The 72,089-nt window shown below is 45.3% G+C and overlaps 1 protein-coding gene and 1 long non-coding RNA gene across 2 annotated transcripts; both read left to right on the top strand.

The window, feature by feature from the left end:
* Nucleotides 1-24,741: 24,741 nt before the first annotated feature.
* On the top strand, nucleotides 24,742-30,118 carry hykk.2 (hydroxylysine kinase, tandem duplicate 2). The gene is made up of 5 exons (XM_056604174.1): nucleotides 24,742-25,285; nucleotides 25,405-25,737; nucleotides 28,197-28,339; nucleotides 28,618-28,798; nucleotides 29,174-30,118. Exons 2-5 carry the CDS (start codon nucleotides 25,434-25,436, stop codon nucleotides 29,626-29,628), a joined length of 1,083 nt encoding a protein of 360 aa, XP_056460149.1. The 5' UTR covers nucleotides 24,742-25,285; nucleotides 25,405-25,433; the 3' UTR covers nucleotides 29,629-30,118.
* Nucleotides 30,119-30,831: 713 nt separating this feature from the next.
* Nucleotides 30,832-68,026, top strand: LOC130393500 (uncharacterized). The gene is made up of 4 exons (XR_008897109.1): nucleotides 30,832-31,362; nucleotides 32,511-32,569; nucleotides 33,156-33,205; nucleotides 67,393-68,026. It is a non-coding gene; the product is annotated as an uncharacterized LOC130393500 (long non-coding RNA).
* The last annotated feature ends 4,063 nt before the right edge of the window (nucleotides 68,027-72,089 follow it).

Genomic DNA, 72,089 nt, shown 5'->3' with positions numbered 1-72,089 from the left:
AAAAGTTGAATGCATATAAGTCAAACGTTTGGTTGCTCTGGCTAGTTGTAGGTCTTTCCTTGTCCATCAGAATGAACTGAGAGGTTCCAGACTGGCGCTGCAGGCTCCTGTTATACTGTATACTCCTGTTTCCCTCACTCCTCCCTGAGATAATGGCGCTGGAGTAATTCGACAAGGCATTGTTTCGAGGACTGTAGGCTTCCATCATGCAGGTGTAAAAAGAAATCGGGCAGACCCATATTACTTGATTACATTAGACTTTTTCCGACATTATGCTCTGGAGAAGGGCACTCGTGCAGCTGCCGTCGCTGTGCTCTCTCTCGTAGGGACAGAGAAGAGGGCGTCTCTCAGCTGAAGATACGCGGGCCGTGTGTCTGGGGGCTGAGAGCTGTCCCTGAACGTGACTCTGCACTCATTGGTTTAGTTCATCATCCAGCAGGAACGTTTTGGGGGGTCTGTCGCAGCACACAAGCTGTGTTGCATAAACATGCTCGCGCAATGTTGTAATGTTTTTAATGATTTGGAATAATTAGCCCGCAACACACATTATGTCCCATCCTCTTTTTCTTAGGGATAAGAATGATTTGCCCATGCTGTAATAGAAAAGGTGGAAAGCTGAGACAATAGAAACAGGGTAGAAACCTGCTTTGTAGTGGTGCATTCAAATTGGGTTGATTAATTGTGATGGAAAATTTAAATATAATTATCATTTGTGTTCCCCGACTGATATCAATGAGAGATCTAACATGGCACCTAGTATTGTTAATACATGCTAGATGAACGGGTTATGACAGACAGTGGAATTCATAAACACTCCATGACATATGGCCACTATACTGTGATTTAGTCAACCAACGATGGTCAAAATACTGCCACCGCAATCAGATTGCAGTATTACAAGAATTATATGAATCTACTCCAAGTCATTATAAGGCCTCAATTTAATAAAACGCTTTGATATACTGAGTGGTATCATATCAACACACCCACACATACAGACACATAGACATGCCTCTGCAAACAAACCCACACATACACACCCGCACGCACACACACACACGCACACACACACACGCACACACACACACACACACACACACACACACACACACACACACACACACATATATGTGTGTGCGCATATATGCATATACATGATATCCATTTTTAAATCTCGTTGTTTGGTTTACATTATGGATTTTCAGCATGTTCAGTATGAATATGGTCGGATTCATAGTCTTGATTGGATGGAAATGGAACAATGATACTATTATATGAATATGAGCTTCATGGTTGCCAATGACAGGAACGATTTATATCCATCCATTTAAAGTGTGGCACTGTCCCACTGAAATACCTCTCCAGCTAATGACGTACAAACAGAGCCCATAATAAAAAACACCTTTCAACTAGAATACAGTAATTTATAAGTCTCAGAAATATAAGTGTATTATCTTCGAGTTGTAAGCCTTGCCACCTGCATTGATTCAGGAATACTTAAGCTCATAGGTCAGTGATCCATCCAACATCTCCACAATATTCACACATATATGTACGAGTTTGAATATGCATTTCAAACTCGTACTCCTTCTCATGAAAAATCCATAATGCACACAACTCATTCTCATATAACCAAGAAACATTATTTTCTAACATATATTTTTGACAAAAATAAGTATTATTAATAATTGTAGCTTATTATTAATGAACCCCGAAATAGTTATAAAATATGAGATGCGCCTTCTTGAAAAGCAATCTATACATAATATATCTAATCACATGTGCTACATAAAATAACTCAATTTAATGTTAATGGAAAGAAAGGTATTGACGAATTGTCCAGCGTTTGAATCAGTCGTTCATTGATGTATAGAAACAGCCTTACCTGCTGGAACGGTGCGGACTGGTGACCCTCTGTCCTGGGGGGGAGTGGAGTGCCAGGGACGCGCTGGTGCCAAGCAGCTTGATTCACTGCTCCCTGAGCCAATTCATCTGCTCCAACGGCACTCTGCCTCTGCCCTTACCCCCAGGTGCTGTCGACGCCCACTCAGACCTCTCCCTCTCCCCCTCCCTGCCTCTCTCTCCCTCCCTCCCTCCCTCCCTCCCTCCCTCACTACCTCTCTCTCTCTCTCTCTCTCTCTCTCTCTCTCTCTCTCTCTCTCTCTCTCTCCCTCGCTCCCTCTCTCTCTCTCTCTCTCTCTCCCTCTCTCTCTCTCTCTCTCTCTCTCTCTCTCTCTCTCTCTCTCTCTCTCTCTCTCTCTCTCTCTCTCTCTCTCTCTCTCTCTCCTTTCCCTTTCTCACTCAGTCCCTCATTTTCATCTTCAATCATTTTGTTTTCGCACTTTATTCATAACGACCAATATAAAAACAACAGTGTTACCCCTTATGTTGTTTTTCATGACGACCAATAAAAAACGACAATGTTACCCCCTATGTTTTTTTTCATGACGACCAATAAAAAACAACAGTGTTACCCCTTATGTTTTTTTTGTGACAACCAAAGAAAAACAATAGTGTTACCCCTCATTTCATTTGATGAAAACGACAGTGTTACCCCCTATGTTTTAATGGATAAATATCGACAGTGTTACCCCTTGTGTTTTTTTCATGACGACCGATAAAAAAGGAAAGTGTTACCCCTTATGTTTCATTTGAAAAAAACGACAGTGTTACCCCTCATGTTTCATTTGATAAAAACGACAGTGTTACCCCTTGTGTTTTTTTTCATGACGACAAAAGAAAAACAACTGTGTTACCCCCTATGTTATATTTGATAAATGTCGACAGTGTTACCCCTTATGTTTATTTCATGACGGCCGATAAAAAACGACGGAGTTACCCCTCATGTTTTTTCCATGTTGACCAATAAAAAACTACAGTGGTACCTTTTGCGGGGATCCGAACCTGAGCTGTTTAGAGTGTTAACCTCCGAACTTATCAATGCAGAATCAAGACACAGAATAAAGTCATCACAATGGTTATACTTGACTTTATAATTCTCATGAAATTGAGCCACGGCCTCCAGTGGGTTAGGCAGAGTGCACTCCACTGCACCACTGAGGCGATGCCCTTTATGTTTTTTTTCATGACGACCAATAATAAACAACAGTGATACCCTTTATGTTTTTTTTCATGACGACCAATAAATAACAACAGTGATACCCCTTATGTTTTTTTTCTTGACGACCAATAAAAAACAACAGTGTTACCCCTTATGTTTTTTTTCATGACGACCAATAAAAAACGACAGTGTTAACCCTTATGTTTTTTTTCATGACGACCAATAATAAACAACAGTGATACCCTTTATGTTTTTTTTCATGACGACCAATAAAAAACATCAGTGATACCCCTTATGTTTTTTTTCAAGGACGACCAATAAAAAACAACAGTGTTACCCCTTATGTTTTTTTTCATGACGACCAATAAAAAACGACAGTGTTACCCCTTATGTTTTTTTTCATGACGACCAATAATAAACAACAGTGATACCCTTTATGTTTTTTTTCATGACGACCAATAAAAAACATAAGTGATACCCCTTATGTTTTTTTTCAAGGTCGACCAATAAAAAACAACAGTGTTACCCCTTATGTTTTTTTTCATGACGACCAATAAAAAACAACAGTGTTACCCCTTATGTTTTTTTTCATGACGACCAATAAAAAACAACAGTGTTACCCCTCATGTTTTTTTTCATGACGACCAATAAAAACGACAGTGTTACCCCTTATGTTTTTTTTCATGACGACCAATAAAAAATAACAGTGTTACCCCATGTGGTTTTTTTCACGACGACCAAAGAAAAACAACAGTGTTACCCCCATATGTTTTATTTGATAAATATCGACAGTGTTACCCCTTATGTTTTTTTCATGACGGCCGATAAAAAATGACAGTGTTACCCCTAATATTTTATTTGACAAAGACAACAGTGTTACCCCTTATGTTTTTTTTCATGACGACCAATAAAAAACGACAGTGTTACCCCTTAGGTTTTTTTTCATGACGACCAATAATAAACAACAGTGATACCCTTTATGTTTTATTTCATGACGACCAATAATAAACAACAGTGATACCCTTTATGTTTTATTTCATGACGACCAATAAAAAACAACAGTGATACCCCTTATGTTTTTTTTCAAGGACGACCAATAAAAAACAACAGTGTTACCCCTTATGTTTTTTTTCATAAAGACCAATAAAAAACAACATTGTTACCCCTTATGTTTTTTTTCATGACGACCAATATAAAACAACAGTGTTACCTCTTTTTTTTTTTTCATGACGACCAATAAAAAACAACAGTGTTACCCCTTATGTTTTTTTTCATGACGACCAATAAAAAACAACAGTGTTACCCCTCATGTTTTTTTTCATGACGACCAATAAAAAACGACAGTGTTACCCCTTATGTTTTTTTTCATGACGACTAATAAAAAATTACAGTGTTACCCCTTGTGGTTTTTTTCACGACAACCAAAGAAAAACAACAGTGTTACCCCCTGTGTTTTATTTGATAAATATCGACAGTGTTACCCCCTATGTTTTTTTCATGACGACTGATAAAAAACCACAGTGTTACCCCTTATATTTTATTTGACAAAGACATCAGTGTTACCCCTTATGTTTTTTTTCATGACGACCAATAAAAAACAACAGTGTTACCCCTTATGTTTTTTTTCATGACGACCAATAAAAAACAACATTGTTGCCCCTTATGTTTTTTTTCATGATGACCAATATAAAACAACAGTGTTACCCCCTATGGTTTTTTTCATGACGACCAATAAAAAACAACAGTGTTACCCCTTATGTTTTTTTTCATGACGACCAATAAAAAACAACAGTGTTACCCCTTATGTTTTTTTTCATGATGACCAATAAAAAACAACAACCCTAACCCTAACCCTTATGGTTTTATTCATGACGACCAAAGAAAAATGACAGTGTCACCCCCCATGTTTTAATTGATCGACAGTGTTACCCCTTATGTTTTTTTCATGACGACTGATAAAAAACGACAGTGTTACCCCTTATATTTTATTTGACAAAGACAACAGTGTTACCCCTTATGTTTTTTTCATGACGACTGATAAAAAACGACAGTGTTACCCCTTATATTTTATTTGACAAAGACAACAGTGTTACCCCTTATGTTTTTTTTCATGACGACCAAAGAAAAACAACAGTGTTACCCCCTATGTTTTATTTGATAAATATCGACAGTGTTACCCCTTATGTTTTTTTCATGATGACTGATAAAAAACCACAGTGTTACCCCTTATATTTTATTTGACAAAGACAACAGTGTTACCCCCGATGTTTTATTTGATAAATATCGACAGTGTTACCCCTTATGTTTTTTTTCATGACGACCAATAAAAAACGACAGTGTTACCCCTTATGTTTTTTTTCATGACGACCAATAAAAAACAACAGTGTTACCCCTCATGTTTTTTTTCATGAAGACCAATAAAAAACAACATTGTTGCCCCTTATGTTTTTTTTCATGATGACCAATATAAAACAACAGTGTTACCCCTTATGGTTTTTTTCATGACGACCAATAAAAAACAACAGTGTTACCCCTTATGTTTTTTTTCATGACGAGCAATAAAAAACAACAGTGTTACCCCTTATGTTTTTTTTTCATGACGACCAATAAAAAACAACAGTGTTACCCCTTATGTTTTTTTTCATGACTACCAATAAAAAACGACAGTGTTACCCCTTATGTTTTTTTCATGACGACCAATAAAAAACGACAGTGTTACCCCTTATGTTTTTTTCATGACGACCAATAAAAAACGACAGTGTTACCCCTTATGTTTTTTTTCATGACGACCAATAAAAAACGACAGTGTTACCCCTTATGTTTTTTTTCATGACGACCAATAAAAAACGACAGTGTTACCCCTTATGTCTTTTTTCATGAAGACCAATAAAAAACAACAGTGTTACCCCTTATGTTTTTTCCATGTTGACCAATAAAAAACTACCATGGTACCCCTGTCAACGTTTTAGCGGGGATTCGAACCTGAGCTGCTTAGAGTGTTACCCTCCAAACTTACCAATGCACCATCAAGACACTGGAAAATGGCAACACAATGGTTATACTTGACTTTATAATTCGCATGAAATAGAGTTAACAGTCTTCCAACAGAGGACATCAACCGGACTTGAAGCCCGGTCTCCAGGGGATTAGCTCACAGCTCTCTCCACTTCCCACTGAGATTTGTATTTTTAATATGTCTGTGGTTATATATGACGACCAATAAAAAACAACAGTGTTACCCCTTATGTTTTTTTTCATGACGACCAATAAAAAACGACAGTGTTACCCCTTATGTTTTTTTTCATGAAGACCAATAAAAAACAACATTGTTGCCCCTTATGTTTTTTTTCATGATGACCAATATAAAACAACAGTGTTACCCCTTATGGGTTTTTTCATGACGACCAATAAAAAACAACAGTGTTACCCCTTATGTTTTTTTTCATGACGACCAATAAAAAACAACAGTGTTACCCTTTATGTTTTTTTTCATGACGACCAATAAAAAACAACAGTGTTACCCCTTATGTTTTTTTTATGACGACCAATAAAAAAAACGACAGTGTTACCCCTTATGTTTTTTTCATGACGACCAATAAAAAACGACAGTGTTACCCCAAATGTTTTTTTTCATGACGACCAATAAAAAACGACAGTGTTTCCCCTTATGTTTTTTTTCATGACGACCAATAAAAAACGACAGTGTTACCCCTTATGTTTCTTTTCATGAAGACCAATAAAAAACGACAGTGTTACCCCTTGTGTTTTTTTTCATGACGACCAAAGAAAAACAACAGTGTTACCCCTTATGTTTTTTTCATGACGACCAATAAAAAACAACAGTGTTACCCCTTGTGTTTTTTTTCATGACGACCAAAGAAAAACAACAGTGTTACCCCCTATGTTTCATTTGATAAATATCGACAGTGTTACCCCTTATGTTTATTTCATGACGGCCGATAAAAAACGACAGAGGTACCCCTCATGTTTTTTCCATGTAGACCAATAAAAAACAACCGTGGTACCCCTGTCGACGTTTTTGCTGGGATCCGAACCTGAGCTGTTTAGAGTGTTAACCTCCTAACTTACCAATGCACCATCAAGACACTGGAAAATGACAACACAATGGTTATACTTGACTTTAGAATTCGCATGAAATAGAGTTAAGAGTCTTCCAACAGTGGACATCAACCGGACTTGAACCCCGGTCTCCAGGGGATTAGCTCACAGCTCTCTCCACTTCCCACTGAGATTTGTAATTCTAATATGTCTGTGGTTATATATGACGACCAATAAAAAACAACAGTGTTACCCCTTATGTTTTTTTTCATGACGACCAATAAAAAATGACAGTGTTACCCCTAATGTTTTTTTTCATGAAGACCAATAAAAAACAACATTGTTGCCCCTTATGTTTTTTTTCATGATGACCAATATAAAACAACAGTGTTACCCCTTATGTTTTTTTTCATGACGACCAATAAAAAACAACAGTGTTACCCCTTATGTTTTTTTTCATGAAGACCAATAAAAAACGACAGTGTTACCCCTTGTGTTTTTTTTCATGACGACCAAAGAAAAACAACAGTGTTACCCCTTATGTTTTTTTCATGACGACCAATAAAAAACAATAGTGTTACCCCTTATGTCTTTTTTCATGACGACCAATAAAAAACGACAGTGTTACCCCTTGTGTTTTTTTTCATGACGACCAAAGAAAAACAACAGTGTTACCCCCTATGTTTCATTTGATAAATATCGACAGTGTTACCCCTTATGTTTATTTCATGACGGCCGATAAAAAACGACAGAGGTACCCCTCATGTTTTTTCCATGTTGACCAATAAAAAACAACTGTGGTACCCCTGTCGACGTTTTTGCGGGAATCCGAACCTGAGCTGTTTAGAGTGTTAACCTCCTAACTTACCAATGCACCATCAAGACACCAGAAAATAACAACACAATGGTTATACTTGACTTTAGAATTCGCATGAAATAGAGTTAAGAGTCTTCCAACAGTGGACATCAACCGGACTTGAACCCCGGTCTCCAGGGGATTAGCTCACAGCTCTCTCCACTTCCCACTGAGATTTGTAAATTGAATTTTTCTGTGGTTATATATGACGACCAATAAAAAACAACAGTGTTACCCCTTATGTTTTATTTTCATGACGACCAATAAAAAATGACAGTGTTACCCCTAATGTTTTTTTTCATGAAGACCAATAAAAAACAACATTGTTGCCCCTTATGTTTTTTTTCATGATGACCAATATAAAACGACAGTGTTACCCCTTATGTTTTTTTTCATGACGACCAATAAAAACGACAGTGTTACCCCTTATGTTTTTTTTCATGACGACCAATAAAAAACGACAGTGTTACCCCTTATGTTTTTTTTCATGAAGACCAATAAAAAACGACAGTGTTACCCCTTGTGTTTTTTTTCATGACGACCAAAGAAAAGCAACAGTGTTACCCCTTATGTTTTTTTCATGACGACCAATAAAAAACGACAGTGTTACCCCTTATGTTTTTTTTCATGACGACCAATAAAAAACGACAGTGTTACCCCTTATGTCTTTTTTCATGACGACCAATAAAAAACGACAGTGTTACCCCTTGTGTTTTTTTTCATGACGACCAAAGAAAAACAACAGTGTTACCCCCTATGTTTCATTTGATAAATATCGACAGTGTTACCCCTTATGTTTATTTCATGACGGCCGATAAAAAACGACAGAGGTACCCCTCATGTTTTTTCCATGTTGACCAATAAAATACAACCGTGGTACCCCTGTCGACGTTTTTGCGGGGATCCGAACCTGAGCTGCTTAGAGTGTTAACCTCCTAACTTACCAATACACCATCAAGACACCGGAAAATGACAACAGAATGGTTATACTTGACTTTATAATTCGCATGAAATGGAGTAAAGAGTCTTCCAACAGAGGACATCAACCAGACTTGAACCCCGGTCTCCAGGGGATTAGCTCACAGCTCTCTCCACTTCCCACTGAGATTTGTAATTTTAATATGTCTGTGGTTATATATGACGACCAATAAAAAACAACAGTGTTACCCCTTATGTTTTTTTTCATGACGACCAATAAAAAACGACAGTGTTACCCCTTATGTTTTTTTTCATGAAGACCAATAAAAAACAACATTGTTGCCCCTTATGTTTTTTTTCATGATGACCAATATAAAACAACAGTGTTACCCCTTATGGTTTTTTTCATGACGACCAATAAAAAACAACGGTGTTACCCCTTATGTTTTTTTTCATGACGACCAATAAAAAACAACAGTGTTACCCCTTATGTTTTTTTTCATGACGACCAATAAAAAACAACAGTGTTACCCCTTATGTTTTTTTATCATGACGACCAATAAAAAACAACAGTGTTACCCCTTATGTTTTTTTTCATGACGACCAATAAAAAACGACAGTGTTACCCCTTATGTTTTTTTCATGACGACCAATAAAAAACGACAGTGTTACCCCTTATGTTTTTTTTCATGACGGCCGATAAAAAACGACAGTGTTACCCCTTATGTTTTTTTTCATGACGGCCGATAAAAAACGACAGGGGTACCCCTCATGTTTTTTCCATGTTGACCAATAAAAAACAACCGTGGTACCCCTGTCAACGTTTTTGCGGAGATCCGAACCTGAGCTGATTAGAGTGTTAACCTCCTAACTTATCCATGCACCATCAAGACACCGGAATAAGTCAACACAATGGTTATACTTGACTTTATAATTCGCATGAAATAGAGATAAGCGTCATCCAACAGAGGACATCAACAGGACTTGAACCCCGGTCTCCAGGGCATTAGCTCACAGCTCCACTTCCCACTGAGATTTGTAATTTTAATATGTCTGTGGTTATATATGACAGTGCAGAGACATGATAGCATTACGTTTCAAATTAATGATATTGTGTTTTCCAAAGAATTTGAGCCGCGGCCGCCAGTGGGTTAGGCAGAGTGCACTCCACTGCGCCACTGAGGTGATGACAAAACACAATAATCAATCATCAATAAAGAGGATGTACATGACATTAAAATGCATGTTTGTATTTCTATTATTTCCCTTACGTTTTTTTTCAGGACAACCAATAAAAAACGACAGCTTTACCCCTTATGGTTTTTTCATGACGACTGATAAAAAACGACAGTGTTACCCCTTATATTTTATTTGACAAAAACAACAGTGTTACCCCCTATGTTTTATTTGATAAACATCGACAGTGTTACCCCTTTTGTTTTTTTCATGGCGACCCATAAAAAACAACGGTATTACCCTGGGACGCGGGAAGTGGAGTTGCTTAGGGTGCTGCAGCACCCCCCCCCCTTGCAGCCCCTGGCTGTAACTGCAAGTGAGAAAGTTTTCTGAACAAATCAATACTTTTTTTTTATTTTTTATAATTTTGTCATAAAACATGATTTTTCATTAAATTATTGACATCCAACCTTTTTTTATGATATTTATCATATTATCATTTCATTTTATTTAGAACATTGTCTGTGTAGGCTGACGTAGGCTATGACGCACAACGCCGAGCTGTCCATAGCTGAATATGGTATTATGCTTATTGATTCTGGAATCCCGCACGTAAACTGGTTGGCAAATAAAGAGCAAAGACGGTCGGTTCACTTGACGGAGAAACCGTCACTTTCCTCATATCAGACAACTCGTAACTCTGGATGAAAATGAAGGCTTTCTTTTATTGTCACTTTCCTTTGTAAACCTTTAGAAATAACCTCCTGAATCCTTGTTATGACGCTGTGTATAATCTTACTTGCTAACGTTTGTGAATAACAGTGGCTAGTTGGCAGAACTCTTTTTACACACCAGTAGAGTGTTTACACACACACACACACACACACACACACACACGCACACACGCACACACACAAACATTGGATTTTTTAAATCCAATGTCTTTCATAGCTGAGGTGTTTGGAGCAGTTTGAACCCCGGAGCACATTGACCGATAATGCAGTGTAGAGTGTAGAGAGGGTGCGAACACTTTGCATTCTGCTGCGAACCACCAAACGACCTCTGGTCCTCTTGAAAAAGGCAGTCTCGATTCGCTCATGAACTCTGACTCGGTTCACTTGAGGTGTGAACGTGATCCCATTCAACTATAGGAAACAAACCTAATAAATAAAGTTCAATCTCTGGCTCCTCCTGAGTGTCGAGGTGTCCCTGAGCAAGGCACCTAACCCTAACTGCTCCTGACGAGCTGGCTGTCACCTAGCATGGTTTACTCCACAGTGAATGTGTGTAGGTACTATTGTACGTTTCTTTGGATTAAAGCATCTGCTAAATGTAAATGTTCAGACTTTGAGACCGTCGTCATGTAGCTGTTCCACCAGACCAGACGCTAAAAAGAACAGATGTTTCTTCAGCCGTTACTATCCAGCACCCCCTTAGTGAAAGAACTTAAGGGTTGTGTATGGGATTTGCGAAACGCCAGCGGATTTTGAAAACACACAACTCAAATGGTCCTACGCTGACTCTGACTCCGGAGGGAGGAGCGGGGGAGGGGGAGGGGGAGTGCAGTACGACCGTTTGATTGACGTACTTATTGTCCAATGCCACTTGGTGGTTCTGGAAATCATCGGCTCGAGTTTTTCGAGCCCTGCCCGTTCCACAGATGATTGACTTGTTTAATTTTCATGTCAGTACTTCTAACTCTAACTCAGTGGACAACTTCTGGGACTATTTTCAAGATTAGTATTTTTTGATAAGGATTTCAAGTAATTTTGCATAAATGGCCAAAAAAAGAGATTTCCATACCCAACCTTTAAGTATAATACCATGACAAAGGACAGTTCTCTGTCTGCATTCAGAGGTGATGCTGGAACCGGTGGAACCGACCTGACTCCGTACAGACTTGAGAAGCGGGCTGAAGGACGAGAACGTTTGCCCTTGGCTGAAAGCCCTGATCAATGGCTTTCTTGTCATAAGAACTTTTCGGCCGTTAACAGGATGCGTGTGCACACACACACACACACACACACACACACACACACACACACACACATGGACATGCACACGCACAAAAAAACCAAGGCTACAGAGGCTATAGTTCATTGCCCTCCTCTTTGATCGAGAGGTTTTCCTCCGCAATAAGTTGTTTGTAATCCATCAAAACATCGCTATTCTGGACATTTTGTGCTCTTTTGGAAAGTCAAATCTGAAAGGATTTATAAAAACGGATTTCTGATGGCCTTTCAGATCAATAAAGTACTCTTTTAGACAGTCCCTCATCTCGGCTGAAGTACTACAGCACCTGTCCGGCTTGCTAAACCTCATACTCATTGTAAACCATGCCCGCTCACACACAGCAGCGAGCGTATGATGCTGTAACTTTCCTATGACTAGGGGGAACATGTTGCTCAGCAGGTGTTTATCAAGCATGCATGGCCTCCTTTAAATGCAAATCGCTACTTAATGAGAGGGAATTATTCAACCAGCACCCAGGTGTCATGTAGGGTGTCAATTCCAACGGAATGATTAAACAGATGTTCTCAATGCGGCTCATTAATGTTAATAATGTTCACAAACAGAGTCTATGGCCTTGTGTATACAGGGCTATAGACCATAGCTTGGACTTTTCCGTGTACCTGAATAATGTCCGTTGTCCGCAGATGGCTTCCCAAGGGCCGCGGCCCCAATGCCTCCAGGGTCATGTTTATGTCATGCATATATGGTCCCATGTTTCTCTCCAGCAAAACAATATCGGTTCATAAGGAGAACCCCGAACACACACAATATTATAAAATAAATCTGATAAACAAAGCTGATAAGCTACGCCGACTGAGATGCTAAAATAAGCTAAGGCATCTCAACTTAAATCTCCTGGTAGGTCTATTGCCATGACAACCCCATGGGGTTGTCATGGCAATTAATTGTGTTTTAAACTATGGGGTTTAGGACGGCCAGGCTAAAAGGCGGCCTTTGTTCATTCACGGTTAGGGGGTTTAGTCATCCTGCTCAAGGATGCAAACATGATTCTTGATGAAATGTTATTTTAATCTTCTGTGGTATCGAGGCTTTGGGCTAAGTCTGACTCGGAGAAAGGGTCATGTTCAACACATGGTTAATTCAGAGATACAAGGTGGTAAACAACTTGCACTCTGGAGGTGGTACAGGAAGCATTTCCCTTCCTTAAGCTGTAGTTAGACATATTACGCTCTGAGCACTTAATGTCACCGCTGGCAAAAACCAATAAGTGTTTGTTGGCCTTCTTGATCCTCAGACGACATTGCGCCAAGTCCAGCATGACCTGCATAAATTTCAAGGAACAAAGAGTTCAGCAAGGGAAAAGAAAATAGGACACTGTTCCCATTAGGCACTGACTAATGGACACAATGGAGCACTTACATGTCCCTTAGCTTTACGTTTGCTTACAATTACATCCCCCGCAAGACGGTGTAAGGGTACTGCCAGCTTTGAAAACTCCTTTTAAATCGGAGGTAATAATAAAAACCAAGAGAAGAGTGACGTGCTGTTGTAGTGTAGTGTAGTGTAGTGTAGTGTAGTGTAGTATTGTGTAGTGTAGTGTAGTGTAGTGGGGTGGTTTTCATTGTCGGTCAACACCACTATGCTCTTTTATGGATCGGCGGCCAGTCTTCATCGACAGGTACTTGACATCCCATCGGAAGAACTGAATTGAGGTGGTGTACAGAACCGGACTATGTGTCCTGCCTTATTACATCACAGACAAATTGGTCGACTATCTGCTGGGAAACTATCAGGTTTTGAGTCTCTTTTTATGAAATGTGCCTGTGCGAGGTTATATTAAGGATGCCTATATATCTATGTACAGTATGTATCTGCTATGTCTTAATACACTCTTTGAGCTAGAGTGAGACCCAACTACATCCCGTCCTCTGAATTGTTGTATTTATTGCAGGATGAAGGACAAACCCTTTGTCTTCTCCCGGTTTTTCCCTGTTCCTCCCTCCCAATGGCAGTACTGAGCACAGTTAATGACACATTGTTTTGACTGATGCTCCACTTCAGCCCCCTCAGTTCACACAGCATATCATCATATATCATGTCCTATAAACCGCACAATATCTGGTGAGAGTAAGGAATGCCACCAGGTGTTTTACGAATGACATTTACGAATTACATCCATCAGGGACTTTAAAACTTGAGAATGGTCTGAGAGATTCCCCTTCCCTCTGACAGCGCTGGTAAAAAAAAAAGAGCCGTAAGACTGGGGGCAACTTGCATACATTGAGTTGGTACTGGAGCATGAGCAGGGGTATGTATGCTGACACTTGGTGAGGTGGAGGGGTCAGGCTCATTAGATGGCCCTGCTCGATGTGAAACACTTCTATGTTTTGCCACTTGTGACTTCAAGTGTTCATTCTCAGCCTGAAGCTGCATTACCTGATCCATGATGGCTCGAATGTCCTCCAGACTACAGACCAATATTCAGTGAAGAGGCTGTGAAGAGGCCTGAGCTCGTTAAAGCGGATCCTCTTAATTGCAGCTGCATACCGTTTATACCACTAGACTTAGCTATGCCAATCATCACAGAGCCATTAACAAAAACGAATACAAATACAAAACATAGAGAAAAAACAATACAGCATTGAGCCATCTATGTGTATTATCTGATCTACAATGCCAATTGTGAGGAGATACTAATCGATACAGCAAACCCAGAATAAACTGGATATAATGGACTGCTGAACCAAAAATCCAAGCTTTCTCTAGACATTAATCGATAAATAGACAAACAAAGAAAGTTAAAAGTATGGGTATAAACTGCGCAGAGAGTACTTCAGGGATTCTAGATTAGCAGTGGTTGGCCCTTTTAGTGTCTTTATTTTTAATCAAAGACATTTAGAGAGGAGCCAAGAAAGTCAACATTACATTAATATACAAAAGGAAACATTACAATAAACAAACGAGGATATCCAATTTAAAACTAAATAAAATACCTCGCTAGACTGGAACACAGTACCCTCACCCACCCCCCTTTTTATAGATTCAGATAGCACGGAAATAGAACTTGAATACGTGATTCAGAAAAGCTATGACTTGTAATCAACCACTATGGTTGGATCACAGATCTGGCGATGAGTGGGGGAAGCAGCCCTGATGGCGGTCTTTGTACGGTACGGCGTCCCTCTTCTGAGCACATCTCTTGAGAGGCACCTCACGTCTTCTACTGGCATTCTTCATCCTGAATAAAAAAGTTCTATGTTCACCTTAAGGAACTGTCCTAGGAGCTGCTCCGCTCATCGATGGAATAGAAGACAGAATTACTCGCCCAGTGAGAAGATGATAGCGGCAGTGTAAGGAAAACACAAATTAAAGAAAAGTAAAGGAACCTAAGAGCCCGGCTTGTGTCGAGTCCATTTTATCGATATCAAATGTTTTAAGGCCACAAATCCTGACTCAGGTCGGCTCCGTAAGTGTCAGGGTTAAGAGTGTGGTTAATCAAAGATAAGCAGCCTTAGGTTGTATTATTTCTAACAGGGCCTCCTGTGAAGTCGTGGTGTGCTACATGTCTGGTGTGTTTTGTTCGTTGTGTGTTGTTGCCGCCGTACCTCTCTGGAGTGGCGTTGCCATGACAAAGAGGCATTTGCACGGTTCTCTATGCGTTTTATTTGTTTCAGGGGAAAGACCTAATGAGCGTGTTATTTGTATTAGCATGCATTGTGAGGATTTCCTAATGCATACATGTATTTTCTTCTATTTCCATGATTCCTTCAAAAAGAGGGTTAGGAGAAGATAAAATTACATGTTGCACAAAGCATCATGCCATGGCGTTTCTGCAGCGCCAGCGTAGTTCTGGACGCTGATCTGTGTGATCAGTCCATCAGTGGCCTTTGGTATCTTAGCAACAGTGAGAAGCACTATTCGGTTTCATTGGTAAAGGGTTTGGTTTGGATGCAAATGTTTTCCCTAGGCCTGTTCATACGATATAGACCTGGCACCAGCCCTAGCTAGGAGCCTCTACTGTGTTACATAATACAGTATATATGTATAATATATACAGTATATTAATTGTTAATATGATAAACATCGTCATGATCATGTCGAATATTTAAATCAAGCAATACATCATCCAAAGTAAAACATTTTAAAAGTCAAGAAACCGTTATATTATTTAAAAATAATAATATTTCATTGATGAATGACACCAAGGTTCTATACCTCTCTATTTAATCTCTTGGCTCAGACAGGACCATGACAGTATTCCACCACATGTCGAGAAGAACGTCAAAAACGCCAAAACGAAAATCTAATCTTCCCTGGCATCATAAATACTGTTTGCAGGGACGTTTGCAAGTGATATGTTACGGGACAATGGGTAAGCTAAAATCCATCATTGAAGCTTTAAAGTCATGATATTTACTGTCCTTCAAACTTCTCTGCTGATGAAGATAGCAGGGTAGTTCTGCTTCTGTTATATCTTATGTTGTGTTTAGTGGATTCCTTAACATCTGTGCGACAATGTGAAATATTTACAAATAAAATTGGATCCTTTTCATGACTTCTTGACTAACACTAAGCCTGTTTTGCTGAATATACCTGTATCTACACATTACTTTCCTAAGGGTAAGGCAAAGACTTCTTTCTCTTTATTCTTCAATATAGCAGGAAATAATGGCAAAATGAGTCTCCAGAATTGTCAACAGTATAGATTTACAAGCAACTAGAAGAAATCCAAGCAGGTGGTTTTTCAATGATCTTGGGGGGGGGAGACCTTGGAGGAATAAGGATATTTAAATACACTGCTAGAATAGAGGGAAGCTAAAATCGATATCTGGAACTTCAAAGGCCAATCTTTAGCAAGGTTTATGTCAAAAACATAGATATTTGATGAGCAAATCCTACAGATTAATGTTTGATTTATTTTGGACTTAGATACATTTAATATAAAGATTGAATAAAGACTATTTCCTGAGCACTCAAAACCTAGACCAATCTCTCTTGTAATCTAATAAAAATACTTTTAATTCAAGCCATCCAGAATTGTAAATGCATAACTGTGGTCCTATTCAAAGGTTGTACGTATCGCATGCTCTTTTATTGATTGGACTCTTCATTTATAAGCAACCATTCTTGGAACCAAACAGGAGACCCAGATCATATGTGCCTGCTGCCCACATCAATCCCCAACCCATTCGGTTCTGATCGCCAAATAATGGCATCTGCAGTCTGAAGTACAGCCATGTATCATTGTACTGCATTACTATACCCCTGGGCTGTGTGCTAAATGACTTGACTTCAGACACTCTTCACTCACACTGTATTTAGGTGCCAGAGTGGGTGCATTTATTGCAAGCTTAGCATTTGCATAGAGCACTTACCACAATACATTTATTTGACTATTATGCATATTTGACAGAGTGGTTCTTCAATGACATAATTATAAGTCATACAAGGAAAAGTGCTTTGTGTTGTGTATGTTATATAAATAAATGTAATTTGAGTGACAGGATACATGATAAGCACTAAAAGGCATTGCACTTGCTCAGACATTGGAGAGCCATACAGTCCTACCAGTGCCTGAGAAACAGACCAACCAGTGCATTGCATTCTGGGACGTGATATGTCTGTCCATTAAAATGGCCCATTACATTCAATTTACTTGAGGTGTGCTGTTATATCAGTTTAAAGGCTCTCCCGGCTCTCACAGTGTTTCAAATACATTCTATGGAACATTATTCCATACTATGGAATAAATATTCAAAAAATTATTGAATTGTTTATATCCCTGCCTACCTACCTGCCTAACACTGGGAGCACCATAACACAGAGCCCAAACTGATGCAGGTTTCCCGGCTGTCAGTATTTCATCATTAGTTCTCACACGTATCGAATATAAAGTTATAAAATATAGATAAAAAACACCATTGAATGAATACTCTCTTATTGAGGACAATAAATTGACACGTCCGAGAGAGGTGAACAGGGATTGGAGCAGAAATTGGCTTAGCTCACCCCAACCCCTCATTCATTCATTAAATAGATAAAGTTTGGGACCAAAACATGGTCACCATTGCATGATGTAACCCTCCAGCCTCTCCACAAGATGGGAGCCAATACAGCTGCAGACGGGCACTCTTGGCAGTCAGGGAAATTAAAATCATTCTGACCGTAATAAAGGAAATACCTCCTCCAGCCCTCATGAGGGGAGACTACCTCCCCCCTGTGTGAGACGCGTCGGCCTGATTTACGTCATGCATAATATTATTCATGGTTATGTAATGTATGTTATTATTGCGTTCTACCTGTTTTATGTTTTCTTTCTATATGGGTTTTTTCTTTTGTATAGTTTCGGCTGACATTGTGCATTACCTGTTTTCCTTCGGAACGAGTAATGTATTTATTTGAATGAACAGTATACTCTTGTGATCATGAAGCATGGGTATCAACGACCATGGGGAAGGTGGGAGGGGACGCCGTGGTTAAAGAGCAAATCATTGATTCTTTACCCATTCTTCATTGAAACCCTTTTTTACATGTTAATGGTCAGGTGTGTTTGGCTTCTATTTCTCTTTCTTTTGATGGTTGGTGATCGCCCCGGGTGTTTTTGACCTCCAATAACCGCAGAGTAGATTCACTTTAGCGATGACGCTGAGCTCTGTGCACCAGGAGATACGTTTGTGACACTGAGAAACTGAGTTTGTGCATCTTTCTGTGACGCGTGTTTTCAAAGTCCATCTACTTTTAAAGGTCTATCTGCAAGTGTGGGACCCTTCTCGACCCTACCGTTTCCAATCTCTCCAGCGTTGGGGAGATCGGACACACACACACACACACACAAAATGAGACACGCACACGCACACACACACACACACACACACACACACACACACACACACACACACACACACACAAAATTACACGCAATAGAACAAAGTGTAGTCCCAATATATATATTCAATATATTTGGTTTGATAGCTACGGATTCCTCATTGCCGGAAGCCACAAAGTGCATGAAGGCTTATCATTGCCAGTCTATGTGCTCTGGTTATTGCCAACCAGTGGGCGATGGGGCTGATCAAGGTGACCTCGACATTAATTATAACCCATCAGTAGATGGATGATCGGTACACACATTCCTTCTTTCTCCTGGGCTCTGAGCCATATGGCAGGTCTGTAGCTGGTGTCTATAAATCATCAGTCTGAAAGACAAACTCTGTCACCGAGTGATCATGGTGGCCCATGTCAGCCATTCCATTTCTCACAGTGGTGATATTGCATTTTGCCCTTTGTGGGGGGTCCGTCTTCCATCTGTTTCAGATATTATTTTTTATATGGGTTTGCTTTGCTTATTTTTTATTATTTTGTGCATCATTGTGTTTTTTTGGTGTCTCATGTTATTTAAAGCAGAGACACTGATCTTCCAATGGTGAGCCATGCAGTTTAGAGTTAATGTGCTTCGGGTTCATTGCTTGTTTTTCCCCATCTTCTGAGAAGGGTTTGAATTCACACGGCTATTTCACTTCATGGTCTTCATGCTCTTGACTCTACCCCTTTTTCATGTGTGTGTGTGTGTGTGTTCTTTTATTGTAATGCCCGACTTGACCTCACTATTAAAATAGAAGTTTTTTCGGCAGCATGAGTATCATATACCAATACTGCAACACCCGTGGAATAAATGAATAATAAGTGGACCTTGTTGTGGCGAAGGTCTAATGTTATCAACCCACATACCTCTTGCTCACACACTGAGCACACCCGTTTCCTCTGTTTCCTTCCTCATCCCAGATCTCTTCCTATGATACCCTAACATGCAGCCGAGGAAATGAAGGAACGGGTCGGAGACGGACACAAAGAAAATGGACGCCGCTTCAAGAGGCCATGTAGCAAATGACATCCTTTCGATTTCCATTACCCTGGATTCTTTTGCTTTCCGAGCCAGATTGAAAGTTGTGCTGTGCATAGACGGGGTGTATTAAGTTTTAGTATTGCCGTTCAGCTCGTGGCCAGCCTGAAACACATTGACGATGGTGTAATGAACGTGCTGATAGTGGCACCCCACAGACACTTTATCGAATTGTCCTGCTCTACAGGGGCATAGCCTCATAATGGATTACATGAAGGGGCATCCTAGAGGGCCGGCAATCATTTTCCCCCATGTGAAGGCAAGCCACGCGGGCATCTGCCCCAGAGTTGTCCCGTGTCCCCGGCATCGTCAAAAACCCTCAGATGCGTTAAATGAGTCGATCCAAGTCCCACAATGTATTAATCACAAGGGTTTATTCATCCCAGCACACGGTGTGCAATTGGCCATTCAAGGACAGATTCCTCAAAGAGTAAAGACACCACAGGTGGCTATACGAAGCACCTTATTAACTCACCCTGTAGAGATGTAACGTGTTAGGAGCCCCAGAGGTGATATTTTTTTTTTATGTCGTGGCAACAAATAAATAATTAACTCCCCTCGGGGCTCGGTAAACATGTAACATGTGAGAGCAAAAGCAGATGACAGCCATGCGTAGTGATAGCTAGGAGCCTTTATGTTTGCTAAGGCGTAAGCAGGTGCGACACCAGGCATAAGCAAACGATGCGCCTGATCTGGGGCCCCCAGAGGGTGATATATTACACTATGTCTATAATCATAATCATTGATAATGCATGTGCACTGTAGCCAACATTAAGGCAAGGCAACTTTATTTACATAACCCTTTTCCTAAATGAGGCAGACTCTTAAGGTACGAACACACCAAATGCGTACCCGCGTAAAGATTTACGCGCGTAACGCAGCTAAAATGTTGCTTGACCATTTTGTGTCAAAAATGGTCCTACGCAGCTACGCGCCTACGCGCCTAGATGAGTCCATGTCCATGCAAGTGAACGGATCGTTCCCTCTTCGTCATACCTATCAAACCAAACATCCTTCACATTCACCGAGCGAACATTACGAAAGTAAAATGCACATTTCTCGCTATAAATGTTTCCATAAACGCATTTAATGGCGTAACTATGTTACTATTTCCACCCAGAATAAAGAAAGTTGTCGGCCGTGGCTGCGCTGGAGTCCGAGGTAGGAAACCCAAACGCCGCTGTGTTTGGGTGATAGAGTTTAGATCGGGTTAGATTAAATAATCTCGGATATAAATAACAATAATCGGGTTAAATAACTTCACATGGTGTGTCTGGTGTGTTTCCAGCATTCGTAGTGTTGATCAGCAGATATATAGTCCGCCAAGACGTTGAGGTTGCTTAGTAACCAGAGACTCTGTCCATGCAAGTGAACGGAGCGTTCCCTCTTCGTCATAACTATCAAACCAAACATCCTTCACATTCACCGAGCGAACATTATGAAAGTAAAATGCACATTTCTCGCTAAAAATGTTTCCATAAAAGCATTTAATGGCGTAACTATGTTACTATTTCCACACAGAATAAAGAAAGATGTCGGCCGTATGCTTCTGTCCAAGCTCACTACTCTCTGCCAGTGACGTCGGGTCAAGCTCAACGCTGATTGGGCAACGCGGCTAATCGTCATGCGTACGTGCGTAAAAAGTTCAATTTTTTGAACTCCTCGCGTACACGCGTATATGTACTTGCGTATATATACGTGCGTAAATATACGCGCGTAAATATACGCGGGTAAAATGTTGGTTTAGCGCATGTAACGCGTGTACGCAGCTCATACGCGTGTAAACCAATGGTTCCCTATGGAAAAATTGCCGATTTTATACGTGTCGTACGCGGGATACGCGTTTGGTGTGTTCGTACCTTTAGTGCTTCACATACTTAGAAACATTGTCATACAATAAAATGAAATATTAAAATAAAAAAGATAAGCAAAAGAAAACAAAGGCAAAATATATATATATATATATATATATATATATATATATATATATATATATATATATATATATACACACATGTGCACTGTAATCGATGTTAACCTAACTTGTTGCAGATTCATGGCGGTCTCTTGACGAGGACTTCCCAAACATAAATGAACACCGGACCCATATTGAGAGTTTGCTACTTTTAAGATGAAAAAGCATGGAAGGGTAGATTCATGCCAGGATACTATAGTACAATTGATATTGCATGTGTTAGATTTAAAGCAGGTGTGCGAATGATAAAGCACTGAGAAAGCTAACCGTGTTGGCGCACGGAGGCGGTAGGGGCCCTGAATCCAATTATTCTTAGAGCCCTGTAAAGGCTTGGGCTGGCATTGGCATAATATCAGTAGAACTAAATATAAACGGAAATCATTGATTCTGCTGATCAAGTGTCACAGTGTAAAACGTACGAAAAATAAAACAATGGGCGCCATCAAGTCCCCTAAGTACCCAAGACATAGCCTATATCATTTTAAATTATTTTTTTGTTCTACTCTGTCTTCGCAACGGTAAAATGATTGCATTCACTGTTTTAAATGCTCATGTTGTGTGGTGTGCACGGTCCGTTTACAAGATGAACAAGATAGGCAGTTTTCTATTTTGTGTGTGCGTGCAAGCACGCACGTGCCTGTGTGTGTCTGTGTGTGTTGAGTCAGAACACATAGTTGTGGTATGCACCGTGATACCTTTTAAAAGATGAATAAAATGAGCAGTTTTCTAATTTTAGTGTGTGTGTTGGAGTCGGAACACAGTCATAGTGAAGTGAAGTCTCCCTCTCTCTCTCTCAACAGTTTAGCTGAGCAATGCTTTCTTTTTAGCTATGAGTCAACGAGTTGGAGAGTAACAAGATGTTTAGGTAAACATTCACATTCACAGTGTCCTTTGAGAGAGGTACGGATTCCAGTTTCTAAACTGCCTCCATCCCAAGCATAACTTGCATAACCTCTGCTAGAAGTAGTTATTTTGCAATTGTGTGTGGCATCTTACTGTTAGTAATCCGTTGAGCCATCAATAAGAAGCCTTCTGTGCTTTTACTGAGTCGTGGCCATGTTCACCATTTGTGTTTTCTTGCGGGTGTATTCCTTGCTCTTTCGACTTAAAAAATATACATATTTTGTTTTGGCCTTATATTCCGGTTGCTTTGTAATCAGATGTCGTAACAACTAACATAACCGGGTTTAATCATCCCAGCACAGTGGGTAATCGGCCATTCAAGGAAAGGTTCCTGAAAGAGTAATGATGCCCTAGGTGGCTATACAAAGCACCGTATTAGTTCACCCTGCAGAGATCACACATGTAAGGGCTCGTTAATGAAATATGTCAGGGCAAAAGCAGATGAGAGCCGTGCGTAATGCTAGCAAGGAGCCTTTATGTTTGTTAAGGCGTTTGGTGCGACCCCAGACATAAGCAAACGATGCGCCTGATTAGTGTAATATATTACCCCCGAGAGGGTGATATATTACACTATGTCTATAATCATGATCATTGATTATTCATGTGCACTGTAACCAACGGAAAACTGTGTTTTGACGCAAGCACAGTCACTCATACTACTGTTAGCTTACACTGGTCTGCCTGTCTTTGCAGGCTCGTGGCGGTCTCTGGGGACGAGGACTTTGCAGTTAAGTTAGCACTTGTGAATCACTTGTCACTTGTCTTGTGAATTTGCTACTTTTAAGATTAAAAAGCATAGTAGGGTATATTCATGCCAAGCTATTAGTACAATTGATAATGGGTGTGTTTGATTTTAGGAAGGTGTGCAAATGATAAAGCCTTGACAAAAGCCAACAGTATTAGCGCACGGAGGCGGTAGTGGCCCATAATCCAATTATTCATAATCATAATATAAGTAATAATACAATTTTGACTGGAATATTGTTGTTACATCACATTCTCATCTCATTATCCACAATAACCCTTATGAACATAATGAGCTCACCTCACCTAATGAGATGGCTGAGCCTGTCTCTCAATACAGTTTTTGGATTCTTGGAGTGATGGATGACAGGCAGACTCAGAAAGTAATTCTCCACATGCAAACGAAACCTATACTTAAGTCTTCAAGCAGTCAAAGTGGAGACTGATGGAGCAATATTCGCATGTCCTCTGCAGTGAGAGGGAGGGCCAAAAGTCTACATGACTCACATGCTGGGTTCGGACCTTTGATGGTCTATCACAGGTTCATTCCAACAGCTCCTCTTCTGCCTTACCAGTAGGTCACTTGCTGCAACTCGGCAAAGGGATCCCGCACCTATTCCCAGGCATCGATGTTTACAACGAAAAAGCATGAGCTAAGGTACTCGCTCAGTGCGGTGAGTCGAGGGATGGCTACCTCCACTCATCAGACATGGCCAGGCGAGGCTGCTTAAACGAGCCATCATCCACACACACCCACTGCGACAACGAAGTCAACGTTCCCACAACGTGAAGAAAAAAGGCATTATTGAAACATATAGTTCATAACAGCGCTGTTCCCAGAGCTGAATAACTGGGCTCACTCCTCTGAGCTCATGAGTGAAGCCGTTGACATCGCTTCTTTCAGGGTCACGGATTTCACAAAGAGTCTGTGTTATGTGAATATGTGTTATGTGAATAAGGTCTCTATTACGGTGGCCAGCTACTATGTATCTGTATTTTCCCAATTTATTTTGCACAAAATTAATAAGAGTCTGTCGACAATCACTTTGGGGATTCTGATTTGTGAGCACCATATCATTGTAATTAACGTTTATCAGAAACACCTGTAAAGGGGAGTTATGGTATAGGTCAAAGTCCCAGCCCTGTTTCTCTCTCTATCATCACTTATGGAATGCCTCTTGTCCAATCAAATGACTTGGTTGTAACTTATTTTTGTACAGCTTTACCTTTGACCTCGGCGTTGAACGTCTCACGAAGGACCCCATGGAACGGAATGCTCCAAATAGACGTTACTGGCGAGAGACAGGGCAGGCCTTTCATTTAATGGCTGTGATGAGAGACGAGAGATGAGAGAGGGAGGGACTTTTGTCAAGTCCATATGTAATCCCCTTCTTGTTATCATGTACCTATTCTCATCACGCCGGGGTTTGTTAACCGGTTCACAGCACATAGTAAGTAATGACCGGAAGTTGAGTTGCGATAGACCGGGATAACGCCACAATTCAGGATCCTCCTCCAATGAAGAAGGCGGAAAGGACAGGCTGCCAAATTAGGCAGTACTTGGGTTGGTAAATCGAGCAACTCTACTCTAGTCTACACGGAGGAGGTTGTTACGTAACAACCACCACCGTTTTACCGACTGAGGTATTATATAATATATAGGAAGAAACGTTTTGCCCGCCCAGTTTTGTGATCGACGTTGCATGTTCAGCTGAACTGGTAAGACACGATACATTATAGATATCAAACGATAACACCGTGCACTTAGTTTTACTACATGGAATAACGGTGCATTGTCCTAATTTTATTGAACTGCATGCGTTGGTGGTTTCATGCAGGCAGCAGCTCCGTCCCGGGACCTACAGCCATGTCAGAGACGACCAAACCCCGGCTCAGCGAGGCTCAGGTGCTGGAGCTCGTACAGCGGCTCTACGGCCTGGAGCGGTCCACCGTCCGCCCTCTACCCAGCTACGATGACCAGAACTTCCACGTTGTGGCACCCGGAGGTGGAGGCGAATACGTGCTGAAGGTCATGAATTCAGCGGACAGTACGAACCCCACTATGATCGAAGTCCAGACGCAGGCGATGAGTTTTCTGCAGGAACACGGCATACCTGCGCAGACAGCCGTGCGCAACGCAGCGGGGGAGCTCATGAACCTCGAGGAGATCGGTGAGCGACTCGGGTCTGTCACGTCGGAGCGCTTGAGCACCGTTTGGGTACATGATGTATGATCAATCACACACGTTTCAATCAAGACCCAGACATGACACTGTCCCATCCTGACCCCAACCCATCACGGATACATTATTACATTTTAACTTGCGAAGCTCTATCACTCATCACAGTGATGCTAGTCCAGCAATGCAATCAGTGCATTGCAAGAATAAGCATGGACCCATCTGAAGTTGGCTCACGATTCGAAGCTCCCTGTTCGCCGCTAGTGCTGTGTTACCAGGAAACGAGTCGATCTTTTTTCATATCGTTTTTTAATGGCAAACTGGTAACCACTGGTACTGTGACGTAGAACGAAGGACCTTTTGAGTTTTGAATGAAAATTATATCATGTAAACTATTTTTTCCCCCTCCAAACAAATCTCAAAAATGTCTGTATAGCCAAATCATGCCAGCGTTCCATGGGTTAAATCACATTTTTACATCCATTTTATTTTAGATCGGTTCTACTGGGAATAACCATTCGGATCAGACTGAATCCTATACTGGGGGATATATGGCATAACCAAGAATGGAAATGCATTGTTTTATGAATAAACTGGTCACACTGCCAGTGGTAACAAGTTCGTCCAAAAAAAAAAATTGATGTTCGAAAAAATCCCTTTGTTACTTGGTCCCACATCACTAGCTGCGAGTAGGGTGCTGAGAATCAGGAGCCAATTGTGAGACACATTAACAGACAAAAGCAAACACACACGTGATGAGAGATAAAGTCAGAGAAACAAGCAAGTAAGAAAAATAAGTAATTTTATTCCACATGGCATGCTATAAAAGAGAAAAGTACACAGCGAAAACGGCTATATGACAGAATGGAAATACTATCCTAAACCAGTATGTCTCCTATTTCCTGAGACCGTTGTGATTGTTTCATCCAGTCAATGTGCATAAATGAAGAAGTATTGTTGAAATATTATTTGTCAATTGTTAACTACATCCAGACGTTGATGTAGTAATATACTAGGCTACTTTTATGTATATGGCACTGCGTCTTAGCCTTTAGGTTATGATTCAGTCCCATATTCATTGACATTATTGAGAAAATGTCCTCTGTACCTGTTTGGAATTTTAGCAGAGCCAAGTTAAACGGAGGAAGTTAAGAGAGGAGTCATTTATTAACGTATTATGTAACACATATTCCAGTTGTCATTGAGTTTGTGTTTTTGGCAAAGACATTCATTTTTAAAGCGATTGCACACAATCACACCTACTAATTTCAGATGGGAGGCGTGAGTGGCGAAAAAGTTCTCCTGCTGGTTTTGTGATTGGCCGAGCCTCCACGCCAACATTGTGTCCTTGCCTCGGAGGGCAGCCCAGGTTACATGAGCACTTCAGATCAGATGTCGGGTGTGTATATACCTACCTGACAACATTGTTCCACTACCCGTCAACCAAATTAGGACATTTGTTAAGTTAAATAAGTCATTGAAAAAAATTTGGTGGTTAGACTTTTTTTCATTCTTCCATTCAGGTAAATTGGAAGTAGGCGCGTTAAGAAATGCAGATAGTTAGAAGCTCAGCAGCGACTGGTAGGGAAAGCATAACTTGGCCTTCAGTCGACCCATCAATACTCAGATCCTGAAAGTGGAAACCTATGAAAATGATTGCAACATAAAGCATACCCAGGCCATCCGTCTTAAGGGAAAATGTAGTTTCTCACCTGCTTCCATTTATTTATTATTCATGTTTAAGTGCAGGGTATGATAATAGGTGTGAAAATCACTGAAACTTTGATTGCATTGGCTGGGATAATCATTACAATCTCACAGCAGAATAGCATTCAGTACTTTTCCTCAAGCCCTTAGCTGTCAATTGAACCAGCAAGACAACTTTCCGTCATCATGGTTTTCCTATTTTAAAGCATATCTGGAGATCCAATTTTCTTTTTAGGATTGTGTACAAAATGAACATGGTGGTTCGCTTTTGTCTGGATATTACTTTCTTTTTTTTTTAATGAGGGAAAGAATAACAATGTGTGTCACAAAATCATTTTCAAACACAGTGTGTGAAAATGTGTTTGAAAAAATTCTTTGGGAAATTCTTTTGGGAAAAATTCTTTGGGAATATGACAATTTTCTCTAAATATGAATTAAGTCCTTTTTGAAGCTGAAGCTGGCAGAAAACCATTACCTACACTGGCTGTCATGGACCTGTCAAGTCTGTCGTTCGCTTAATCGCTGTTCCCTTTCCCCCCCTCTGCTGATTGTATGCTAGGATACCTGTGACGATGTCACACCTTGCAAGGGCAATGGTATTCAGTTTCTCAAACCTGACAAATCTTGGTTTTCAACAGAAAGACATCTAAACATTGATGGTTCAGAAAAGACTAACCTGCTGCCCTTCCTCATCCTGAAACAGACATTTAAAATATCTGTTCCTATTCTGTCCTCTCCTGTAAGATTGTGGCTTCGGCTGTCAGAAGTTCATGGTGAGGCTGCTGACCTACCTCCCGGGAACCACCATTTCCACAGTGCCGTACACACCTCAGCTGCTGTACGATGTCGGGAAAATGGCCGCTAGGATGGACCAGGTTTTTCTCAAGGTAAAATAATCCCTCGGTTGATGGAAATGTACGGGTAGGTCTGAGCCACCACCATTCTCTAGGTTCACTGTATGTCGGTTTGGCTTCAGAGGGGGGTGTGTGTGTGTGTGTGTGTGTGTGTGTGTGTGTGTGTGTGTGTGTGTGTGTGTGTGTGTGTGTGTGTGTGTGTGTGTGTGTGTGTGTGTGTGTGTGTGTGTGTGTGTGTGTGTGTGTGTGTGTGTGTGTGTGTTTTTCTCTCTCCACTTTGTTATATTGAAGAGTGATTCATGCTCCAACAGATGGACCACCCCCACCTCTCTGCGCTACAACGGGACTCGTTCATCTGGAGCCTGTCCAACGTCCCTCTCCTCGAGGGCTACATCTACAGCATGGACGGGGACCCTCTCCAGGAAGTAGTCAAAGCCGTTATAGAAGAGTTCAAAACCAGCGTGCTCCCGAGACGCCATGCGTTCCGCAAGTGTACGTCTTTTACTGTTTCTAATCGATATTTGTTCCTATCGGTAGTTATTCGTTTTACTTGCATACTCAATTAGATATACGTCATTGAATACTTGTTACACTGCGTGTAACCGCGCTTGACACCTGGGATATCCTGGATTAAGTGATTAGTAAATCAAATGTTTTTTTTCTAATAGTTTAAAAGGAAGATGCAGAAGGTCTGAGAATATTAGAAAGAAAATCTGTTGCAGAATAACACATTTTTCACTAAATGTCAAAAATGTATTATTTGATGTATTGACGATCATCAATTTATCCAGTGTTCTTTTTACTAACTTGCATCATTTTCTACGCGCATAGCCCTGTAAAAAATTTACTTATTCTGACCTGTTCCAGGCCTCAACCACGGCGACTTCAACGACCTCAACATCCTGGTGGAGCCCGACCAGAGCGGCGACTACCGGATCTCTGGCATCCTGGACTTCAGCGACATGAACAGCGGCCACTACGTGCACGAGCTGGCCATCGCCATCATGTACATGATGATCCAGCACCCCGACCCCGTGGCGGTGGGGCTGCCCGTCACGCAGGGCTGGGAGAGTGTGGTGCCCCTCAACCCGGAGGAGAGGGACTGCCTCTACCTGCTGGTGCTCTGCCGCTTCTGCCAGTCCCTGGTGATGGCCCGCCACTCTGTGAGGCTTCAGCCCCACAACGAGGAGTACCTCATGATCACGGCCCGCACGGGCATGCGCATCCTCAGGCAGCTGTGGGACCTGGGGAAGGCGGAGGTGGAGAAGGCGTGGTTCCAGGACGGCCAGGGGAGGGTTTTAGTTGGGGACGGGGACAAATGAGGACACTTTTGTTATTTTGAGTGTGTGAGTGTATCAGATGTTACTTGTTGTGGATTTGAACACCACTTTGCCAAATCATGTCACCCATGTGCCTAAAGGTGCGGCCACACCAGACGCGTATCTCGCGTACCTCGCGTATAAAATCGCCATTTTTTCCATAGGGAACCATTGGTTTACGCGCGTATGAGACGCGTACACGCGTTAGACGCGTATAAGCAACATTTTACTCTCCCGACAATGTCAATGTGATTAAATTAACCTGAAGGAAATGTATGCTGTATTTTTCTGTATATTGTTGATCAAAGAGCCAAGAGTTGGATGCTGTGATTATATAATCATAAATAAAAAAACATAGGAACAAAGCTAGTTTCCTTAGCATCCTACATTTAGATGTCCTCAATAATTGCTGTATCCTGTGTGTTAATTTGACAAAAGCAGAAGACATTGAAAGAGTGGCGAAGTCACGCCCCTTCCGGTAGAGCCAATGGGACCTATGCAGTGTTGTTTTCGTCAGGCAAGACGAAAACGAAAATGACGTCGTCAGACCCCTTTTTTCCATGACGAAAATAAGACTAAGACGAACGTCACCAAAGCCATATAAAGACTAAAATGTGACGAAAAATGTAGACATTTTCGTCAGACGAGAACTAGACGAGACTAAATTGTTAGTGAGAGCATGTGAGCGGAGCGGAGCTTGGAGCGGGTGGTGGAGCGGAGCGGAAGAAATAGGTTGGAGCGGGTTGGAGCGCAGAGCGGTTTTAAATTCAAAGGCCGGAGCGGGGATTTCACTCCGCTCCAGTCCGCTCCGATTTTAACTGCTTCTAGCGGCTTACATGTAGGTTGTTCACGTAGAATAGAATGGGTTTCAATGGGAGCATCCAAGCAACCTGATTGGATAAAACGCGTCACGTGAGACCCTTCCACCCCCCCCCCCCCGCAACACTGGCTCGTGTGCTCGCGCGCAGCTGCGCCTGCACGCACACGGCACACACACACACTCATACACTAGAGAGAGGCTGGTGGACGAGTTTTCGTCGGACTAAAACTAGACTAAAACCTTTTGAGTTTTCGTCAGACTAAAACTAGACTAAAACTTTCAAAGATAGAAATGACTAAAATGGGACTAAAACTAAGAAGCATTTCGTCAAAAAGACTAAGACTAAAACTAAATCTAAAATGCCTGCCAAAAACAACACTGGACCTATGAGATCGAAAAATATACATGGGTTTCAATGGAAAGAAATTAATAATCGAATTGTTCAGTTAAAGGCTGTAGAGAAAACACAATGAGAAAGACTACATGTCTCGTATGTGCCGTCACGCTCCATGTGACTGGCGTGGACAAGACAGACAATCTCCACATCAGCATAACTGAAACTCCACATGCCCCAATTTATAATGGTTTTCACCTCTTGATGCTTTTATCCTCCCCTTGGAAAAAACCTAACATTATCAAACTTCTGAACGAAAATGTTTAGTTTTCTTTGCATGAAAATGTATAATTTAAGTACATAAACAACGTATGTGTTATCCGGAGCATATAAAGACTGGGACAAGAAAATAATTTCGCCATTGAAACCCATTCATATTTTTCGATCTCATAGGTCCCATGGGCTCTACCGGAAAGCGCGTGACTTTGCCACTCAATAGGGGAGGATTAAATATGTGGTTTAAAAAACTCGGGCGCCCTCTACTGGTAAATAGCGAGGTGTCTGCGACAGGCTTATTCGTAAGGTAATGTCGTTCTTTCTTCCTGCTCACATCTGAAAGTGAATGAAAAAAGTGGGTGAAAGTGATTTGTTTTGCATGACCCTCATTGCCTTTCTTAATGTCCCCCCTGTCATTAATTTGAATAAATAAAGGTTTACTATAGTAGTGTAGTTAAAGTATTATTGGTTCAAACCTCGGAATTATGTTGCTAATTATGTTCCCGCCTCCAGTGGAAACCGTCCATTAAGATAACAGAGGGTGGGTTCTCAACCTTAAAGTATTATCCTGAACAGGATAGATATATCAGGCGACTTTTCCTCAATTGTATTAATTTATCTGGGGAGCAATAGCATTAGCTCGAAACGGGATTTTAACATTGAAAAATGGAGGGCACTTGCACCCGGGAAGATGTTTATCTGCGAGATATTGACACAGGTGGCCTGAAGTGGTTCCTGTTGCCTGTTATTTAGCTTGCAGTTATGGACTTTGAAGTCTTTCTCCCAACCGGGAGCCTCTAAGAATTCAAAGGTTACCTAAGGGACTAATCTCGACTATTTCTACTTTAGTTGAACTGTAACGTAACGTCCCCCGTCTGTCATCCTTTAACAGGATACCCCACCCCTGTTCTGGTCTGAATAACACGAATGACTGCACGTGTTTACAATGCCAATGCAAAACCCTCCGCATTAAATAGTCTGCTTGCTTCTAAACTGTTAAATAGTAAGCCTAACATTGGACTTCAGATATCAGAGTAACCAAGTAGATGCATGATGTCTGTGTGAAAGAAAGAAAGAATAGTGAATACCTTCTCTGTAGTTTCAGTGGTTACTGACAGGTGCAGTTAAACCCACCCTCCACTAGGGAGCGCCCGGCTAGCCTGGCCATGTCTCCAAACGGCCCCTGTTTATCCAGCTTTGACCTTTACATCTTTAGCTGAGCGGTTTTACGTGGCTTTATTCACCACTGGCGTGTCATGCAGTTTTCCCCTATTTGATAATATATTACTTTCATAATTAATAAGCTACGTTTACCCATTATGTACCTTCATTTTTTACAGGCTTATGGATGTAAAATGGTATTTTTTGGTAGGTTAAAAATAAATAAAATAATAAAATGTAAATAATTGACCACTAGAGGGCGACATAACACCACAGTTGACGCTTTTCTTCCAGGCTGTCTGCAGCAGCCATCCCCTCCCTCCCGACCTGAAGTTCCCAGATGTTAGGATCAGGTAAGATGAAGTTTGGAATATGATTTAGAATTGTTCAAGTTTTAAGGATTATCTTGGCGAATATGGATTAGGTGTAAGGCTAGACATGTTTATGTTTACATGGAATGCAGTTAAGTTCGGCTAAGGAATCAGTGTGGTTGAAGTGAGGCTTATGATGTGGGGAAACTGTATTGACTGTTCCAAACCACTGTAAGTGTTCAGATAAACTGTGCTGGATATTGTTTACCCACACAGAAACGTTTTTGTCTCTCTTTTCCCCATTTCCCAACAACCCTCTGAACACTAGGCTTTGTTAGTAGACTCACCACCTGTAAATCTGCCTCAGTGAAAATAATCAAGTGTTAAAAAAACTAAACTATTTTTGAGTGGCCATTTATTTAATTTCACTTATGCTTGGCATAATGTGTGTGTGTGTGTGTGCGTGTGTTTATGTATGTATATAATATATAGTATGTATGTATGTATGTATGTATGTATGTATGTATGTATGTATGTATGTATGTATGTATGTATGCATATATGTATGACTTGCTGTTTAGTTCAGTCAGTTTCTCAGTTCCGATAAAATGTACTTTATTAATCCCAGACAGGACACCACGAGGTCAGAGGTCGGCGGTCTCCACCATTGAAGCGGGGGTAGGCTCATTCATCTCACTGTGAAACCGTTTGAGGTGTTACTTTTTCTTCTCCTCTATCTCTAGACCGCGTACTTTACCAACACTTCCACTCGCGTTAAACTCGGGGGCCAAACTTTTCATTTCCATTGTATGGTAAAAAAGGTAAAGTGTGCGGGGGTGACGGCGAGGAATGAATGAGAGATAAAGCGGGGCTGGCAGGCTGTTCCTTGGAAGCGGTTCACAGCGTCTGAGCAGCCCGACCCGCTGAATAAGGCATGGAGGTGTCGGCGTGACGACGGGGATGGGGGGGGGGGGGGGGAGCTTTCTGAACGCATGCTAGCTCCACGACGTACCTGCACATGCTTTAAGGGTGCGGTTTTCCCCACCTTTCACAGTCGCCGTGGTAGCGAGGGAGGAATGCGTAGGGATGAGGCTGGTTTGTGTATTGGTTTGGTGTCTGCCCTCCAGTGTGTTGTCGCAAACTGACCTCACCTGTGTCCTGAAAGGACCGAAGCCTTCTGGTCCCCCTTGTGATAACAGAAGCATGCACGGATGTGTGCACATGTACACACACACACACACACACACACACACACACACACACACACACACGCGTGCGAGCACACACACGCACGCACGCGCGCGCACACACCATTTAAAAGAACACATGGTTCCTCACCCCTTACACACACAAACGCACACACCTCTTAAAACATTCAATTTTAAAGGACTCACACACATACACAAACACACACACACACACACACGCACACGCACGCACACACACAGCTTGGCGGCGCCATCTGCCCTCTGGCCTGCCTGCGGTGTGCGCTCTGTCTCTGCAGTCATGCAGAAAAAGAATCCCAGTGTGCTTCTGTAGCGGCAGGCTGCTTATTTTATTTATTCTATTTATTTCGCACATTCGTGGTCCGTTTGCTTCGCTTACTGAAATGGCACAGCGCGCCAAAGGTTGCATTTTGGACCTCCTCACTGCGTCCTCGGTTTCTCTCTCTCTCTCTCTCTCTCTCTCTCTCTCTCTCTCTCTCTCTCTCTCTCTCTCTCTCTCTCTCTCTCTCTCTCTCTCTCGCTCTCTCTCTCGCGCTCTCCCCCTTCCCTTCTTGTCTTTAATGCCACAATTCCACACACCAGAAATGAAAGGGGAAATGAAAAAAGTGGTTTATGAGAACAATGCCAATATAAAGCAAGCTGATTCTGAGCTTCGATTAATCCTCTTGACATTTCCACAATAATTGGCCCGGTTACTGCGCTCCCCTTGTAATATCAAGGAGAATTAGAGATGGCAGAAATTAAGTGTTGAAATATACTGTGAAACATTATGATGGCAGCAATATTGCTTCTCTAGAAGGATATGCACAATTCTCTGCATGGGAGGTTAAAAGTGAACTCATGTATTCGTTCAAACTTTGGCCAACTTTCATTTCAAAACCTGACAAGAATCTTGAAGGCCCTACACCCAACGCCCATGTTCAGGTTGAACATAAATATGCAGGGTTTAACCCTTGAATTATGTCCAAACATGTGGAAAAGAACACCCCTTTACTACCCTTCCACTTCCACAAGATGGATTTGATTGAACCTGATAATATAACGACAAGGAGGTGTGTTATCAGTAACTTTTTTGATTTTTACTCCAACTGTGTCTCAATGAATACTCTGTGTATCACACCATGTCGTTTTTCCCCACTCAGAATTAATTCACTTCCTGGATTCTTGACAAACGCTGATGTCATCCATGTTCAACCTTGAGCCATCTGTGGCCAATCAAATGCAAGGCTTCAGTGTAGTCTTTGCATCAACAGAGATGTTTTAATATGCCGCTCTAACACATATAGTTTACATTGATCCGGACCCACTTACTCTTTAAATCGATGTGTTTGTTTTGTCCTAACATTTACTAACTGCCTTCGTCAATGAAGTGGTAATTATCTACAACGAGGAAGATTGAACACCGTGAACTATTCCTGCTCCTTTTTATCTACGAGCTAATGAGAAATGCTTGATTCCTTTTTGCGGGACAATCGCTAGGTAGTTCATTTAAATTCCTACAGGGTCCACTATGAGGAAAAGGTCACCTCTAGAGATTAACCACCTTCAAACTGGAACTAATTGCGAGCACTTGGCCCCCAAATGTGAAAACCAAAGGGACATTATTTACCCCCGGGGAGCGTAGAGGATATTAAGGAGAGAAGAGGTGTATGCCAGTGTTAGTTTCAGCACTCCTCTGACTTTGTACTCGCTGTGTGTGGGCTGTGAGCCATGATATGTGTCACAGCCCATCATCTGAGTCCTCCTGTTTCCCATCAGGCACTCAGAGATGGGTCCTAAGTTGAGTGGGGTTTTTAACAGATATCCATTTTTCTGGCCTTGGTTTGAGAAGCGCCGTATCATAATCAGGGTGGGGGGGGGGGGTATCCTATCAATGTTGGAACAGGTGGTGTGAACAGAGAGGCTCTCAAAGCGGAGCAATTGGCCAGGTGCTTGTAAAGTGGTGGTTAATCGATTGGACGGCCCAGATTTACAGAGTAGGAGGGTAACCACAGAAACAAGCCAGCAGCAGGTGGTGTAGGTCGAGATCGCATCGTCTGATAGCAAGACCGGGTCCGCTAGGTAGGTAGGTAGGTAGACACGCACGCACGCATGCACGCACAGCCACACCCAAACACACAAACACACACACGGCATGTTATTAACTATTAACCTCCCTCGGACACATGAAAGGCCTTCTATGAGAAGGATATGTATTTATAATGGCATGTGTGGATCCCAATGTGTGCCTACTGCAGTGAATAGTGTACCGCACATGACATCTCAGTGAGCGTATCAAAGTGCATCTTGGCAGTACTTTTACGTTTTGATATGCGTGAAATACACTATCATTTGTGTTAATTGACAACCGAATCCACTCAACAACACTTGACTCTGAGGCGTAGGCAGTCGAGGGGACAACGTGAAGTGTCTCCTGAGAAAATCCGGGTTTCTGTGTGTGCTCTTGTTTACCGACAACAGCACCTGCCTCTGGCCCTAACCCTCGAGAGCTCATCCCCGACACAGCGCCCCGGACACAGAGGTAGACGCTGCCTCTGATCTGACGCTGCGCTGATTGGCTGTCAGAGGGGAGAGGTCGGGAAGTGAGTGTGTGGTTGTTGTCTGTCAAGAGCAGCATGGAAACGGACACCAATTAGGCGAGCGAGCAAGTTCAGGCAGCAGGCGAGGACTGGCGTGGACACGGAAAAGACGGGGATGTGGGGAGAAATGTAGGGCGAAACCCTGACACGAGAAGCCTGGACAGGTATTTTCTACCGCGAACCAGAGCCCATATCTCCTCCCCTGGTTGGATAAGGGTTTGACAGGAAGGCAAGGAGGAATAAACAGTTTGTTGGGAATGAGAACAGAAGTTGGCACAAAAGAAGACAAAAGAGGATGGCTGGAGTGTGGAGGGGTTTGGGAGAAGGAAGCAGAAGCGGTCTTGCCAGAACTGAGAAAAAGTGAGATTAATTGTTAACTGTCGGAATTCCAGATGTTTAAGTGGCTCGCTCACGACTGCAGTGCATTGTGGCTTACAAGTGGAGTAACATCGTAATGCTTTCTGATTGGTGGAGCAACACTAATGTGTTTGTGATTCCGCGAAGGCTTTGGACTGCTACATATTGGCCATTTGTGTGTGTCTTTCTGTTTGTGCAAGTGTGGACTTTAAGTGTGGGTCTTGCGTGTGTGCATTGGTGGGTTACAATGTGTTAGGGAACTCTAAAGATGAACCAGACACTTATCTAGACTGTGTACCTGTGCAAGTGTTTGTTTGCTTGCATACAAATATGTATGTGTGTGTTTTTTTGTGAGTGAGTGCGTGTGTGTAGGTAGATTGTGTATGTGCAATCACAACATGCATTTGTGTATGTGTGGGCGTGTGTAAACAAGTGTATGTTGGTTTGCATGCACATATGCGTGTGTGTGTGCGTGTGTGTGTGTGCGCGTATGCAAAGGGGTACCTCCTGACATTTTTGCAGTAATTGCATGCATATGTTTGTGTGGCTGTGAGACTGAAGGATGCTTGGCGGACACATCCGAAGCCAGAGGACGGACCGTCCTCTTGGACATCTGCCCATCGATTACTCTGTCCCCCTCGCCGCGTCCCACTCCACACATGACAGCGGAGCTGGAACACACACCAGGGGGAATTAAGCAGCATCAGAATGAAAGTAGACGGCCCAATGACACCCAGCCAAAAAGTTAGTTAGAGATTGAATAGACTCAACTCAGAATGTCTTCCTGTTAAAAGAAAGAACACCACAGCCCCATAGAAGTATGCATGGGAATGCTTTTTGTCTCGCAAATGACATCTATTCAAAGACAAAAGAAATTGTAAAAATGTGCCCGACAAGCGTGGAGGAAAAGAGCCTTTCTAGCGAAACAATAAAGTAATGTGTATCGGTGAGGGGCGGGGTGCCGGCGCAATTAAGCTTTTAAAGCGACTGGCAGCGTTCCCCCCCCCCCCCCCCTCCGCCCACCGCCCCCCGTTCTGTCACAAGCCTTCTGTTTTGAGATGAAATAGACTTTAATTCAACGAATAATTCAGCGTAACGCAGCTGAAATCCCCCCCTCTTTGACTTGAGAAATTGGGGTGACTTGGGGTTGATATTTTGTTTTCTGCCGCTGCTTAGTCTGTGAAAATAAAATTACAATTCTCTGTCTTTCCACTTTTTACGACTGGTTCTCCATAAGTAATTTACCACATGTAATACTCATTTTAATTGCAATAATCTTTGAGATTATGTTTGTGTTCCTGGCAGTCTCCATCAAGACCACACATGCTAAAGACAATATTTTTGTAATACTTAGTTTTACGTGCTTGTGTGTGTTCTTTTGGGTTGTGCGTTTGCCCTGAGAGAGAGCGGGAGGGAGAGGGAGAGATGGTGTTGACATCCGCGCCGTGAATCATCTGAGGAAGGGAGTGGGAAGCCTCATGTAGTCCAAATGAACCTTCAAACTTGCACCCCCGTGACTCTCGAACCCTGGAGTCCACTGCTAGCCAGCTCCCTCCCCAGCCCTGCCCTTCTGTGCTTCACTGCACACAATACCCTCCACAGCAAGCACGTTTAGTGTCAAGCCTGGACTACTAAGCCACTGTTTTATGGCTCACATGTTAGTTATATAATAGCACACATGTTACCGTCTGTAAAATAAATACAGAACATATGGACTGAAAATTGTAAATGGATTTATGGAATATTTCCATGAAAATTATTGCATTTTGTGAACTTCATGGTGTGGATTGCAGTATACAGCCTTTAACAGGTCATACTTATCAATAATTTTGTGAATATATCTTTATAGCTTGCGTTGAGGGATATCATAGAGAACGCTCACACATTTGGAGCGCGAGAAGCAGTCGAGATCATCCAGGGATCAAACCCTCATCGATCCCGGCCTCACCGGCCTCACGAGTTCAGCGAACGCATCGACCGAACCCTTCAGCCAGCATCCCCGGCCCCCCCCCCCCCCCCCACCTCAAAAGAGGCTTCGCGGTCGGCAAATAGTCAAACGTTCCCCGCTGTAATGCATACATCTCTTTCTTCACGCCGTTTCAAAGAAACCCGAACTTGTGAACATGTTTCAAAGGAACGTCATGGATGTCTGGCGAGGCGTTTTCTTGGACCCTGGTGCCGGGCGTTGATTCGCGGTTTGGCCCATGAGTGCAACGCCGACCTTTCCTCCCCCCTTGTGAGGGTGAGGCGCTCCCAGCACTCTCCCACACCAGACACCCGAGATAACTTCTCTGGGAGTGTCTCTTTACACCACAGATGTTGCGTAAAGTTATCTCTTGAGCTCAAACGTGTTTGTAATAAACGCTGCTGATATGAATAATACATCTCGCTCTCTGGACGTCTTCTGGAGAAACACAACGCTCGGTATGTTAAGGTTAGCCCCCCCGGAGGTTGATCCGTGTCGATGCCGCAGTGACGAAGTTGTCTTTGCTGTCCCTTAGCGGGGAAGATGGTTTGCAGGGAGGGGTCACAGCAGCACATAAATCCAGTCTGAGAGCCACTGCCACAACATGAGTTTGTTTAACAACAGACCTCGCCTAGTCCGTCCGGATTACAATTAACAGTGCAACAATGTTAAGACGGTCTTCAAAAAGCAGGATTTTTTGTAAAAGCAGCTGAAGTGCTATTGACTGTTGAAGATACCAGTGGCACAAGGGTCAAAGGAGACCCTTCATCTAGCGTGACGCCCCCAAAACTACCACAACAGTAAATGCTCAGTCACTGTGAAGGGGGTGATCCTGAACCTTCAGAATAGCAGTAGTGTCTACTGTCTTATGCGCACTGCCCTGCTGTGCTTCAGGTCCAGTCCTCATTTCCTGGGACTCCAATCCCTGGTTTGGATCCTTCCAGTAGCCCACGCGGTTCAGCAGGCCGCTTTTAAAAGGATTGATATCTAAGCGTTCCTTTGTCGCAGACAGAACAGAGAGATTTAGGAGTATGCGTTTGCAATGTCTCAGGTTGACGTGTCCATTACGTGGAACAAGGAACCTGGCTTTCTGTGACCTCAGAGTATACGTTCTTCGAAGTTCTCCATGCTGTGTTGATTACCGCATGCACAGTAGTACACCAGGCACCATGAGGAGCTATGAGACCCTTTTATTATTTACTGGCTGGTCGTATACCAGCAGAGGTCTGAGGTTGGACTCACAATCTTCTCTGCTCAATGAGAACATGTAAGTGAGCTGGATGGAGGAGGAGGAGGAGGAGGAGGAGGAAGAGGAGGACAGGGTAACAGGGGTTGGTGGGAAAGGAAGGTCGGTGTATTTTGGCCGCTTGCAGCACTACCTCATCAATCACAGTCTGTCGAAACTAGTGAGGATGAGAGCAGTGGGAAGATATGTTGTCTAGACCTCGGGGAGCACAAACATGCAAACAGAACAGGAATGTCTGTGTGTGTGTGTGTGTGTGCCTGTTTGTGATGATGAGGCTAGATATTCTGTTGTGTGTGTGTGCATGTACAGTACATGTACATGTACATCGAGAGAGTGATTTTATATCTGTGTTTCGTCCTTCTCTATGTGTAACATGACCTCATCCCCTTGTGTCATGGTTTGACCCTGACTGAGAGGGTTTGGCCAAGAGGCAACATATGATATGTGGGACCAATCTCTTAGTGGACAATGTTTCGACAACGGTGTTCCATATCTTAAAGACTGGGAGACTACTACTATTGCGATGTAGTGACTATAAAGGAATGCACAGAGAAATGCTCTTCTGGCCACTAACTTACCAAATGACTTGATGAGGAAAGCTAGCATTTTACCACGATTAAACTGGCCTCTGAGACATCTACATTTAAAGGGATGTGATGGAGCAGTTTAGATAACCTCATCGCATGAGTACCCTCTCAAAAACAAAAAAAAGGCAAATAACGACAAATAAAGGTGTCCCTATTGAACAAATGCCGCTTCTTTTGCAGAACATCGCGGCAAAGCGGCGATATTCGAAGGGGAGATAACCGTTAAAACAGCGAACTGAAATGTTCCTTGGGTTGTTTTTCCAGATGCATGGGTTTTCCTGAGGGCCTCGTTCCTGTTTAACGAACGTCTGAGAGGATTCCCTGCAGCAGACAGAGCCAGTCTGCCACAGCTGTCGGTTCTGCATGCACTATCATAGTTTGTTCCAGTTGATGGTTTGTGAGTCTGAGAATACATAGGGAGTCTGATTGGTCTATTCCCAGGCTATGGAAATAGCACAGAACCATGACACAAGGTCGCAGAGGAACGCCAAGTAATAATCATTACGATTATCGGATTTCTTTTTTTCAGTTTTACAAAGTACATTGAATGGAGTGATGTCTTTTTTTATTTATTTTTTGTTCAGGATGTTTGAAATTGGTGGGGTTTAAACAAAAACAAATCCTTGTTATGAGAGATGCCAGGTGAACTATTCTTGATCTAAACAAGCCGGTGCACAGGATGACGTTCCTGTCAAACAAGAGTCCATTAGCCAACACTTGGATCTGCTGAAAAGCTCGGAGCATAATTTAGCGCAGAAGGCCAATAAAAGTAGGCAAGTATGAAGGGGAGTATATGTAGATAAGCACCTCTCTGATTCGGTGAACCCGGTAGACCCGACTGTTTTCATGATGGTTTATCTGCACTGGCGTGTTGCGGTGTCATTGAACTCGTATTCAAGTATTCACACTAAAACAGGGTTTACTCCGATATGGGGATTGAATGCGAATGAATTAATCATGAGCAGGTATAAATTTGGCTTAAAACTGACTTTTATGCCTCTCTCCCTCTAGTCAACCACTCCAAAGCGATGGTTAATGATATCTGCAGGCATAGCCCGAGTCCCACGTTTGATTCCCTTTCTAGTCCTGGCTTTTCCCAGCGTCCTTGGTCAAGAGTCCTCACCACTTCCACCTCAAACGCCCTCTCTTTGGGGTCGACTGACCTGGCAAGACCCTACACTTCCACACCAACGCACCAGGAATACATTTCGCACTTGGCGAACACCGTTGATTTATTGCAAAAAATAATCTGTTTATATAAATCTCAAACCAATATTTGGTTTATCGCTGTTATTCCAAATGTGAAAACATGCCTGAGTCAATAAAAAGGGAATCTAATAGGTTATCTCTTGGTTCTCCAGTACCAGGTGCAGTCTTTAGATATATTGTTCATCCCTGTAGGATTCTTACGCTCAATCTTAAAAATGTTACACCCCGTCCAAACATAACAGTCACAAAAAACACGCTCACACGCAAGCACACGCATACAAGCACGCACGGACGCATGCAATCGGAGGCAAACCGTCCTAAAACATTCATCAAGCCTATTTTATTTCAGTAAACCGTGCGCGACTCCCAGCAGCAGAGTAATGGAAGTCAGACTTCTCGTTCGACATGAAAGTCTACCCTGAGAATGACCAGGGCTTCTCCGAATAACCAGACCCCCGGTGTACCCACTCAGCCCAGGCTCTCAGTAATAAATGGCTCTACATGGAAAACAATGACTGGCAATAACTGAAGGAATCTATTAAGGCTCCTCCGTCTCTTCGTACCCCAAAGACTTGCTCTCGTGTCTCCTACCATCGCCTTTCCGCTAGACCTCCTGTTTGCTTTGAGGGCTTGTGTGTGTGTGCGTGTACAGCATGTGCAGCCCATAGGGCGTGCGTTTATCTTCGTGCGTACGTGTGTGTGTGTGTCTGTGTGCGTGTGTCTCTGACAATCTCCTCCTGAATCTGTAATTGCATGTCTACGTATAGAGGTACATCACGCCTGTGTACTCTTCTTCTCATGGTGTATAATAGAGACACCACCGTCCATGTTGAAGGCCATTATTTCTCCATCATCCAGTCTATCTGTGTGGGTGTCTGCACTGGTGGGACATTTCCAATTGAAACCATTACTATTGACTCTGTTCCAGGGGACTGAGCTATTGGGCCAAAATGAAGCCAGAAGAAAGTCTTTGATCTCGGTGTTTCCCGTTGGCGCGGGACAATTTGGGTCAATACACTGTTTGTGCATTTTCTAAACTGTGAGAAGTCCCATTATTTAAACCAAAGCAGCAAAGTCGCTTGGAGCTCGAACCGGAGACAAAGAGGGACGGGGGAAACATGCACGTGGGCGTGTATGTTTGCTTGAGACTTGTGGATGGTGTACACATACAAACGTGTGTGTGTGTGTGTGTGTGTGTGTGTGTGTGTGTCCGTGTGTGTGCGCCCGTGTGCACAAGATGCGTGATTCTTCCCGGCCAACGTTGACATTGACAGTATTGATAATTATTTTCCCCTGTCTTTGATGCTCCAGTGATTCGGGATCCTTTGTGCTGATCAAAATGGTTTATATTATTTAAAACATTTTCAGCTCTCATGACAAGGCACTGAAGGTCACTGGCAGCGGGACGGAACGGTGTTGTGGCTCGCTTTGGAAAAAAGCTGATGGCGCCACCATCAACCGGCGGCCGCCATTGCACAACAGCGTGCTACATACAAGAAGCTTCCCACGCTCTTTGGAGCATAAGAAACATCGTCTTCTTGGCCGTAACTCACCGTTTTCCCCTTGGGTTCTGATGCACAAACGCGACCACAAGGAAATGTAGTGTATATAATCCGCAGTGGGTCATTAACAAAAGCCAACGTTGCCGATAGTACGACAGATATGTCACGAGTTCAACATGTTGGACGGAGCGTATCTTTTCTTTATCCTAATGTTATTGTTGTTCTAGGCTATACTTTCTGAAGCTGTCGTAATGGGAAAAATACTTTTTTTCCTCTTGAAAAAACAACAGGGGGTTATTAGGGAAACTATATGTACAGAGTCTGTTGACGGCGTCTTCTGCCGCTGCGACTGGATGCTCTTTGTTCGCTTTCCCGTGCCAATCCAAGCAAAGGGATGCTGGTGTGTCTGAGCAGATAACCTCGTTTGGGGGTCCGTTTGTCTGTCTGGAGGGCCCGGGGGCCGGGGTTGAGCTGCTTGGAGATGGGGTGGAGGGGAGGGGGGACGACAGTGTTCCTGGTGCGAGAGCGCGGGCCACTCAGACTCTGTCATTAGCCCGCTGACAGCATGTGTTTGTTGTTCTCAGCTTCCAGGGGGCTTGTCTCGTCTCCGAAGCACATGTTTCAGATAAGGCGGGGGACACGCCTCTTTCCTGGTGGATTTATGTACCGTTTTCTTTTTTCCCCCCTTTCTTTCTTTCTTTTTTTTTTCCAGGATGATGATTAATGTCTGTTTCGGATTACAAAGGGAATATTTTAGCATTCAGTGCTCGTTGATTTTTCCTGGAAAATTACTGCAGGGTTTGGAGTGGAGAGAAATCGGCATAAAAGGATTAATATCTGTCGGCGTCCGCGAGTTAATGAAGGCGTCAACATCGGAAAGACGTAAAGCTACGCAAACGTTATAAATCAACAGCTAGTCGTCGATAGCGTGCCGACGAGGCGATAATGTGCATGCATCGAGCCCGTCTCTGCTCCCCTAGAGCTGGACTAGGGGAGGCGCTAGGCGCCCATAGGAGGGGAACTAAGTCCCGTGGGTAACAAGACTCACAACTTTATTTGTCTTATAAAAAGTCCCGGGACGCCTGCGATGAAACCATTAACCACGGTTATGGGATAAGTGACCCTTTGGACGCTGATGCTATCGGAGTCGCACCGCGACGCGATCAAACCGCCAGAGTGTCTGAAGGAAACCTAACCCGCCCCTAAAAGCCCTGGCAGTCACCTTCCCTGCCGCGATACCCAAAACACGGAGAGATCGTTCTGTCCCTGGAGTTCAAGAGTGAGAGTCTCTCTCTCTCTCTCTCTCTCTCTCTCTCTCTCTCTCTCTCTCTCTCTCTCTCTCTCTCTCTCTCTCTCTCTCTCTCTCTCTCTCTCTCTCTCTCTCTCTCTCTCTCTCTCTCTCTCTCTCTCTCTCTCTCTCTCTCTCTCTCTCTCTCTCTCTCTCTCTCTCTCTCTCTCTCTCTCTCTCTCTCTCTCTCTCTCTCTCTGAGAGCCAGCCAATCAGGAAGCCGTCCAAGAACTCGAACCACAATGGCTGCCACAGCCACCACTCCTCTCTTTCTCTGGCTACCCTTCCTTTCTCCCGCTGACTAATTAGTGTTATGGTTAGTTAGTGATTCTGGCAGGCCCGGGGGGTTTCCTTGTGACATTATGTCTGAAGCACATGTCAAAATAGATGGTGGGGTCCACAGTGGCCCACCTACTGCCTTGGATGTGCGTCGGTGAAGGGGGGGGCGGCGAGGTCGTTGGGAGACCGCGGGTGGTGGGCGAGAACACCGGCGAGAGCCAAGCGTCTAACGTCGGGCCCTTGACAGTTCTTGGTCCTCAGCCTAGCCCGAGCCACAGGCGGCGTGGGGCGCATGATGAATGGAATGCGGCCCGACCCGAGGGCTGGACGCCCCATTATGGAGCTCTATCATATGTAGCGTGTTTGGCGGCGGTGTACTCGGGAGTGGGGAAGCAAACGTAGCTGCCTGCTCTACTACTCCGCTTTGAAACTCCCGAGGTCGGGTTTCCGTGCGTGTTTTGCTTCCCGGAGCCAGGCGGCTGTCATCGCGAGGCCACGATCTCACTCACCGTAGAAAACACCGCGCACACACACACACACACACTGGGAGCAGAGGGTTCTCAGACGGCTTTTGTTCTCGTGTTTTACCACACTGCTCTTACGCGTGGTTTCGCGTCCTTCTCTCATCGTGTGTTTTCGTGCCGGTACTTCCTCTCCTGTTCTCGTTTCTCGTCCATTTGCTTCTGTCCCCCCCCCCCCCCTCCCCGAGCATGCTTTACTGCCTCACCCACGCGATACCCTCACCTTTCTCCTCCTCCTTTTTGATTGCTTTTTTATATTTTCTCATCAGATATGCTCTCTTTTCTCTGCTGTTCACCTCGCCCCTCTTTCTGTTCACTTCTTCCTTATTTTTTTCATAACATTTCACCCTTTTTTTCTCTGGAGTGTTTTTGACTCTTCTCATCCTCTCATCCTCGCCTCTCTTCTCCTCCTCCTCCTCCTTCCAGGGGACTCACACACACTCATACGGTGTCTGAGGAGCACTCCGTCGCTCACCTCCCTGCCATCACTCTCCTCTCATCAGGTATCCTCTTCTCTCCTCCTCTCCGTCCCACTCGTGTCCAATCACGGCGTTCCTCGGAGGCGATCTCCTCAGACTTCCACACGCAGCATAATGTGTGTGGGTGTCGGGAACACTCTCCCCTTTCTCCTTCCCCCTCTCCCTCCCCCCTCCCTCCCCCTGCACTCCCCCCCCCCCCCTCCTCACCTCTTATCAGATCTGGCCTGGCGTGGGTGTTTTCTCAAGTGTCCTCTGTTTACACGGAGTGGTAGTAACCCTCGTCTACCTCTGTTCTCCTGATCCCCTGCTGATAGGCTGTCACTCACCTTAAAGGGCGGGGGGGGGGGGGTGGGTGGGGGGGGGGGGGGGGCACTCTAACGGGGGTACATGGGGTCTGCAGCCGGGGTGGGCTGTCAGGGAGGGGAGGGAAGGAGTAACCGGACGAGGACTCCCGCTATCGCCTCTCTCAGGCACTCACAAGTTCAGATGGAGCATGGAGATTAGATGGGGGATAGGGTCACACACGGGGACAAATATGTGGGGTGGGGAGATACGGGAAACCCACACTTCCATGGATACGCGTGCGTCTGCAGGCGCACAAAGACACACTCAAGGACACACACAAAGACACCCACACACACACATACGCAAAGAAACACACACACACAAAGACAACCACACACACACACACACACACACACACACACACACACACACACACACACACACACACACACACACACACACACACACACACACACACACACACACACACACACAGCTGTTGGGAAGGTGTCGTAACCATAAATACAACTAATCTCTTTCCACTGTTGCAGTTATAACTCAGCATCTTTTCTTTCCTGCGAGCCCAACTGCTCTCCCACTGCAGGATTTCACCACAGCACCAACAATCCCTGCCAGGACTCGATTGGCTAACAGCCGTGTACGGGTTCCTCCCTATTCTCTCCCAATAAGTATTTATTCGAGAAGTACAGGCTTCTCTCCATCCCTCCCTCCCTCCCTCCCTCCCTCCCTCCCTCCCTCCCTCCCTCCCTCCCTCCCTCCCTCCTTCCCTCTCTCTCTGGCTGATTTATGGCTGTTGAAGATGATTGGTTTACTGAATCTCAGAGTCTTCATGCCTGAGGGCAAACTTCCTCCGCCCAGACGAGACCATTACTCAGCCCCTGTCCACACCTCACTCTGGTCCTCACTCGGTACCACGTGCACAGAACCACGTGTGCACGGCTCTACCTGAGTCCTCACACACGCTGGCCCCTTTCCAGCACCTGTCCCGCGTTGGGGCCTCCTCGTGGAACGCTCCGTTGCACTTGAAAGTCGTGCCTCTGCACCCCCCCCCCCCCCTGGCCCCTCACACACCCCGCTCACCCCCCAAACCCATCACTCATCCTGGAGCCAGCAGACCACACCGGGGTACGTCATCCCCGTTACCACTGGGACTGATGGTTTCCCGCCAGTGGTGTCAGAGAGAGGACGCAGTTTCAGCCAAAAGGCTGCAGATGACCTTTACTGCGATGTCATGCCTGACCTTTTTGCTGAGATGTCATGCGCCACACAGAAATACATGCACAGTACATTGTACTTCCAACTGTCAATGGTCATTATCCACGACTTTCCACGTGTCTGATTTCCATCGTCCATGAAACTAGCCAGCCTTCCATCTCCATCTGGCGGCCCATCTTTCCAGCCCTCCGTCCAACCCACAGCCCTCCTTTCACCCACCGATCTCTCCGTCCATCCATCCGTCTCTTGAGTTGTCCATCCAACCACCCATGCTTTGTGGGCGTCCGTCCATCCCTCCGTCCATCCCATCTGTCCCTCGAGCTGTTCATCCGACCACACATCTTAGGTAAAGCCTCCAGCGTCTGGAGGCCTCTAGACGCTGCCTCTACCATCCACCCGTCCCTTCCCCTTCCAGGTGTCATCGTTCTGGATCAGAGCGGGGGGGGGGGGGGACTGCCGGAGCTCTGTGAGGCTAAGTGGCACATCAATACCGCAGTAGGGGGGGGGGGGGGGCATGTGTCCGAAGACTGGGCACCACGGCCGGGGCATCTGGCGTGGAGGTCCGGCTGGGAGCTCCAGGCGGGCACCGAGATAGGGTGATCTCCTGGCGGCCAAGAGGGGGGGGGGGGCCCGGCTGGCACCGGCGCTGCCTGGGGAGGGAGCCCGGAGAGAGGCCTCGGTGTTTGGGTTAGCCCTGCTGGGCTGTGTTTGTGTTGCACGGAGAAGCCGCGGTTGTTTCTTTTTCCGTGCGCTCCGAAGCTATTAGCACCTCCGATTTCTATCGCTACGGTGTAACGCTTGACTGTGGGCGGGAATGTAGAAAAATAAATACAAGGATAGTCTCATTGATGCGAGCAGATAAAGAGTGTGTGCGCGCGTGTGTGAGTGTGTGTGTGTGTGTGTGTGAGAGATAAAGAAAAGTTCAAGGTTGTTAGTTTCCGAAGTTATGCCTCCAGAACTCTGGGTTGCTTCATACTCCAGTATTTCTCTCGGGGGGTCAAAACTCATATTTAATGTATTAAACGAGGATACATCACACTTGTTTAATGAGGCACATCCATTAGTATATCTGTCAGCCCACTGTACGCCATTCCCCGTTCCAGCCTTCCTTCACTATCGTCGGCGATAACCACCAGAATTGACGGGCCGTGACAAACGCCCTCTAATCAACCATAAATCACACCGGAATACGTAAACCCGTTTCTCCCCGACACGCGCGGCCGTGCGCTGACGAGACGTCTCGGCAAAACAGCAACACGATCCACGCGGAAAAAAGAATCCTGAATTGGGCGATGAATGTAAATGTGTCGTAGATTCTGGTATTACGCTGGCATGCTGTGTAGCTGGGGGGAGCTGCTTGGGTTTCCTCCGGCAGGTCTGGCCAGTGTGATTGTTGTTGGTTGTAATTACGAGCAACGCTAAGCAGGACAGAGTGGGCCTGAGAGCCAGCAGCGAGACGCCGCCGCGGCTTGGAAGCCATAACTCATGGGAATCCCTGGCTGGCGCTCAAACCGTACCGGGTGCCATGCGCACAACACACACTGGTACATGTATTGGCACATGCACTGGCACACGCATGCTAACACACACACACACACACACACACACACACACACACACACACACACACACACACACACACACACACACACACACACACACACACACACACACACACACACACACACACACACACACACACACACACACACACACACAGTGCTACACACACAGTGCTAGCACACCGATTGCCGGCACGCACGCACACACTGGTTCACGAACCGGAACACACGTTCTAACACACACATGTGCAGACCTGCACGCACTCACACATGTGACCACACGCAAATATAAATAAACACTGACTGGCACACACATACTCAAATACAATAATACACAGAAGTAGGTACACACACACACACACACACACACACACACACACACACACACACACACACACACACACACACACACACACACACACACACACACACACACACACACACGCACCCTCCCTCCCCCGTGGAGAGTGGGAGCTCAGGTTTCAGCCTGCAGGTGCCTGTGGTGAAGGCCTGCCGCGCGGCTCCCCAACACATTATCACCACAGCCTGGGCTTCTTCTGTTGTTGCTCTCCCTCCTCCCCGCTGAGCTCCGGTTTAAACCGGTCTCATCCCCCCCCCCCCCCCCCTCTTTGTCTCTCGCCTTACTCACTGCTCCCATACACGGCCTGTCCGTCCGGGAGGTCCTCTTAGCAGCACCCACTCACTGTCCACCGCAACCGATGCACAACATGGGCGGCATGTGGCTCAGGAGATGGAGTCGGTTGGCTGGTAACCGGAAGGTTGCTAACTCGATCCCCGGCTCCTCCTAGCTTAGAGGGTCGAGGTGTCCTTGAGCGAGACGCCTCACCCTAACTGCTCCCGACGAGCTGGCTTGTCGCCTTGCATGGTCGACACCGCCGTCGGTGTGTGAACGTGTGCATGAATGGGTGAATGTAAGAGAATATTGTAAGGTGCTTTGAGTGGCCACTGGTTAGAAAAGCACCATATAATTGTAGTCAATTGAGCGTTTACTATTAACAACATGGTGGCCATCTCACTTTTGGAGCGGCAGCATCCACTCTGCTGTCCTCGTCTCCTACTGCGCACATTTGACGCTGGGACCACTTTTGATAAACAGCTAAAGACTCCTCTTCTTCTGCAGGCTTTTGGCTAGTACCGATATAATGGTTGTGCTGTGTTTAATGTATTGCAAACACTTTCTTTATTTACTTGAATTTAATCATGCAGAAAACCCTGACCTCATTTCACAGTATCAAAGTGTTTATTTCTTTGATATCGAGGCGGCCTACGATATGATGTGGAGAGAAGGGTTGTTAATCAAACTTGATGAGCTTGGTGCGACTGAAGGAATGTTCAAGTGGGTCCAATATTTTTCTTGTGAGGAGACCGATTCAAAAAGAGCATGACAGCAGTATACCATGTTAAGGATGGCACGCCCTAGGGGCCTTTGGAAGACCTTTGTTATTTTCTATTATAATAGATGATGCATAAACAAATGCAGGGGTAGACCCTGGGAGATTTCAGGGCTCTATGGAAGACATGGTGAAATGCTGTGCATGTTGTAGCCAAGTGGCAAGAGGGAATAAATGGAGTTAAGGAGAGGTTGGTGAGATGGGGATTTGGAAAAATATAGCCCAACGGCAACTGATCCTACTGTGCCGCCATTGTTTCTGCCATTACCTGAGGTAGCCCTAGAATTAGACGGTGCAGCTAAAGACAGGGAGGGGAGATTCGACGATGCCGATGTTGACTCATCCACCAAATCCAGATATTATGGATCCCTTAATGTGTTTACAGATGGCTTGGAAGAGGCAGAAAGTGGAGAGGCACCAAGGTCAGCATTTGTTGTAGCAGAAGTACATTTTAAAATGAGCCAGTCATTTTGTCGGTTTGCACAGAGGGTAGCAGTGGTGATGCCTCCTCATGCGTTCATGTGTTCAGATTCATGTGTGTAGTGTCGAAGTGTCTTCATTCTTGTAAGTCATCCGGCTAGATCTGTGGATATTCGACCACGGCTGTTTAGAATCGGGGGGGGATATGGGATGATGGGGATAGTGGTTCAGTTGATATGGGTTCCAGCGCATGGTGGAGTTAAAGGCATGAAAAGGCTGATATGCGCTCAAGATTCAATCAAAGGAGACCAGATTGACGCAAACATCGATCTCAGTAAAGCAGAGGCCAAAGGTTGAATGAAGAAAAAGTGTGGGAGAGTGGGAGTAGGAAATGAAGGGAGGACATTTGTGTAACATCCAATATGTGTTGGAAAAATACAGAATTAGGGAATGTAGGAGGAAGGAGATTACAGCAATTGCAAACGATTTAAGGGAGTATATTATTTGTTTTACACAAGCACCCAAAGCGTGTCTTCGCAGACATTTATTTCCATGAGAATCCTTGACATCACTTCTTTAACTCGTTTGAACTCGGCTGCCGGGCTGCCCTTGTTGACTTTGGCTGGACTGACTCTTTCCAGTGGCTTGAAGTGAGTTTCGTCAGTGAGCACAAGGAAGGTTAGTTCGGCGTGTTATGAATTATTTACCTCCCCCCTGCTATCGCCACAGCTGCCTGGTCTTACCGCCTTCGCTCCTTTCAAACCGATATTCCGGTATTTTACAGAGGCTAGACAAAATGATCGAGCTCTTGAACCGCACCCATGTACTGCTGGATTCCTTTAAAGTGACAATACAAATTGTCACTTTAAAGATTTCCATCTTTGTTCTGCCCAGAGTCACACACAGGTGTACCGGTGTGGATGGAACCCGGGGTCGGTTGCCAGGTTCGGGGTTAGCCAACACTGCGAGAGTTGACCTGAAACAGAGGGTTTCAGTACAAAGGCTGCTTGATTAGATCACTTATGAGGCACAGGTGAAAGTGATTAGGAGGCTAGGATATGGATCTCTGGAACTATGGTTGAAGTTCCACCTCTGTGCTATAAATCTCCCATGCCTGGATGTGTCAATGCCCCCTTAGAAGTTGTTGTATTTTTAAGCATGTGGAATCGTATTGCTTGACATTTCCATCCATATGCTCTCTGAAAGAGGAAAAAAAAACCAAGCAGGGCATTTCTTTGGCTCAAAAATAAACGACTGGACAAGATGGATGTTTTCTCCTCGTGGATGAAAACCTCCACTTCAAAGAGCCAACAAAAAAAACAGCAAGGCTGCAAAAACCCAAATATTCACCCCATCCGCTGCTGGAAGTCAGCAGCTCACAAACGGATGTGGGGGAGACCAGTCCTCCATCTTGGCTGACCAGCCTGGTGGCTTCTAGCGCAGGGAGCCCAGAGAGGGAAGTTCTGTTGTGGAATGTCGGGCACGGAGTGTGTGTGTGTCCGTGCACGTCACTGGCTGACTTCCTGCTGGGATACTCTCTGGTCTGTTGGCCGGCTGGCCGGCTTAATGTGGGTTTGAACGGCTATATTCATACTTCACAGCGCTGTAGAGACGCCCAAACCACTGTCTTTCTTCTTACCTTCCTACAGCCACACACACACGCACACCTGCCTGCACCGCACGCACACAGACACACAAAAACCCACACATACGTAGGCACGCATTCATGCTTGTCCCTCTCTCACCGACACACACACACGCACGCACACACACGTAAGCACACGTAAGCACACATTGAGGCTTTTTCCCTCACACACACATAATATACATGGGCGAACACACACACACAGACACACAAACAGGCCCACGCACACGCACATGCACACACACGCACGCGTGCACACATCCAGCCCCAGACTGGTCAGATGAATCCAGGGTATTTATATCAAACTGTTTAAAGTACGTGTGTGGCCCCAGGGTTTGATTGAAGGGCGCTCTTACCTGGAACACTCTCCCATGGCCGGCTCTTCCGCTCTGCTGCCCGCTGGGGCTTCAGACAGAACTCCACCGTCCGGCACAGCGCCGCTCAGACTCAGGCTAGCAGTGCAGCACCGGGGCCAGAGCCGGACCCGCTCACCTGCCATGACATCACCGGGTCACCCAGGAGCCAGCGTATCGCGTGTAGCGCGCGGGGGGGGGTTTATTCAAATAAATCAGCCGTTTGCCACACGCCTCTTTGGGAGTACAGGCATCAATACCTCGTCAGACTACACACTGTGTACAGGACTAAGTTGCGTTTGTGTGTTTGTGTGGGGGGGCCCATGTTTGTGTGTGTGCACATGGTTGCGTGTGTGTGTCTGTGTGGGGGGGGGTATTTATGTGTGTGTGTGTGTGTGTGTGTGTGTGTGTGTGTGTGTGTGTGTGTGTGTGTGTGTGTGCACATGGTTGTGTGTGTGTGTCTGTGTGTGGGGGGGTATTTATGTGTGTGTGTGTGTGTGTGTGTGTGTGTGTGTGTGTGTGTGCGCAGGCTGGTATGTTCTAAGTTTAATTTAATTTCTGAGCAAAAATACCGGGGTTTCGGGGTGCTGGGATCTGGTCGGATGTTTGGAATGTGAATACACGCATGTTCCCTCGCTGCCGTCACCTACACAGCCCCCCTTTGTGGAGGCGAGAGTCTGAAACGAGATACCGGCCGGGGATTATTTTCCTAACCCCACTTGTTTAATCTACAGAGGTGGAAAAAACAAGCATGCTTTTGGCCCTGCGCCCGACTGAACTTTTGGTGTTGATAAAGCCACTCAGAAACGTGTTTTATTTACGTACCGCCGGGCGAACTCAGTTCCCGCTCATTTTAAAGATTACTTTCTTGATCTTCTTATCCGCGGCCGGGTTATTCCGAGCTCGTCAGCGGAGGGGAACCGGCTAGAATAAATGTTGTGATCAGAGGACCCCTAAATCGCTCTAATCTCCATGTCGCATCGCAGGCGTTCTCTCTTCTACTCCGCGGTTGTCTTCTTTCTCCTGCGACGGACCAGAGGTTCGGCCGCCATCGGGGGGGGGGTGAACAACACACCGACCGACCGAACACACAGCCGACGAAGGAAGTCCGACTCCAGGGGTTTAGGCAGTGTGTTGAGGGCTTAAGGAGGCTTGTTGGAGGGAGCTCATCCTCTTGACGCGTGCACGCACAACCACACACGCTCACTCTTGAGGTGCTTAGCGTTAGGCCCCGGTACCCCTCTATCCGCTCCTTGGCTTGAAGCCTCCGGTACCAGGAACGGGATCAAAACCCGGACCGGACTCAGTAGGTGAATCGGGAATGAGTCAAGGGGTATCGCTTCTCTATATTGATGAGGTTGTGGGACTTTCTTTATTTTTGTGTCAAGGTGCCTGTTTGTGTGTCAATGTGTGTGCGGTCACGCGCACGTGCGGCATCGGGGATAACGTTTGTAGGAAGACAATTTGTCATGTGTGTGTGGCTCCTTATTGTCCATCCCTTGATGTGTGGTCACACTTTGAGTGTGTTTTCCTGCACATGTTCAATGTTTTTTCTCTTTTGAAATTCCCTGCCGTTTGCTAGCGTTTTCCACCATGTGTGTGTGTGTGTGTGTGTGTGTGTGAGTGCGTAAGTGTGTGTGCGCGCGCATGTATGTGTGTGTGGGTGTTTATGTGTGTGTGTGTGTGTGTGTGTTTCTCTCTCCGTGTGTGTGTGTGTGTGTGTGTGTGTGTTTGTCTGTCCTTCTCTCTGTGTGTTTGTGTCTCTCCGTGTGCGAGTGTGTGTGTGTGTGTGTGTGTGTCCTTCTGTCTGTATGTGTGTGTGTGTGTGTGTGTGTGTGTGTCCTTCTGTCTGTACGTGTGTGTGTGTGTGTGTGTGTGTGTCCTTCTGTCTGTATGTGTGTGTGTGTGTGTGTGTTTGTGTCTCTCCGTGTGCGAGTGTGTGTGTGTGTTTGTGTCCTTCTGTCTGTATGTGTATGTGTGTGTGTGTGTGTGTGTGTGTTTCTCCGTGTGGGTGTGCGTGCAGCAGATTACTCAGCGAGCGGCTGAGGGCTTTCTAATGGGAAGCGGCCTGCTAGAGCCTGTGTGGTACACACAATAGCTCATTGATGGGAGTGCCGTGTCACTCCCGCCGCCGCGCTCCCGCCGGGACCTAGGTGCTGACACGGTGATGGGCGGCCATTGTTCCAGCGCTGAATCGAAGGAAGACAGGCCTCGGCCGCTATCGTCCCTCCCCCCTCTCTCCTCCCTCCCTCCTCTCTCCTCCCTCCTCTCTCTCTCCTCCCTCCCTCCTCTCTCCCTCCTCTCTCCCTCCTCCCTCCTCTCTCCTCCCTCTCTCCTCTCTCCTCTCTCCTCTCTCTCTCCTCCCTCCCTCCTCCCTCCCCCCTCTCTCCTCCCTCCCTCCTCTCTCCTCTCTCCTCTCTCTCTCCTCCCTCCCTCCTCTCTCCCTCCTCTCTCCCTCCTCCCTCCTCTCTCCTCCCTCTCTCCTCTCTCCTCTCTCCTCTCTCTCTCCTCCCTCCCTCCTCTCTCCTCCCTCTCTCCTCCCTCTCTCCTCTCCTCCCTCTCTCCTCCCTCCCTCCCTCCCTCCCTCCCTCTCTCCTCTCTTCCTCCTCCCTCCTCCCTCCCTCCTCTCTACTCTCCCCCTCCTCATAGGCTGCCTGTTTGTTTTTCCAGCTCTCCCGCCATCTTGGTTTGGATTCGGATTTTACTTGAACGTTTGCGTTTTCTCTCGCTCGCTCGCTCGCTCATAATACACACACTAGTTGACTTTTTCTGTGCTACCTCATTTTTTATTTTGCAACCCGACACCATTCTGCTCTCTCCCGCTTGTCTCTCTTCCTCACACGGTCTACCTCTGATCTCCACGTGTTCCCCCATGGCGCCTCTAGAGCTTCCTCCCTCTCATCTCCATATCCTGTTCTCCCCACTCTGTCATTTCCACTCTTTCTCTCTCTGTGACTGTGTGTGTGTGTGTGTGTGTGACTGTGTGTGTGTGTGTGTTTGTCTCTGTGTGTGTGTGTGTGTGAGTATGTGTTTGTCTCTCTCTTTCTCTGAATGTGTGTGTGTGTGTACATCCCTCTCTGTCTCTGTCTCCGTCTCTGTCTCTGTCTCCGTCTCTGTCTCTTTCTCTCTATACGTCGCCGCCGTCTCCTGCTCACGGTTCAGATACGTCGTAACCATCCGGGGGGAAAAACAAATTCCTCGGCGCTGCGTCGTGGACTTTCCCTCTCGCTTTTGTTTAATCAACAACTCCATCTCCGCTTTCACCATTGTTCCCTCGTCCCTCGTTCCCCCTGCTCCGGCTCTCGCTCGTCCCCTCGCTCGCCCCCTCGCTCGCCCCCTCGCTCGCCCCCTCGCTCGCCCCCTTTATCTCCGAGGCGCTGCCTCTCATCTCTCTGATCGCTCGCCCATCTCCTGTTACCCCTGCTCATGGAGGGGGGAATAAAAACAACAATGTCTGGAAGGTCAAAGGTCAGCAGGGCTTGGCAATGGCACCTCGTCGTATGAGTCAGGGCTCCTTATCGCAGATTTTTCCTTAAAAACTCAAAAATCCCCTTTTGATTAGTGTTGGAGACGTTATGTGTGCCCGGGGGGGGGGGGGGGGGCTTTTATTTTGAAGTGTGTAATTTATGCGGAACGTGGTAATCAGTGTCTGGAGTAATAGGTGCATTCTGGGGACGTACGTGGATGGGTGAAGTCATTGTCGTCGTTTTACTGCGTTCATGCAATCTACATCCTTCGTCAAATTTAAAGAAGACATCATTGTCGAGATAAATAGAAGAGTCTTGCCAAATGGATTGCTTCGTTTAAACCGGTGATTCCTAAGTAGCAAGTGAATTATGACTCATTGAACTTTGAGACAGTATAAGGAACTTTCTCATCCTCGTTGCATTCTGGCGTGAGTCCACTAAGTGGCAGTGGTACGTCACGGTGGAGCCAACGACAGATGGTTTGAGTAACGAACACACATACACACAAGTACACATGCACACACACACACACACACACACACACACACACACACACACACACACACACACACACACACACACACACACACACACACACACACACACACACACACACACACACACACACACTAATGCACACACACACGCAATTGCACGGGCACACAAGAATGAGATGCATTTCTTAAAGATTAAAAGTCACATACAGGGAGTCAGGGATACACTCTCATACATTGGGTCATACTTTCATACACACATCAGACACGCATAGTGGTATACAAAGTCACAACAAAGAGCTGAATTACCACACACACACACACACACACACACACACACACACACACACACACACAAAATGAGACACACACAAAAAGAGACACACACACAAAAAGAGACACACACACACATAAAGAAAGGGACACACATACAGTACTCAAACAAATATAGGAATAACAGACTTCTACTCTGCATGAAATAATACACATGCAGTGACGACCGATCTCCTGTGTGTGTGACAGCAGGGAGTGACCCTGAACTATAACAGCAGCAGCAGCCTAACAAAGCCCGCGCCGCTGAAAGGTAGCCCTGTCTCGCATGCACAATAAATAAACACAAATGCAGAAGGACGACATCCTCCACTGCCTTGTCTCATAAGCAATGTCTCCCAGGTCTCCTTCTGGATAGCTCGTCATTCGTTTCACATTATCGTCCATTTTGAAGCAAAAAACAAACGCACATTCTTCCCACACATAGTCCCGACAAGGCTGTTGCAGAAATGAAATGGTTCTGCCATTAATCCATTCCAGAGAACCTTTATTCATTCCCAATGAAACCTTCCTGGATCTCCTAACAGCAGTGCAGTGGATATGCTGTGAAACAATGGCCGCCAAAACATTGTTATCGAAAATGGAATGACTGAATGAATAATGGAAAGTGTGGTGGCATTTCATAAACCCATCCCCGCTACAACACGCCTATGTCTGGTCTCTGATATGTTGGAAAATTGCACATTGTCCCCTCGTGTCTGAAGACGGGAAATGTCTTTTTCTTTTCTTCCTCTTCCTCTGGTTTCGTTCAGGGCGCACTTATCGCCGTATCACTTTTTCTATTCCTTCACGGGGCGTCCTTTCCTACTTACTGCGGTAGGAGCTGATGCGGTCGGCCAGTCCTTGGCAAGCCTACCCTATACTCTTCAAGCAGTGCTGTTCACTGACGGACTGCCCCAAACCCTGTTAACCGTTCACCAGCCGACTCTTTAAACACAGCTTGTCACTGAGGCGCTGTTGGCAGAAGCCTGGCCGAGTCGTCTTTACTTTGGGGATTTCGTTTTTTTTTACGCGATACAAAACTTTGTTGGACTGACGACAGACTTTGCTCACAGCAATAAAACAACCGCGAATAAAACGGCATCCCTGCTTCTGCAATGAGTGATAGTAATGTTTGGCTACTTAACGTGTGTTAGCAACCATTTGCCAACGCACGTGGATGGTTGACTGAGCACAAAAGGCATGTTGAAGTGTACAGTGCAGTAAAGCGTTCAAATAAATCAAAGCTAGATTTGAGTTCTGAGAGCTTAAAAAAACAGTGTGTTTTATTTTTTTTCACGTCTACAAGCCTTGAGTCTTTTGAAGATAGTTTATATCAAAGACTTCTCTCGGCCGGCAGGAGGACGTCCTGGTCGTTTTAGAGGTCAGCGGGGCCTCGAAGGCCCAGAGGTATCGGCCCAAACCCATCGCAGTATCCCTGAGTCGGATACTTAACCCCCGACCTCTCCAGGGTCCCCTCCCAGCTATGGCTGACCCCAAAAAATACTCAGACTGGAGGAGATGAAAACTTTCCCCCAGTTGGGAATTAAGAGAACGCTATCCAAATGAAATTCCAAATTGAAATACAGATTGAATTTGACATCTCTCCCTCCCTCCCATCCTCCCTCTCCCCCCTCTGGGAGTAGAAGATAGCCTGAGTGATAGAATGGAACATTTGGCCAGCACAGAAAGGTAGCGAGTTTGAGTATGGAGGAGGAGTGTTTAGGCGACAGAGCAGTGAGTTGATTGGCTGGGTTGGCAGTGTGATGTGTGATTTCCATGTTGTCATGGGGTCGGGGGGGGGGGGGGGGGGGGGGGGTGTTGATATACTGCGTGTCTTGGGATGTGTGCATCTGTGCATGTCAACGGCCAGCCCCTACATATGCAGGGGCCATTGTCTCCATGTGTGTGTGTGTGTGTGACTGTGTGTTAACTGTGCATGGGGTGAACTTACGTGACAATGTGTTGAGTATGTTCCGTGCGCCTTCAGTGTGTGTGGGAGTGTGTGTCTGTGCGTTTGTGTGTGTATTCTGTGTGTGTGTGTGGGGATGGCAGGGGTAGAGCTTCCAGATGTGGAATGGGCAACCTGCCGGTCAGGTCCCAAACACAGGAACTCCCCCCTGACAGCAGAGATTAATCAAGGGCGGAGGAATCTCACGCACGCAGACACTCACGTGCACACGCAGACACGCAGACACGCACACGCACGCACTCACTCACTCACTCACTTGATGTTGCAAACACATGCAAACATACCCACACACGCATGCACGCCCGCACGCATGCACACTATCACACACGCAAACATGCACACAGGTACGCACTCACTCACTTGATGTTTGTGTGATTTTCTTTTTTGTGTGTGTTTGTCTGCAAGTTTGGGTTTTATTAGTGTGTATTATGCATGCCTTGTGAGTTTGTGTGTGTGTCACTGTCTGAGTGTGTGTTTATATGTGTGTGTGCTGTGTTTACGTGAGTGTGTGTGTGTGTGAGCTGTGTTTATGCGTGTGTGTACGGTGTATTTGTTTGTTGAAAAGGCTCTTATTCTTCCCGTCCTTCTTCTCTGCCCAGATTCAGAATTCAACTCTGATTTTTATTGATGTCTGCGTTACGGGAATGGGCCTAATACTCCAATTATAATAGGAAATACGCAGTCATGCGCGCCATATTTACATTACAACCATCCAAGGTATTTTCCCGCTTGAACTTCCAATGCATTTCTAAATCAGTGTGTGTGTATATAGAGTAATCACTTGGTCAAAACACATCGCACCGCATCCTTAATGGTTCAAAGCCCGGCCGGCATTGCGCTTTATGAGTTCCCTGCGTCAGAACGGATCAAAAAGTAGGTTTGCAGCCCATGAACTAGAGACCCGCGCCGCGCTCCATCATCTCAGGGGCTTCGGCGCAATTTAAAAACTCCCTCCCGTGCCCTCCACTATCAGCGCGGGGGGCTTTAGTAGGTTAATGGTGTTTCACTAAGTTCCTCCGAGCGGCGAGTCACGCCCCACCGCACTCTGTAGCGGCCGTTCCCCTCGCTATCCGACGGGACATCGCGTCCTCGCATTTATCAATTAATTGCCACGCCGCTCTTGGGCGCCGCTGCGTCGCCTTCTTCCTTTATGAATGAGTGATGTGTGTCTCCTCCGAGCCAGCCCCAGATAGAGGACGGTGATTACTCACAGCAGGCATATCTCCGGACAGTCCGCGGGGTCCTCCTGCATGTAGGAGGCTTGTCGCAGCAGCACGTGTGCTACAGGCAGGCCGGAGGGTTTATTAGGGATGGCGTCCTTCGACCGAACGCTTCCTAATCCTCACACTCGCCGGGCTAATTGATAAACATCTCCAGTTCATTGTTATACAGTCCGGAGGAAGGCATCCATCTTTAGATGTGGATGGCCTAAGGGTGGAATAAGTGTTTCCATCCATCAAATAAGCCGTTTTATTTATATATAGGCTTTCTAGGAAAGCCTATATATAAATACTACTACTGTGGTATGCGTTGGCAGGGGGTGTGTGAGGCCTGTGGCTGTTTGTATGTGTGTATTGCCATATGGTGAATTGGAGGTGTCAAAAGTAGAAGGATGCACACATGGTGGCAACGGCAAGCTGCAGCTGATCACAATTATAACAGTTATACTGAGATTAGAGCAAACATACCAGCACACGCATAAACACACGCACGCACGCATGCACATGTGCATGCACGCACACACACACTCCCCCACAGTGAAGCTGACGGCCAGGTCTGATATTTGAAAGCGTCGGTATTGTCCCTTTTGATATCCCAAGGCAGAGTACTTCTTGTCTTCCTGAGTTTCCTTGAAGAACCCTCATGTGTATATATATATATAGACATAGACATAGACATCCACATAGATACAGTATACACATAAATAAAGACACAAACACATAGAGCCCCTCGCACGCACACACACTCACGCACGCACGCACACGCACGCACTAACAAATTCAAACAGATCCTTCAGACGCATCCCAAAATTGTCTTTCATTTCTCGCCTTATGTGATTTTGTGTAGCAATCTGAGCTTAATGTTCTTGATTATTAACCAATTCCCCTTCCTGCCAGCAGTACTCACGCTATCCCCCCCTCCTCTGCCGTGCGTCTGCCCAGTACACCCAGGATGCGATGGCTCCCTTCCACCCGCGGAAGCGCAAGATTATTGCAATTACATGGACGCTCTGCCTCCTAAATTACTTCAATTACATATCTGACCCTTAGAAATCGAGGGAGCACTTAGCGAGAATATAGCAATGATCTAACCCTCTCGTTCTCCAGGGCTAGAATCTACAAAATCTTTACTGTAATAATTCAGCTTTTCCGTTTGCAATTTGCATGAGAACCTTTTGGAGGCGAAAGCATGATTGGTGGCAGGCGGATGTGATGAATTCTGGTCGTGCATACGATCATACAAATTGTACATACTTTGTCTCTCGCAATCCCAGGTAACTGGGTTGACCCTAATGCTCCTGCGAATCCATGCGTACTGGTTGGTCCATGCCCAGGGTCCTTACCTATGAAATGATGTTATTAAATCACCCAGGAACCTAGCGATAATATACAACCACAGTTAAATATCTAATTATAACCGCGATGAAACTCGATATAAAAATATGAAGTAACGCAAAAAATGTAGAACTTATACATTTTACATGTTCTATTATTACTTCATCGAGATGTAATTCTTCAGCTGCTGCGGTGCCATTGAAGAGCTATGGTTATTAGACTTGTAGCCCTTGAGGCTTACGTATAAGCGCTAACTCTGTAAGAGAAGTCCTGGGGCTAGGGAGTTCATGCAGGGCCCCAAACTTCTAGACTGGGTACCCCCAGCCCGTTCCGCTGGCGATTTTTAATTCGGCGCGCTATTGGCTGGTTTAACACAATGACGACAGAGAAGCGACGGCAAGCAGCCAATTGCATACAGTCAGTTGAACTAGGCCCGACAATCACTCCTCTTGTGCTGAAGAAAATGACATCAGCCTCCAAAGACCAACGTGCAATCTACGACTGAGCTTGGTCTGGCAGTAGCCAGGCTACCAAACTTCAAACCAGCCCAAAACCCTTTTTTATTCTGGGCCTCCGGAGCTTCCTGGTTCTGCTCCGGACCCCATCGCGTGTGAGTTCACCGTGGTGGGCTCGGGGCCGAGGTGAGGCGGACCAGGGCTGGCACCCGGGGAATAGCTCTCCCTGGAGGGAGGCGTGAACGGGGGAGAGGGCGAAGCATCTGGGATCATTTGAGTTCGCCTGCAAAGGCTTTTTAAACATACTTCATTTGTGTTTCAGGGTGACATTTGGGTTGGCCTTTTATTTTGTAAATGTCAGTACACACACAAAGGAATTAACCACTTTTCAAAAGAGTTCATACATATTATATAAACAAACTCGTAAACAGAGAGCTTTTTACGGCTCGGCAGTTAAGGGTTCATTGCTTTGGAGGACAACCATTTTATTTTTTTTTATTGACAGTTTGTCAGGTAAGTCCAAGCAAATAAACATTGAGGAAATACCGACGGTGTACTCGCTGTTCCTCCGCGTCCTGTGAGCGATCTAACTACGTAAACAACGAGCTGATGAAGGTGATGCTTTTTCAGACGCGTCATCTCCTGTTCATTCTTGTGGTCTGTACTTTGCGATGATGGCTCTAAACACTAGAGCCACACACCGTGGAGCCAAATACGAGGAATGCTATGTAACGCAGAACATAATCCATCAATAAACAAATAAACAAATGAATAAATAAATACCATATTTTAGGGTTGGGTTTTAGCTGGAGCCCCCGGTGCAAAGTTCTGGGTTCAAATCCCATGGTCTGAAATCACTCCATGTTCCTTTTGGATAAAAGGGTCCAAAGCATTCAAACCGATTGCCAGCCCTAAAAAATATCTCCTTTGGTGTGATGGCTTCTGAACAAGGTGCCATGTTGTTCTCACCCTGTGCCGCTGTGTATTATGGTCTGTGCTGGCCCTCCAGCGCTATGCGGTAACCGTGTTCTGTTCTGCTGTGTATTATGGTCTGTCCTGGCCCTCCAGCGTTATGCGGTAACCGTGTTCTGTGCTGCTGGTGCGTGGCGTTCCTCCGTCCATCGGAGGACTCCTGCTCCCCAGGCATGGCTTCAGTCAATCCTGTGTTCAACTGGCAAGCAGCGCGGCGGTGTGTGTGGTGTGTATGTGTGTGTGTGTGTGTGTTTGTGTATGTGTGTGGGATATCTGTCAGCGTGGGTCTTGATGTCAGCTTCCCCTGTGCCGAAAGATGGACATGCTCTCTGTACTGTAGAGTCCCACAGTTGTGTTTGATTGATGCACGTTGACATTCAGGGCATTTAGCAGACGCTTTTGTCCGAAGAGACTGATGCAGGCTGATTGATGCATATTAAAACACTGCAAAATTCACAAATGATCAGTATCTCCATCTAATGTATACGGTATATATTCTGTGGCCCGGCATTGCACTCTGTTGGAGAACACGTCACGTGGGTCTGGGGGACTCCTGCAGTGTACTGTAGGGGCCCCTGTTGGTGCTGTTGGGGCCCCTGCTATCAGTGTACTGTAGGGAGGGTAGGGGCCCCTACTTTCAGCCTGCTGTAGGGGCTGAAGGGGGCCCTGCTTTAAATGTTCTGTAGGTGCTGTAGGGCCCACACTGTCAGCATACTGTAGGGCCCCCTGCTTTCAGCATACTGTAGGGCCCCCTGCTTTCAGCATACTGTAGGGCCCCCTGCTTTCAGCATACTGTAGGGCCCCCTGCTTTCAGTGTACAGGAGGGGCTGTAGGGGCCCTCTTGTGTGTACTGTAGTATACTTCTTAGTATTCAATTGAAGATGTGGCTGTAGATGAATTCATAGCATTCATTGTTTATTATCATTCATTATGTGTCCTTTTGTGACTCTGGTTCAAATCTTTGTTATTTATTTTTTCTTCTCATGGGACCGTTGACACCCATGCAATGAACGGGTCATATTGTTTCAGTATGCTATGGAAATAGTTTAGTTTTGGGTCCTCTGAAAAATCAGGGCTAGGGTTAGGTGAGGGTTACTCCAACACTGCTACTCATAACATCACTCCAGTAACAAACGGTAGGAGCACCCAGCAGCCACCCTGAGAACCAACCCCATGTCACATGATCGTCAGAGCACACACCCTTGACCTTGGCACCCTGTTTCGGTGTGTGTGTGGGGGGGGGGGGGGCTCTCTGTTGTGGTCATCGTTGACAAATCAAAGTTTGCGCTAAGCCTACGGTTTGTGGAGGGGGGGGGGGGTCAAAGGTCGGACGGCGGTTTGTTCTCTCATAGGATTTAGACGGCAAAATGACAGCTCCCCCTTTTCCCCTCTTAACAAATGTGCTAATCTCGAGCGCTCGTTCTCTGATCCTGCGGCGGAGGTTTGAAGTGCGGAGGTAGTGAGCGAAACCCGCCTTCAAACGATCTCTACGTTGAATACACGTCTCCCCCCCCCCCCCGTCCCAAGCCTGAAGCAAGGCCTCCCAGGATGAAAGCAGTGTATTAAAGCTGATAGCAAATACTTTCCACTAACACCCACCACAGAGATGATCTCCAGGAAAATCCTTTTCTCTGTGTTTTTAATGCGCCTCGCGGACAGATGAGGTCCTTGGAGTCCAATGCTGAGGCTGACAGACGCGATGTGGGGAATGATCAAAGTTTGGTTGAGGTTATAATTTGAGGACCACTATTCCATGATTTCGATTTGTTTGATCTTCAGAGCCGTTTTGAATGCCTCGTGATGCTATATTCAGCGTTATTTATTCTGATTGATTTGTCTGAAAAACAACATCATTGCGTTGAGTGTGCAGTGTCATTACTAGGGTGTATATGACTTCGTAGTGCTTTGACAACCACAGCTAGTGTGGTTAGGTTGAGTTGATTTTAGATTTAGCTAAAATATGAATTGGCATTTTTGATGAAATGGCTCCAATCAACCAAATAAAACCACTCAAGCTGTGGAGTTTAAAGTACTAGAATCTCATACTTAAGTAAACGGCCAGGAGCTTAGTTTCAAGGGACTTTGGTAAAAGTCGAGGTCATCCATAAGAGTAATAGTCAGCTTATATAAATCTTGGACGGACACAAGATTAGGGTAAGGATTGATTATTCTTCAGTAGTCATCCAGGATGTGTTCATTCTGCTGCTTTCGCTGTAGCTTACGGACATGCGGTAGTGATTTTCCAGAAAATATTGGTTGGGCCTTTTGGCCACGTTGAGACGTGGCTCAACTTGTCAGTGAGATCGGAAAGTTATTTACACACATACGCAGCACGATAAAAAGTACGGAAGTCTGTGAGGCTAATCCAATATAATTTTGTAGCTTTGAGTCCACTGCAAATGTAGTGGAGTAAAAGTATACTGTATTTTCTGTAGTGAAGTGAAATTTGACAAAAATATAAAAACTCTGATGCTCCAAAAACGACTTCAACACTGTAACAAAGTAAACGCATCACTGCACAAAAGCAACATAATGCAGCCTTGAGACTGTACACACAGGAACAAATGGGGAGGGGGGGCAGTGTGTATGCATGTGCCCCCCCCTACGGTGGTGCTGTCCTGATCTATGAGGGACCGCTTATAATAGAAGACGAGACCGAGTGGATCACTGTCCTCGAGGTCGGCCACGAGATCGTGGAGAAGGGGTTCACCTCACATGTATGGGGTTCACTGCACATATGTGATTGATTGATGTCCTTCAAACCTCTGTGTGTGTGACTGTGTGGATGTTTGTGTGTGCGTGCAGATGTACTGTTTAGTGTTACTATTAGAGTCCGTTAGCCAAAGCTTTAATCCAAAGCGGTAAACAGTTACTGCTGTTTATTCACAGGTAGAGAGCCTTATCATCTTGCTCAGGGATGCCTACAGGGGCTATGAACCCAGGACATACTGAGGGTTTGAACCCAGAACATCAGGGCTCGGAGTCAAGCACCCAAGATTACATATACGGTATACAATATCAAAGGATTGGTTTAAACCTAGCCTAGGATTTCCTCCGCATCCACAGAGAGCAGCAGGCTGAACTTCTTATAACAGGGCCTTGTGGATTGAGTTCAGACGTGCTCAACGTAATGGAGAAGGATTCAGATGGCGACGAAAATAGTGTCCACTGGAGATGTTTGTTATGGTGTCTCCATGGTGTCCTTCGTGTATGTTGGCGGAACGCTATGTGGATCTCGCGTGTAAGCAACGTTGGCGTGCTAGTGTGAGCATCTGGCTTTTCATTGTCCTTCAGCTCCTCTCCGAAGGCCTACAGGTGCGTGGAAACGCCTCCCACTACGGGTGTGGTCCCGTGTGTGTTTGTGTGTGTGGTCGTGTGCGTGTGTTGCACACGCTTTACGTTCACGTTCCCGTGTCCGGGTCCACATACGCCCCGTGCACGTGTGCACATCCATATGTCTGTGCGTGCGTCCCGTGAGCATGCACAGGACACAGGAAGGGAGCAGGCCCCGATTTGGACCGTTGCACGAGGCCTGGCTAATTCACCGTCCCTCCCCTGGCCTTGGCTCCCCCACCCCCCCCCCCCACCGCTTCCAAGTGTGACTGCAATTTGCACACTGTCTTCAGGTCGAAATTTACGACCTCTGCCGCTTGCGCCGAACAAAAGAGGGGATTGATCAGAAGGCTCCATTGGCCCCCATAGAGCCCTACTCCTCTGAGGGCCTCGTAATTGATGCCAGATCTCCACAGAGGCTGAGGCTCAATGTATTGGGAGGAGGAGCCACGGCACTGTGCTGTAATGTACACCATGCATTCATGCTACGGTATTTAGTGATGGCATGAAAATCCCCCCCGATTTTTTAGATTCTCTCTCTCTCTCTCTCTCTCTCTCTCTCTCTCTCTCTCTCTCTCTCTCTCTCTCTCTCTCTCTCTCTCTCTCTCTCTCTCTCTCTCTCTCTCTCTCTCTCTCTCTCTCTCTCTCTCTCTCTCTCTCTCACTATGCAGGACTAAACGGTCTGGGGCCACTGCAAACAGACAATCAGCCTAAAAATGAGGATTTTATTTCAGTTTGTGTCTTATTAATCGTGTGTGTGAGAGAAAGTGCACATGTGTGTTTGTGTGTGCGTGTGAGGGAACTTCTCTCACAGGCTCAGTGTACCGTGAATAAGTAGTGTTGACCCTCTCTCCCTTGAGACCATATGGATGCAATCACAGAGAGAGAGACAGAGACACAGAAGAGAGGGAGAGAGAGAGAGAGAGAAATAGTGAGCGAGTGAGAAAGAGAGAGAGAAAGGTTGAAAACAAGCCGAGGGAAAGGTTAAACAGAGAGAGCAAGGGAGAGGATGAGAGCAATTATAGGTGAGGAAGGATGAAGAGGGAAGAGACAGCGGCGGAGAGAGCCCAGATGAACTGATGTCTGCGTCGTGCTCTTGGACGAGGGCCTCACGGAGAATCTCCCTAATTCCATGTTTTTCCCTTTTCCCTTTAAGGGCTTGCCAGCCCCGGGTGACGGCGGCCAAGCCGTTGCTGCGCGCCCCCGGGTTCCCCACCCGCGCACCCGGACGCGGCGTGGGGGAGGCTGGCGGTTGGTTCGATGGGAGACGCCGCTGGACGTAGCCAGTAGCTGATTAGACAGAGGAGGGATGACCCGGCGCGTCCTTGCTCTGTATTGTCGGTCTCAACAGGCGCCCATTGTCCTCGAGAGCAGTGGTTCTCAAACCTCTTCTACTGGTGTACCCCCTCTGAGATATTTTTTTAAGCTGAGGACCCCATTCACCGGCACAATTTATTCTTGGGGATAAAATATAATAAATAAAGATAAATAATGTATGTGCGTTGTATTTGGTAGAATAAACATTTAAAGGGCGCAAATGCTCACAATTTAGTGAGAAATATGGGATTGTGCTTCATGCAACTGTTTCAGATTTACATTTATTTACATTTAATTTTTTACCCCCGCAGTACTCCAAAGTACCCCCAGGGGTACGAGTACCCCCATTTGAGAACCACTGCTCTAGAGGGTCAGAGTGAATTGTGCATTGTGTGAACTGAGTTTGTGGCGAGACAATTTGGAAAAGAAAAAAGAGGGGGGAAATAAAACAAGTCCCGACTATCTACAGTCTGTCTACAGCTCTACTGTCTACAGCTCTACTGTCTGCAGCTCTTTCGTCTGCAAACTTTCAGTACATAATTCGGCGGGGGCGGCACTCCCCGTTCTTTGCCGGGCCTGTTGTCACGGCGACGCGATTCCCCGTTCGTTTGGTCCGATAAACATCTCCGTGCCCTCCGTCCATTATCCGCAATTTACTTCTCCCCGTGGCATGTCGACGCGGGCGGTAGTCACGGAGACGGCAACGTCCCGATCGCTCGCTCATTTGTCAGGCCTTCTGAACGGCCAATTCACCCCCAAAACACCCGCACCCCGACCGAGGTAACCCGAACCAACAGGATGAGTGTTCCATCTCACAGATACTCAGAGAAAACACCCTTCAGCCAGTTAGGACCGCAAACACGGCTTGTATCGCGTTCATCCTCATCGCTCCCCCCCAACCGAACATCAAAAGATGGACACTCTTAAATGATGCCAGATTCATCATGTTTTTTGTAGCTGTGGGATTAAAGGTGAACTGTGATCAGAAACACATGGGAAACGGTCTGAAGAATACACACTTTGGTTCCAAACTCTTACAAGAAACTACAGTAGTCTTTTAAAACGTCTACGCCTGCACTAGTCTCGGCTTCACCTGAACTTGTTTCGACTAAACGACGAAGTGAAGTCAACCTCATTACCACTGCGTTTCTTTACAGGCTTTCCGGATTACTAGCGCTGCCTTTTCCAGCTATTTTCATTTCACAATCGGAGAAGGAAATCAAACGGATACTAATTAGAACATTCCAACGGGCAGATTTGGCAGAGTGTTGAAATTTTTTCAATTAAGTACCAGGGGATTATCCCGGGTTTGACTTGCAAACTCAAGAGGCTGTGAGTCTATTAATTAGGGAGGTGTGTGTGTGTGTGTGTGTGTGTGTGTGTGTGTGTGTGTGTGTGTGTGTGTGTGTGTGTGTGTGTGTGTGTGTGTGTCTCCATGGGTGCCATGTTTGCCCTGTTTAGGTGACTCCGTTTGAAGCTTATGAATATGTAGCTAGTTAAAAACCAATCCCCAGTCATTGTTTGCACTATCCTATGCATTGAGGTGCCATTGGGTCAGAGGACCATGTTCCGGGACTAGCAGAGCCCCCCCTCCCCCCCTGTACACACTTCACCTGATGGGAGGGGTGATGATGATGTTGAATGTTACATTTTCTTGACCAAGGTTTTTTTTATTAATTTTGAATGTTAAATATTCTATATTAAATCCAAAGTTAGTTGTTCACACTTCTAAACGAAAGCCGGAGACTCCATCATTAAATGTATTCGTTTTCGCGGTTATTCAGCTTCTTCTTCTCCTCCGGAAAAACACGACCGCATTGCATTGTGGTATACGGGAGTAACATGTAGGGTACATCGTATGTACACTCAAATTGTGGGTATTTTAAGTGCACTATATAGGGCATGAAATTAACCACTGAGAATTCGAACACCACTACAAAATGGCGAGCACCCTATATAGTGCACTATATCCGTGATAGGGGACGATTTCAAACACAGCTAGTGTTTACATATGTGATTATCGCCATGACCTCTGACTTTAAGTCGGGCCTTTTGTAACGAAAACAAAAGAGGCTCCCCGTGGCTATCGTGGCGCTAGGTGACGCCCCTCCACCACCACAGAAGAAGAAGAGGAAGAGGAGGGGGAGAGGGACGCTCCTGGCTCCTCTTTGAGCGCCACGCCACTTCTGAGGTCACATGTTTCCCATTGAGGACAGTTTACTTCCATCGAGACATATTTCCGTAATCCTTTGATTCGAACCAGAGACAAAATGGACTCTCTCTCTTTGTCTCTCTTTCCCTTTCCCTCGCTGCTCATCTCTGTTGTTCTACTCCTCCGCACTGAAGTGAGAAGCATTGAGAATTTTACAGCCTCTCTTCTCTCTCTCTCTCTCTCTCTCTCAGCTCAAGTACTCTCTCAGTCTCTCTCTCCCCTCTCTCTCGCTCTCTCTCTCTCTCTCTCCTCATCTCTCTCCTCTCTCTCCATCTCCTCTCTCATCGTCATCTCTCTCTCATCCTCTCTCCCTCCTCTCTCTCTCTCTCTCTCTCTCTCTCTCTCTCTCTCTCTCTCTCTCTCTCTCTGTGTGTGTCTTGGTGGGTCCTGTAAAGTGGCGTATTGAAGGTTATTTTACACTTTATTATTGCTAATGGACCCAGGAAGGCATGAAAGGCGCAGACGGAAGAAGACGGAATTGGAGGAAGCAGATGGGACTCCGGGGACCCGGTCACGTTTACATTCATTTTATTAAGATCTGACGTTGGTGGCGGCGGTGGCGGTGGCGGGGGGAGGGCGGAGGGTCATATCAGACTTGGATTTCACAGGCAGCTTCACCTAGCCATCTGTGGGCCTGTTTGAATTAGCTCGGCCCTAATCATCAGAAGATTTGACAAATTTGGGAATGCCCCCACCCCCCCCTCTTCCTTCGGAGCACTGTCACGGAGATTGAACAAAATGTGCGCCCCATTCATTTGCGACCCCGTCCGTTCCTTTTGTTTCCCCGTTCTCTGTTATAATTGGCTCCAGATTTTCACAACAGCGGGGCTCAGAGTCTCCGTTGGCCGTAGAAGATGTACTCCAGATTCTCCTCCCGTGTGAAGCGGACGTCTAGCTTACGGCTATTCTTTCATCGGTTCGTTTCTAAATCACCTTTTCTTTGTTTTTGTCCGAACAGATCACAACAAATCACCTCCATGTCTTTTTTTTTTAGAAGCAGTGGAAAAATGAAGATGTAGTTTTTTTACTAAGATGAAATATCGGGTTGTTCTGCGATCTGGGTCTGGGTATAAATGTTTTGAAATGCATCCACACTTAATCATTCTGGATATTTACTTCGCGTGATCAACTGAAAAGTGCGGTTTCAGCTGCTGGCAACTGAACAGGAGAATTAAATGACACTAAGCGCCTGATAAAAGATATTCAAACGGTTTAAGGTTTTTCTTTTGCATAGAAAATAGTTAAGAATCCCTCTCCCCCCATGCTGTTATCACCTTGGGCTCTGCATTTAAATATAAATGGATGGCTTTATTGAAATAATAGTAGCGTTTTATGTGCATTCATACTTATTCAAATGGCACAGCGTGCTGGATAAACACAGTCCCCAGAAATTGTAAAAATGGAAATGAGTGTGCAAAATGTATGAGCTGGCATAATGCAAATCACAGCATCAGCCCGAGTCCAAAAATCTCTGAGCTGAGCCAAAATTAATTTGTTTTGCTTCTCAATTTTGGACAGATTGGAGGGAGAATTGGATTGAGTTGCTCGAATCACGGGCACATATGACGGTGGAATCCCCCTCGCAGATCCCACCTGCTCACCCGCATGCATGTATGCATGAAGACCCACGTGGTGCATATGGCACTTCAAAGCGAGGTGCCGGCGGTGACGTGAGCCCGTGTATCCGAGGCGAGTGTTAGCACTGTGGTTTGTCAAAGAGCATATCTGTCAAAGTTTGCACTGCGGAGCACTTTTTTTTCATGTCGAAGATGTGTGATACGGTTTCACTCGGATTCGTCTCAACGTCGACACATGAGACACAGACACGCCGGCGAGTTGAGGGGTATTATATAAATACAGTATCACCGTCGGTTTCATCGGGACGTTTGATCGAGGCTCGGACACGCATTGGTTGTTCGAATGCGACAAGTGTGATGCATTAACGTGTTTGGAAATAAGGAATAAAAGCATTGCACACATCTAAGCAGGGCAGAGAGAATATTTTAAATTTTCTGTGACCCTTTGCTGGGTGAGTCCAAACAAGGCTAGGGGGCGGGGGGGTTGTCTACAGGGGGTATGTCTGTGAACACTATGCAGAACTCTGAAGCTCCCCTCCGCACCCCCACAGTGCTGGGGCGTTACTTAGAGGGACCGCCTGGCCCGGTTCTCTTCTTGCTCGCTCTCCCCAAAAGTCAAGGGGTCTGAGAGAGAGGGATAGAGAGAGAGAGAGAGAGAGAGAGAGAGAGAGAGAGAGAGAGAGAGAGAGAGAGAGAGAGAGAGAGAGAGAGAGAGAGAGAGAGAGAGAGAGAGAGAGAGAGAGGAGA

The sequence above is a fragment of the Gadus chalcogrammus genome, chromosome 12, assembly GCF_026213295.1.
Source record: "Gadus chalcogrammus isolate NIFS_2021 chromosome 12, NIFS_Gcha_1.0, whole genome shotgun sequence".
Taxonomy (NCBI): Eukaryota; Metazoa; Chordata; class Actinopteri; order Gadiformes; family Gadidae; genus Gadus; species Gadus chalcogrammus.
Note: the sequence above shows the minus strand (reverse complement) of the source record. Positions and strands in the feature narration are given on the sequence as shown.

Coding starts and splice junctions, on each gene's coding strand:
- hykk.2 (XM_056604174.1), top strand. CDS start 25,434: ATGTCAGAGACGACCAAACCCCGGCTCAGCGAGGCTCAGGTGCTGGAG. Junction 25,738..28,196: donor CATGAACCTCGAGGAGATCG/GTGAGCGACTCG, acceptor CTCTCCTGTAAG/ATTGTGGCTTCGGCTGTCAG. Junction 28,340..28,617: donor TGGACCAGGTTTTTCTCAAG/GTAAAATAATCC, acceptor ATGCTCCAACAG/ATGGACCACCCCCACCTCTC.